At 42.0% G+C, this 72,089-nt stretch overlaps 1 protein-coding gene and 1 long non-coding RNA gene across 3 annotated transcripts; both read left to right on the top strand.

Moving 5' to 3' along the window:
• Positions 1-35,234: 35,234 nt before the first annotated feature.
• On the top strand, positions 35,235-47,675 carry VMA21 (vacuolar ATPase assembly factor VMA21). Of its 2 annotated transcripts, none has more exons than XM_033115396.1 (3): positions 35,235-35,508; positions 43,161-43,270; positions 43,894-47,675. In XM_033115396.1, the coding sequence occupies exons 1-3, from the start codon at positions 35,399-35,401 to the stop codon at positions 44,034-44,036; spliced, it is 363 nt and encodes a 120-aa protein (XP_032971287.1). In that variant the 5' UTR covers positions 35,235-35,398; the 3' UTR covers positions 44,037-47,675. The 2 variants fall into 2 exon arrangements, with proteins under 2 accessions (XP_032971287.1, XP_032971296.1); XM_033115405.1 differs by lacking the exon at positions 35,235-35,508 and adding an exon at positions 35,606-35,804.
• A 10,950-nt stretch (positions 47,676-58,625) lies between these two features.
• Positions 58,626-62,176, top strand: LOC117020730 (uncharacterized). The gene is made up of 3 exons (XR_004422730.1): positions 58,626-58,751; positions 61,306-61,356; positions 62,119-62,176. It is a non-coding gene; the product is annotated as an uncharacterized LOC117020730 (long non-coding RNA).
• The last annotated feature ends 9,913 nt before the right edge of the window (positions 62,177-72,089 follow it).

The following is a 72,089-nucleotide window of genomic DNA, read 5'->3' as shown; positions in this document are numbered from 1 at the left end:
CTTTTTAATTCCTGATATTTGTTACTCGTGCCCCCCCCCCCTCTCTCTCTCTCTCTCTCTCTATCAGTCTTTGTTCATCCTGTCCACTGTATGTTTGTTTTCTGCTTTGTTAATTTCTTCTCAACTTTATTGTTGCTTCCTTCTATTTTCTTTGTATTTGATTTTCTGACTTTCTTTTGTAATATGTGCGTTTAAGCCTATTATTTCCCTCTAAGGATGGCTTTAGCTGCATATCACAAGTTTTAAAATGCCATACTTTAGTAATCACTCATTTAAATATTTTCTAATTTCTCTTGTGATTTCTTCTTTAAATTAGGATTATTTAGAATTGTGTTTCTTAATTTCTAATCATATGGGGACCTCCATTTTTTAAACTGGTATCTGGCTTGATTCCAACATGGTAAGAGACCATACTCAATATTATTTCAAGCTTTTGAAATTTTTTGAGACTTGCTTTACGACTCAACACAGTACATTTTGGCAAATGTCTCATATGCACCTGATAAGAACATGCATTCTGCAGTTACTGTGTGAAATGTCCCACGTATGCCAAGTAAGTCAAGTTTTTAACCATGATGTTTAAATCTGGTATATCTTTACTGATTTTATTTTCTCTTCTTGTTCCATCAGTTGCTGAGAGATGTATTAATTCTCCCACCATGACTGTGGATTTGTCTGTATCTCCTTTCACTTATGCAGTTTTTGCTTTGCATATATTTGAGTCTATATGAACAGGTACATGCAAGTTTAGAATTGTTGTATGTTTCTGTGAAGTTAAACTTTATTATAAAATGTCCTATTTCATTTCTAGAGATTTTTCTTACCTTAAAATCTACCTTAAATGATATTAGCACAGCTACACCAGCTTTGTTTTGGTTATGTTCTGCATAGTTTTTTTTTTTCCCCATCCTTTTATTTTCAATTTTTCTATAGCTTTCATTTTAAAGTGCCTTTTGTGAGCAGGCTTTCCACCCATTCTGACAACTTTCATCTTTTAACTGGGATATCTAGCCCAACTAAATTATATTTAACATAATTGTTGATATTTGGGGGTTTAAATCTTGTATATTACTACCTATTTTTTATTTGTCCGACTTGTTCTGTGTTTTCTTTCCTTTGTTGTCCTTTTGAAAAAAATTTTTTTTTAATTGAAGTGTAGCATACATACAGAAAAGATCACAGCTTATAAGCTCAATGAATTAACCCATATCCTTGTAACTATCATCCGGAACCAAAGAAAATTGCCAGCACACCAGAAGCTGGTCTCATAACCACACTAATCACTACCTTCTCCTTCCTCTCTAAAAGTAACCACGATGCTATCTTCTGAAATAAATCAGTTTTGCTTACATTCAAACCTTACATACATTGACTAATAAGTTATTATTCAGCCTAGCTTCTTTTGCTAAATATTTTGTTTGTGAGGTCAGCCATGTTGTTCTGTGTAGCCATAGTTCATTCATTTTCATTGCTGTATATACCAATACATCTTTTTTGCTCTGTAACAATATCTATTTATTCTTTTTTTATTAGTTTCAGGTTACAAAACAACATAGTGATTAGACATTTACATACATCACAAAGTAATAGCCCCCGTAAGTCTATTACCTATCTGACACTGTACATAGCCATTAGAACATCATTGGGGGGAATGAGGTTATCACTGTGAGAGGAATATAAATGATAAATGTCTATTACATTATTTTTTACACCTGAAACTAATAAAAAAAGAAAAAGAAAAAAATTAAAAAAAGAAAAAGAAAAAGAGAACATGATTGACTGTATTTCCTATGCTGTACTATATGTCCTGTGACTATTTTTAAATTATAGTTGACATTAAATATTATTTTATATTAGTTTCATGGGTACAGCATAGTGGTTAGACATTTATATAATGTATGAAGTGATTCCCCTGATAAGTCAAGTGCCCATCTAACACTATACATTGTTTTTACAATGTTATTGACTATATTCCCCATACTATACTTTACATCCTGGTAGCTCTTTTGTAACTCCAATTTATACTTCTTAATCCCTTCACCTTTCTCACCCAGCCCCCAGAAACAGACCCACAGATACAGAGAACAAACTGATGGCTGCTAGATGGGAGAGACGATGGGGGTTGGGTGAGAAAGGTGAAAGGATTAAGAAGTGCCAATACATTTTTGAAATTTTTCTCTTTTGTGAAATTCTGAAGACTTGGAAACACGGATCGATGAGTGTTCATCCTTAATATACTAAGAAAACTTTGTTTCCCCTTAACTTCTTATTTTGATATTATTTCAAACTTACAGAAAAATTACAAGAATAGTACAAAGAATCCCTGTATACTTTCAGCCAAATTCACCAGTTGTTGATATTTCACCACATTTATCTGATCATTCTTTCTCTCTCCCTTCTCCTCTCTCTCTCTCCCTCCCTCTCTTCCTCTGAGAAAGATAGACTATTTTTATTAGTCATTTGCAAACCCTCTAATAGTTTGTTAGATGTGCATTCACACACTGCTCTTTTTTTATTGTGGTAAAATATACACAACAAAAATTTACCATTTTCAAGTGTACAGTTCAGTGGCATTAAATACATTCACATTGTTGTGCAACCATCACTACTCTTTAGTGGTTATATCCTGGAGTTATATCCTTAAGGCATCAAAGACTAATATTATGTATTACTTTTTCTGCTTTCCAGACAAAATAATGACCTTAGAACACACTAATTTTGTTTACCTTCATCCCATCCTTTGTACTACTGTTGTCATATATTTTAACTATGTATGATGTATTTTAACTGCTGTAGGATTTTACTATTATTGTTTTATAGAGTCCACTTTAACTTTGATTTACCTTTCCCATTGCTCTTCATTTCTTCCTGCATCTCCATGCTTCCATCTGTGATCAGTTTCTTTCTGTCTGAAAAATTCCCTTTAGGTTTTCCTTCAGTGCATTTTTGTTGATGATAAATCTTCTCAGTTTTTACATGTTTAAAAAGGCTCTATTTCATTTTCATTTTGAAGGAAACTTTGTTTGATATCAAATTTGAGGTTGACAGTTTTTTTTTCATTCAGGGATTTGAAGAAGTTGTTTTCTTTTCTTTCTGGCTTTCATTGTTTCTATTGAGAAGTCAGCTATCAGGTTTATAATTGTTTCATTGAGGCAATGTGTCTTTTTGGACAGTTTTTTAATATTTCACTTTGTCTTTGGTTTTCAGCAAAAAAGAAAACTTTGTTTCAAGTTTTATTATGATGTTCCAAGGTATGGTTTTCTTGGTATTTTTCCTGGGATCAATGGTCCTTCTTGAATCTGTAGCTTGATGCCTTTTGTCAATTTTGGAAAATTCTTGGACATCATTTCCTCAAACATTTTTTTATGTTGCATGGTATCTCTCCTCTTCTGGAAAAAAATGCATAAGACCTTTTAACCATGCCTCTTATATCTTTTACACATTTTTCTGCATTTTTCACTGTTTTATTTTTTGTACATGCTTCAGCACAATTTTTTTTATTCTAATTTCTCTTCCAGCTTACTGAACTTCTTTCAGCTATGTTTAATCTGCTGTTAAAACCCATATATCAAACTGTTAGTTTTCTGTCATTGTATTTTTTAGTACTAGAGTTTCCATTTAACTCTTCTATATGATTCTCAGTTCTCTGCAGATAATCTCTATTTAGCCACGTAGTTTCTTGAATTTACTAATCACAGTTATTTGAAAGTCCATGTTTGGTAGCTCTAAAATCTGTATCTTCTGTGAGCATCTACATTTATTTTTTCTCTTGGTTTTTGGTCATGTGATTTTTTAAAAAAATATGACTCTACTTTTTTTTTTCTTTCAATATTTCTTTCTTTGTTTTTTATTGGGGAAGGGGAACAGGACTTTATTGGGGAACAGTGTGTACTTCCAGGACTTTTTTCCAAGTGAAGTTGTTGTCCTTTCAGTCTTAGTTGTGGAGTGTGCAGCTCAGCTCCAGGTCCAGTTGTCGTTGCTAGTTGCAGGGGGCACAGCCCACCATCCCTTGCAGGAGTCGAGGAATCGAACTGGCAACCTTGTGGTTGAGAGCCCGCGCTCCAACCAACTGAGCCATTTGGGAGCTCAGCTCAAGGTGCTGTGTTCAATCTTAGTTGCAGGGGGCACAGCCCACCATCCCTTGCAGGACTCGAGGAATCGAAATGGCAACCTTGTGGTTGAGAGCCCACTGGCCCATGTGGGAATCGAACCGGCAGCCTTCGGAGTTAGGAGCATGGAGCTCCAGCCGCCTGAGCCACCGGGCCAGCCCCGGTCATGTGATTTTTTATCTCCTGGTATGCTTGATTATTTTTTATTGAATGCTAGACATCATATATGACTATATAGAGATAATCTGAGGAGCTGGATGATGTCATCTTCCTGAAGAGAGAATTTACTTTGACTTTTTGCAGGTAGTGGGTAGGAGGAAATCACCTCAATCTGAGGAGGGATTGAGCCAATTCAAAGCTGGGCTTCAATCTCTGTGAGGATTGATAACTTCCTTGTTTACTCCTAATCTTAGTTGTAGCCCTTTGGGGATCCCAACTTAGAGCCTGTTTACCAGACCTCTCATCCTTGGTGGGCCCTGACTGCCAATGATTGTCCCTCCAACCCCAAAGATTATGGGAATCCTGCTCAGCCCCTCAGTCTCTTAGCCATTGCTTGGAATTGACAAATGTCTTGACGGGAGAAGTGGTACCCAATGTCAGGCCCACCACTCTGTGTCTCCCTTTTCTTTGGCATCTTGATTTCTCAAGTCTTCACTGCGTTGGTAGCTCCCCCGTGTCTTCAAATAGATGTTCTCCATATTTTGTTCAACTATTCTAGTTGTTCTTAGCAGAAATGTTGCTCTGCAAGAAGCTATTCTGGCATTATCAGAAGTGAATACCCTCCTATGTCCTTTTGACTTGACTCTTGATAATTTTAGGTATGTCAGGAGGTTTTCAGCTAATCTTGTATATTTTCTGCCAAAAACCTGGAATCAACCATATTTCCAAGGAGTCCTGGCAAGTGGGAAATACTATTTAAAGACCACAATTTGGACATTAAAAATGTTCTTTACTGTTGCGTGGTATTGTCTCTTTACCTTTTCAGAGGATAGAGTTAAGAAATATGCAACTTTTAGAAAGTACTACTGAAGAGTACGTACTGATAATTTCAATTCTTGAGGAAGATTATACTGCATTTTGCTTAACTTCTTTGTTTTTATAGTATCTCTTTTCTCTTATGCTGAAAATTGTTGTTCATAATAATGTTAACATTGTTAGTTATTTGCTTTGTGTGTATATAAATATACACATATACATAATTTGTTTTATTCTAATATGTGTGTATCAAAGTAATAATACCATCATAACAACTAACAAAAGCCTGAATATAATTTAAATCTTCTTTCTGTTTATTTGTCTTCAGTATGTATTCCACCAGGGATATGCAGTCAAAATACTGTGTTTCAAACTCCAAGTTATTCTGTTTTGTATGATTATGCTATCAACTTGATATACAGATAGGTTTATTTATTTGAATTTGTTTTCAATTTTAAGGGATTGATTCTTTCTCTTTGATGTAATTTTGCTTTAAAATTATATGAAATATTAAATAGTTCTAAATCTAAAACTATAAAACATGTTAGATTTAGAGAGATTTACTTTCTATCACCGTCTCCTCTCCCCATTCTCTCTCTTCACCTACAGGCAACTACTTTTTGTTAATTTTTCATTTATTTTTTCATGTATATATTATGGGGACTCGGAGATGATAGATAGATAGATAGATAGATAGACAGATACATAGATGATAGATCTTGGAGATAGATAGAGATAGAGACAGAGACAGAGATATATCTCCAAATTCCCATTTTCTTTACATTCTACTGTACTTTTCTTTACTTAGCTATATATCCTCTATGGATATTTCTATAGAAATATATTAATATAATGCTTTCTCATTTTTTCTTAGTGCAGCTTTATGTAGTAGACTTTATTCAGATGGACATTAGGTTGTTGCCAAACATTTGCTATTACAAATAATGCTGCAATAAAGAGCCTGTGCACATATAATTTCATATTTTTATAAAAGTACCTTTGGGATAGATTCACAGATGTAGGATAGTTGGCTCAAAGGGTAAATACATATGCAATTTTGCTAAATATTGCCAAATTCTTCTCCACAGGTGTTGCGCCATTTTAGTATGAGCCTTTTAGGAACACAAATATGACCATGTCTCTCCCTTGTCTAAAAATCTTCTATGAGCTTTCTGTGGCCCTGAAGATAAAATCCAAACTCCTCACCAAGGGCTACCATTCAAGAATGGGTACAACATGGCCCTGGAAGACTCTCCAGCCTCACACCATTGATCCATTGTTCACCAGGCCCCCTGAACTTACTTTGTGCTCTCTCTCCATTGTACCTTTTCACATGCTGGAATTCCTTTCTTCTTTTTCTTTGCTGGCCTCCCACTGATCCTTCACGACTCAGTTTATCTGTCACCTATTCCAGAAGGCTTTCTTCAACCACTCTGCTGGATGTAGCCCCCTGTCTGCTTCCACCACTCCCTGGGCTTCCCTGGTCACAGAACTCATCATCTGCATGCATGGAAAATGGATGCCTGTCCTCCCCACTAGACTGTGACCTACTGAAAGGCCGAGGCGATGGCAGCTGGCAAAGGTCTTGAGGTACTTGCAGCAAAGTGATGACATGCTTAAATCTCTGTGTTAGATATAGACTTGGGGCCCATGTGTGGAAGAAGGACTAGAGGGTGCCAAGATGAGAAGTGACAGACCAGTTGGCAGGCTGTGGCCACCACACAGGCAAGAGGTGGTGAGGGTTTGTTGGGGGAAATGGTAGTGGGGAGAGAGAGGAGGACAAAAATAATTCCAGGTTCATTTTAGCATCCAGGTGGACAGGACTTGGTGGTGATTGGATGTGGCAGATGATTAAGATGAGGGAATAGAGGCTGACACCACATTTCCAATTTGATCAACTGAAAGAAAGAGGAAGAGAAAGAGTCCACATTTGAGGAGGAAGATATGTTCCATTTGGATGGGTTGAGTTTGAGGTGCTTGTAGAAGATTCCAGTGATGATGGCACCTGATATCTTTAGGCCTATTATGTATGTTCTGTGCCCTTCATAAATAATAATAATAATAATAATAATAATAATAATAATAATAATAATAAAATATTTACTGAGGCTTCTTATGGCTCCAATAGCCATACATACCTGTTACAGCCACCATCTCAGATAATCCTGTTATCTATCTGTGTACTTGGACCTTTGCACTTGGATGTCTACAAGGCACCTCAAATTTAATCTGGCCAAACCCAGGTCTTCATGCCCAACTGCCTTGGTATGGAGAGGCAGTATGGCATGGTAGTTAAGAACACCCACCCTAGAGGAGATTGCTTGGGTTTGTGTACCATCTCTGCTCACTTACCATATAACCTTGGCAAATCATTCTCTGTGCCTTAATTTCTCATCTGTCAAACAGGCATGATAACAATGGTCAGAGCTCATTGGGTTAGGAGGATTCAATCTGTTACTGTACACAAAGCTCTTAAACAAGGCCTGGGACAGAGGAAGTACTATAATTTTTCCAACATCACCCCCAAATCCATTCCTCCCCTGGCCTCTCTTGGCCAAATTCAAGATGAAACCTAGATCCCATCCTTGATTCTTCTCTTTTCCTCACCCTACAAATTCCATCCATCAGTAAGTCCTAGAATTACCCCCAAAGTATTTCTCAGATCCCAGTGGAGTTGCCTTGTCTCCTGCCTGGACGACTGCTACAGCCTCCTAGCAGCTCTCAACTCATCTACTCCTGAGCCTCCCAAAGCAAGCTCTGCAGCAGCCTAGGGAACTTTTGAAAGCACATTTCAAAGCGAGCACTAATCTGCTTTCCCACCTGCTGTGAACCCTTTCACATGCACCACATCAGGCTCCAGCCTTCTCCTCCCCAGACTACCAGCCACACTGTAACCTGTGCCTGAATACACATACGTTCTTTCAACACTCCTGTGAATAGTTGCCCGATCTTTCCATCTAGAAGGCTCTTGCCGGAATCTCAGCTTGATGAAGTCGCAGCACAGTGTTGTTAAATCCTCACATTTGGCACAACTTGATGGTTGTTTATCAGACAGGAATAGAAACTTGCTCAAGTACCCACAAGGGGTTTTTCCACTTGTTCCTTTAACAAACTTTTCTTCAGCTGCATACCAAGCTCTGTCCTTAAATATTTAAAAGGCATTGATGATTTTGCCTGGATCTGCCTTCCCTGGAGACCCTGGCTGGGAAAGACCATGGAAAGTAACTCAAAAGTGGGAAGATCTAGGTGTAGCCATGAGCATCTCCACGAGCATTTGCTGGTGTCCCACCCCTTTCCAGCCTCTGTCTTTCCCCCATCTAGCCTGGTCCTCGAGGTCAGCATGGAGACAAACTGGCCAGGCAACGGTCAGTACTGCTGCCTCTGGGGTAATTTATAGAGCCTCGACTGTTATTTATGCCTTCATAATGGCCTTGCCGCTGAAGCCTCAGCCATGCCTGCGTTTTGAAGAAGCAGCGTGTGGATCTGTACCAAGGATAGCGGCAAAGCGAAGGTGGCGGCCGTGGGGAGCAGTGGCCTCTCCACGTAAACTTTTGCCCAGGCTATTAGAGCCCCAGGGAGCCTAGAGATCCCTGGAGCATCTTCCTCCAGTCTGCGCCCTCCGGACGTCGCAGAACGGCTCTGCAGTGCCACCTAGGGGCCGCCAGCGCCAGCCGGCAGAGAGACTTTTTTTGTTTCTTGAATGTGGTCTTTGGGGGTTTTCTGGGCAATGCCGGGTACTTTGGAGGTTTGAAAGTGTTCTGGGATGAGCTATATTTGGAGAAGGTCATTTCTGAGGGTATGACTGTACATTCAGTCCCCTCGGAGCCTGTCTCCTATAGCTCCTTCCCGGTACACACACTTATAGTGACTGTGACATGGAAAGCTCTGCAGAAACCCCGAGCCACCTCTAAACCTCTACTCTTGACCAAATCATAGAAACAGGAGAGCAATACCCATGTGCAAGAGTTATTCAGAAGATGTGATAAACAGCATTCCCAACGAACCAACGGAGGTGGAGAAACCGCCAGTGTGGGTGTTGGGACAGTTAGCTAGTTATTTCCAAAAAGGGCATTTAAACCTCCATCTCACACCATGTATTAAAATAACATCCAGATGGACTGAAGAGTTTAATGTTACAATAGAAGAAAATATTGATAAATATTTATAGTCTTGGAGTGGGAGGATATTCTAAATATAACACCAAGCACAGACACTATAAAGGAAAAGACTGACACATTTAATTCAAAGTTTTAAAAGTTTTGTGCATTAAAAAATCATAGATATAGTTAAAAACCAAAGTAACATACTTAGGAAAATGACATACACTGGTCTGACAATTAAGTTTGCGAACTTGTTGCAATGATGTTGCTAACCTTTTTTGATATCAGAGGGATTATTCATTATGAATTTATACCAACTGGACAAACAGTTCACCAAGTTCACTGTTTGGAAGTGCTGAAAAGGCTGCGTGAAAAAGTTAGACGACCTGAACTTTTTGCCAACAATTCATGGCCCTTGTATCACGACAATGCACCAGCTCACGTGGCACTGTCTGTGAGGGAGTTTTTAGCCAGTAAACAAATAACTGTATTGGAACACTCTCCCTACTCACCTGATCTGGCCCCAATGACTTCTTTCTTTACCCGAAGATAAAGGAGATATTGAAAGGAAGACATTTTGATGCCACTCAGGACATCAAGGGTAATATGACGACAGCTCTGATGGCCATTCCAGAAAAAGTTCCAAAATTGCTCTGAAGGGTGGACTAGGCACCGGCATCAGTGCATAGCTTCCCAAGGGGAGTACTTCAAGGGTGACCATAGTGATCTTCAGCAATGAGGTATGTAGCACTTTTTCTAGGATGAGTTCATGAACTTAATTGTCAGACCCCCTATGAAAGACAGTGATTAATATTTTTAACACATTAGGAGCTTTTATAAATCAATAGGAAAAAGACAAATACCCCAGTGGGAATATCAGAAAAATACATGAACAAGCAATTCATCAAAAGACAAACAGATGACTGAGAAACACTAAGAAATGCCCAGCCCTAGTAGTAATTAAAGGAAGGATCATTAAAATGACACAGAGATCACATTTTTTTAAACTACCAAATGCACAAAAATTTCAGAGCAGAGTTAACTTGTGGAATGGATGGATGACGAAGAGACCAGGCTGACACACACGGCCGGGGGAGGGAGCGTTGGCAAGGCCTTTCCGGAAGACAATTTGGTGTCATAGATTAAAATCCTACACAAGCATTGCTCATCCTTGTACCCAGCAGTTTCATTTTCAGTAATCTATCCGAAGGACATAATACTGGATATGCACAAAGATTTAACTGCCCAGGGATGTTGACAGTAGCCTTTTTAAAAACTAGGGGCATGAAAAGGAAGTGACCTATATAGGTACATGACCATCGAAAATGATATAAGATATGTATTTTCTTCGACTTGGAAAGATATTCACACTATATCATTAGGTGAGAAAACCTGGTTAAATGGAAATGGTATGCATAATAGAATCCCTTTTATGTAAATAAAAATAATGTATGCATTACATGTTTAGAAAATAGATTGAACTAGGCTATGCAACAAAATATTCACAGTGATTTCCTCAAGGTGGAGAAGCAGGAGTAGAGATTATACATGATGATTTTCTTTTGCCTTATTGATAGTTCCTTTTTATTTCAATATAGAAATATCCATGCTAGCTTTTCTGTGGCATTTATTTATTTTTTTACTTTCTTTGATTTAAAAACAAATTACAAGAGTCATACAGGATTGTAAAAAATTCAAACCAGACAGAAGTATATGGATGCTTTCCCTCTCACCACTCCATTCCCCAGAGAGGACCCCTGTGGACAAACTGGTATATATTTTTCCAGACATTTATATGCACATATAAACATAGGTATGTATATTTTAATACAAATGAGATCACACTATATACACTGCGCTGTAACTTGTGTTTTTCACTAAACAATATGTCATGGACATATTTCTCAGTCAATACATATCAATCTGCCTTATGCTTAAAACAATATGCATGTCTTTCAATGGCTACGTATTATTACCATGTACAGATAAACCCAAATCTTTTCTTTTCTGCTTGCTCTACAATGACTATGTATTTCTTGTGTAATGGAAATGTAATAAAATGTTTTCTTGGAAAAAATAGGGAAAAAAATCAAGAGGAAGAAAGGAAGGGAGGGAGAGAGGGTGGAAGGCAGATACTTTTGTCTGTTCACTTTCCCTTAAATGAGGATTTGGGGCTCTTATACTTGGGAGATATTTTTGATTCTAGCGAGCTCTTGGCCTTGATGAGTTGCAGAAGAGAGTCTCACTCCATGATTCAAGAAAAGAGGTCCAGGGACTTTGGGGTCTCTGATGCACTTGTCCAGTCCAGGGCCCCAGGTTTGGAGAGGAGGCCAGTGTGAGAGCAGAAGTTCTAGTTGCATTGAGTGGAGACAGAGGCCCCTGGGGTAGCTGGTCTTTACTGGGGGAGAGCAAGGGTGGGCGGAGCAAGACCAAGTCAAGAAAATCAAGAACGGACCTTGGGCATTTGGAGAAACCAGGATTGTAAGAGCAGACTCTTATTATGTGCAAGGCCCTGCTCTAAGGCTATTACATGTAGTAAGTCATTTCTCACAGCCACCCTGTAAAGTAAATGCCTTTTTACAGGTGGAGACAGCTAGTGTGAACACCTACAGTCTCTAGAAGCCATGGGCTATGGTTGGTGGAAGGAGTTGGAACACAGAGGGGGAGCAGCATTGTTTGTTGACGCATTCATTCAAGGAGCATTGATGAATGCCTACTATGTATCCGACAATGCCAGTTGCTGGGGGGATGGGATGGGTGGTTTTTCTGGACATAGCGACACAAAAATTCGTGAGATACTGACCCTGTCCTCCAACAGTTTGTAGACTGAGCAGGGACATAAGCAATACACCTGACTCTGAGATAAGGTACAAAGGACATGGAGATGAGTGACCATGGGAATTCAGAGAAAAAAGAGGTCCCATCCTCCTGAGGGAATCAGAGGCCAGTGTGAGGAGCACATGCTTTTAACTCAGGCAAGACCTGGACTTTAATCCAGGCTCAACCCTGACCTGCTGTGTGACCTTGAGCAAGGGACTCAACCTCTTGGAGCTTCAGTTTCCCCAAGTGTGAAGAGCAGACCCGTTTGGCAGGTCTGTAGGGAAGACTAAATGAGTTGGTGGATGCAAAGGGCTCAGCCCAGTGTCTGATGCTCGTTTATGGGTCTTCTTACCATCGTCGTTCTTATTAATGTTGATTAGGAGAACTTATGTCCCGGTTGCTAGGGACAAGTCCATTTATGTTGTTGCTCCAGTGTAATTATTAATAGCTCCCCCTTCCACACTCAAAAGTATACCGGTTTGGATAATAAATGGCATGTTCACTGTAATTACAATAAGCGGGCTAGGTCTTGAACTGTTTCCAGTGTTTCTTGCCCACCATGCTGTCCTCTGTCTTTGCCTAGTCAGAGGGCCGAGGCCATGTGCTCCCACATGAGTTCTGGATTGAACACAAGTAAGGACAGCTCCAGTCTGCCCCTAACTTGCAGCATGTCCATGGGTAGGTCCCTTTCTGTGCCAGGCCTCTGTCTTCCCATCTGTAAATGGCAGAAGTGCATTAAATGACCTCTAAAGGCCCTTCTGGCTCAGACCTTCTATACTTCAACATTCCTCCATGCCTAGGAAAATGGCAGAGGCACTCATGCACACCACAAGCATGTACTGGAGGCCTCCCATAGGTAGGCTCTGTGGGACACAGATGTGTCCATGTTTGTGGGTCTTGCTGGATGTCCAGGTGAGGCTTCCTTGTGGCAGCTCTTGGGGCCTGATCTCCCAGTGCCTCCTGGTACAGCAACCCACCCCTATGACCGTGGCTAAGAGCAAGGAGTCAGATGCTCCACCACTGACAATTTCCCCATGCTGAGCCTCTGGCTTTCTCATCAGGTTGTCGTATATTGTCCAGTCAAGTTTTGCTGGGCTCCCAGTGGGTGGGGCAGGCACTCCCCTTGTGGGGACAGAGTCCCAGAGAGCAGTTTCCAGGCTCTCTGCCTCACGTGGAAAGGTGCTGGCTCGGGTAGTAGATGGCCATCAGCTGTGGCTAGTTGGCCGTCAGCTGTAACCAGTTAGCCAATTAGCCACTGATATAACTGCTGCGGCTGCGTTGGTTGGTCAGTCGGTTGGTTGGCAGGCAGAGAAGCAGACAACAGGTTGCAGGTTGTGTGGATCCAGCCTCCAGTGACACTATAGTGGTTTGACTCCCCTATCTATGGCTCCGTGGATGTTCCTTTTTGGCCTCACCATGTCCTGCGTTCTAGTGCGGGGAGCAGGAGCTGAGACCCTGCATGACACTGGTCCAAAGACAACTGAGTCAAATCAGAGGAAGTGTACAGAGTGCTGTGTTCTGGTTGAGGAGCCATGTTGCCTGCTTTGGCTGGAATTCTGTCCTTGAACTTGCACTCTTGCCTTAGTTTATCCTTCTTGCAGCCTACACAGAGTCCTGTGGAAAGGGCATCAGCTTTACCTGCGCAGCCGCTGGGTAGGGAGTAGTGCCCCCATTGCAGATGTGGATTAGCCCTTCCATCTCTGACTAGTTAGGTTCCTGGTGGAAGAGAAGATAGAGCAGGAAAGGAAGGCCCCTACCCCAGATAATTTCATGGACAGAGAGATTTGGGGTAAAAATAAAAGCTGAATGCAAAAAAGCTCTGCTTCTGAAAAAAAACAAAACACCTTTTTTGCAATTAAAAAAAAGAGAAAACCTGTTGGAAAGCATTGCAAATCCATGTGACTAGGTATTACAGTGCTTCAGAACTAGATAAGCACTCTGGGAGAGATTATACAGAAAAGAACACACTTTGAGTACAAAATTGAGGCAGTTTTTTTATGCGAAAATATTCACTGAGCCTTTCATAGACTAATTACCCCTCCTTTACAAAATTATTTCCCTTCCATTATGTCATTCAATCCTCACAGCAGCCCATGAGGGACAAAGGGCAGGGGTGATTATCCTCATTTGGTTAGATGAACAGATTGCAGCTGTTACGGCCAAAGCAACAGGCAGAGAAGAATGTGGCAGGGCTGGACATGGAACCAGAACCTTGCATCTCCAGACCACAGGGTTTTCTGCCTGACCCAGGAGTCTGCTCTGAGCCACCGCATTCAGATGTGACATGAGAAACCCACATCTGGTTTCTGGTGGGAAACATGGGGAGCAAGGTGCTGGGAACTGGCCATAGGTGGCAGGCAAGAAGAGGGCACTCTGCCCCAGTACAAGCTCCCCTCCCCACACTTCGATTGCTCCTCTACTGCAGAACAGACTCTGTACTAGCACTTTATCAGGATCAGGAATGCATATCACTTTCATATCAACTCCAGGGGTAGGGAAGCTCTATTATTCTGCTCATTTCACAGATGAGAATGCAGAGGCTCAGAGAAGTTCAGTATCTTGCCCAAGGTCACACAGCTAGCAAGTCTGAGGTGATTTGAACCCAGCTAGTCTGATTCCAGAATGTCATTTCCCTACGGGCTGTTGGGAAATAGCTCCTTGAATCAGTCTAACGCACCTGGGCAGCTGCCCCCATCCAGTGGTCTGTCTGTTCTTCCCTAAACCTGTCTCCCCTGGCATTCAGGCCGTGTATTCCGCTTTTGTTCATAGAGACTTGTGGGTGCGATTGTTGCAAGAACGGATTTTAACCACGGTTAAAACGGTTTTTCTTGGCTCACATCACAAAGTGTGCCGAGTTCCTTAATAAATAAGACAGTTGGGTTCTCCTTTAGTTTTTCTTCCTTGTTCTGGCTTAGGAACTACCCGAAGGGGAGAGGGGCGGGGCTGAGCCTCGCAGCCCTGCAGAGTGGCCCCGCCCCTCGCGTCGGGGCTGTACGGGTTCCCACACCCCTGTGGCTGCGGACTCTCCACCTAGTCTTCACTTCCCTGGAGTTGGTAGTCTCATCCAAGGCCTTGACGGCGCTTCTAGAAAAGCACAGCAGTGTTCCTGGTGTGGGAATGTGCAAAGTTGCCCTGTCCTTAGACTGGGTGAGGTTAATGAGGGCTCGAAGCTGGTCTTAGACCAGCCCCTCCGGCTCCCAGACAAGGTCGTCCTCCCAGACAGAGCCCTTGCAGAGCGTCTGCAGGACCAGGGCTGCAGGAAGAGAAAGACTGGCGGGAAGGGAAGAGGCCTCTTAAATTACTTCTTCTGCTCATAAAAATAACGTATACACATTCCAGACAAGTTGTAAAACCACAAGAAAGGATAAAATATGAAATAAAAATCAGCCGTAACTTTCTCATCCAGTGTGAACCATTGTAAACGTTTGTTTGTGTGTGTGTGTGTGTGTGTGTGTGTGTGTGTGTGTAAAATGTACTGGGAGTTTTACAAAATCGGGATTACACCCACTATCCAGTTTGGTTCTTGATTTGTAACTTAATACTTATTGAGAATTTCCCAATACTGTTCAATAGTCTTCGAAAATGTAAATTAAAATAGCTCTATTATACAATGTGCCAAATTAATGTAGCTATTCCCATATTATTGGGCATTTAGGTTGTTTTTGAATTCTCACCATTATAATACCACTATAGTGAATGAATGTCCTTGAACTTACTAATAGATGCTATTTAATGATCATTAAATACTAGGCATTTTGCTAAAAATAACACGGATTCAGGGCACCCTATCCTTGTGCTGAACAAAGGTGCCAGCCAACTGACAAGGTAGCAAGCCCACTCTCCACTCTGAAGGCAAAGCACCCTGGCTCAGGATTGCATCCACCTGGAGGAAGGGATGCCTTTTTCTTTGCACAAAGGCCCTGTCCGTTTGCCAAGCCCTGGACATCTGCCTGGAAAAGCAGTTTATCCGCAGAGCGGAGGCACCTTTTTCAAATTGTCCCCAAGAATCATCCAGGTTAGCAGCTCTAAGGGGATTGCCTCATTAATGCTTATAACAACTCTATGAACACGGCACTATTATCCCCATTTTGCAGATAAGGAAAGTGAGGCATGCTAGTCTGATGGCTTCCTTAGAACAAATGTCTAGAAGAAGCGGTGTTTGATATACATGGCAAAGAGTCCTACAGAGACATCGTTTATACTCCATCTGCAGTAGAAAAGCAGACGTTTCCATCCATTCCTGTTTCACACTTTGAAGAAACACTCTTTGGACTATTTGCCAGACTTATAGGTGAAAAATATCTCATTGTTTTAATCTTTCTTTGCAAGTGAAGTTGGAATTTTTAAATATTTACTATTCATTTACATTACTTCTTGTGTGATTATTCAAGTCTTTTACCCAGTTTCCTCCTGGGAGGTCAGAATTTTTCTTTCTTTTTTTTTAATTGGTCTTATTTGGTTTTATTTATGTATTTATTTTTAATTAAAGTTTATTGGGGTGCCCATGGTTAGTAAAGTTGCATAGGTTTCAGGTGTACAATTCTGTAATACATCATCTATATATCACATTGTATGTTCACCACCCAGAGTCAGTTTTCCTTCCATCACCATATATTGGATCCCTTTTACCCTCATCTACCACCCTCCTCCCCCCAGTATTTTTCTTGTTGACTAGTGATAGCATTTTATGTTAAGAGTAGTGTCCCTTAGTCTGTAATGCTTGCTGCAAATGTTTTCTGCCAACTATACTCTCTCAGGTTAGGTTCATTCCTGGATATTTTATATATTTTATTTTGTGATTGTAAATGGGAGCTTTTTGTTTTTATTACGTGTTCAAATGAATTATTGCCAGATTATGAGCAAGCTTTGGCTTTTTGTGTATGTAGTCTGTGCCAATCACTTTACTGAACTCTTTCATTGGTGCCAATAATTTTCCACTTTTCTGAGCTCTTCAGAATCTCCTAGCATCAAACATTTAAAGTAAATAGGGATAAATTTATCAAGAGATGTGCAAGGGTATTAAAGAAGATCTAAATAAATTAAGAAATATTCTGCATTTGTGGTTTGGAAATCTCAGCAATGTAAAGATGGCCATTCTTTTTAAAAATTAATCTGCAGATTCAATGCATTTCTAATAAAAATCCCAGCACATGTTTTTCATGGTACTCTACAAGCAGATTTAAGACTTTAGAGAGAACAAATGGCCAAGAAAAGTGAAGGCATTTGTGAAGGAGAATGAGGTGAGGGGCTGGATCTTACCAAATATCAGAGCTGTCTTTATAGATCATTGGGAGGGAGCGGGGGAACTATGTGCAAAATGGTAACAAAACAACTGATTAGGTATATTGAAAAACTGAAATTGCATCCCTACCTGTCACCAAACACAAAAATAAATTCCATGTGAATTAAAGACTTAAATATGGGTTTCCAGGCCCAGACAAGGTGGAGTAGATGCATTCCATCCTATTCCTCCCACTAATTACAATGGAAATCCCCAGACAAAATACAGAGTCATCAGAAGACATAGGGAGAAGAGAGGGAGGACTGAGGAGGGACCGCAGGACTCAAGGGGTGACCTAGCAGGTAGTTCTCTGGATGTTTGTTTGTTTTGCCTCATAGTTTAGGTGGTAGGACAGCCCACAGCCCAGAGAAGCAGACAAAAGGAGTCCTTCAGAATACCTATTCCCTCTGGCCAGTCCTCTCTAGGACTGGGAAGAGGGCAGCTCTGCAGGACAGAACCCTTTTGACAAAACCTGCTCTACTCCAGGTGAACACACAAAGGAAGCCATGGCCCCTCCCCACTGGGAGATGCAGACACTAGAAGATGAAGCCCTATTGACCCTCCCACCCTATCAGAATGATGAGGTGCCCTCTCTCTCCCTACCAGGCCCCACTTCATGCAAAAATAAACTCCAAATGAATCATAAGTCTAAATGTAAAACATAAAACTATACAACTTTTAGAAGAAAACAGAAGAAAATCTTTTTGCTTTAGGATTTTTAGACATGACACCAAAAACATAACGATTGAAAAAACTGATAAACTGGACTTTAATATTTAAAATGTTTGCTCTCTTAAAAGACACTGTTAAGAAAATAAAAAGATAAGCCACAGACTAGAAGAAAATATTTGTGAATCACAAATCTGACAAAAGATGTATCCAGAATATATCACAAGCTCTCTAAACTCAGCAGTAAGAAAGTGAACAATTCAATTGGGCAAAGAGATTTAAACTGACACTTCGCCAAAGAGGAAATACAGATGGCAAGTAGGCACATGAAAGATGTTCATTATCATTAGTCATTAGGAAAACACAAATCAAAACCACAATGAGACATCAGTACACACTCACTAGGATGACTAAAAGAAAAATAATAAAAAATATTGTGATAACACTAAATTCCGAAGATATGGAGAAACTGGATCACTCCTACATTGCTGGTGAGAATATAAAATGGTACAGCCACTTTGAAAAACATTTTGGCAGTTTCTTAGATTTGGCAGATTCTTATTAAGTTAAACACGCACATACCATCTGATCCAGCAATCCCACTCGTGAATATTTATCCTAGAGAAATGAAACCTTATGTTCACACATAAACCTGCACATGAAACTTCGCAGCAGTTTTATTTGTAATACGGTTGGAAACAACCGAAATGCTGCTCACACAATGGGATACTACTCAGCAATAAAAAGAAACAAACTATTGATACACGTGCCAACTTGGATGGATCTCAGTCAGGGTCACTAGCTGAGTGAAAAAAACCAGTCTTAAAAGGTTACATACTGTGATTCCATTTATATAACATTCTAGAAATGACAAAACTATAGTGATAGAGACCGCATCAGTGGTTGCCAGGGGTTTGGGGTGAGGGGATGCAATTTCAAGGGAGTACACTGATTGTGATGGTGATTAAACAAACCTATACATGGGGTCAAATTTCAGAGAACTGTAAACCAAAATAAAAAGCCTGCACTTAAAAAATGTTGAAATCCGAGTAAGGTCTATAGTTTAGTTAATAGTACCATACCAATGTCAATTTTCAGTTTTGATCATTGTACCGTGGTTAGGTAACTAATTATAATTTGGGGAAGCTGAGTGAAGAGTACAGGAACTCACTGTATTTTTCCCCCAATTTTTATGAGTCTAAAATTACTTTGAAACAAAAAACAAACAAACAAACAAACAAAAACCCCCACTAAAGTGAAAGGCAGAGTTATAGATTTTTAGAAGGTAGTACAAGATCAGAATTTTATAACCTTGGAGTAAGGAAAGATTTCTTTAAAAAAATATTCAAAAGTACAAACCAAAAGACAGAAAATTTTAAATATGCTATGATAAAGAACTTCTGTTCATCAAAATAACCCCATATGTTATCTCCTGAGACAGCATATGGTATGGTGCTTTTTAATAGTTAATAAAACAAGCAAAAATAAAGAGTATATTATTTAGGCATACATAAATATGTAATAAAAGTTTACAGAGGCAATTAAATAAAAAAAAACACAAAATTTTGAATAGTGATTAACAATGAACAGCATAGCAAAATGGTTAAGGAGCAGACGGCCTGGGTTAAGTTCTGACTTTGTCACCAAATGCTGTGTGACCTTGGCAAGTAACTTAACCTCTCTGTGCTTCAGTGGCCTTCTGTGTAAAATGTAGCTAACCCACAGGGTTATGGTAAGGTTCAAATGAGTTAATGCATATAAAGTATGTAAAATAATACCTAGCATGTATTGAGAGTCATGTAATTGTTAGCTACTAATATTATTTTGAGGAAAGGAATGGCAAAGGGATGGAAGAGGCGATAAGGCCATAGGAGAATTTAAGTTATCACTAACGTAGCTTTTGGATTAGCAGTGGGATTACAAATATTCATTATATTATTAAAATGAAAAAAATACAAGATGTTCTAGCATACATAGACCAGTGAGGATGGTAAAAAAATAAGAGAGTGAAAAGAGAAGCAACATACTGGAGAAGATATTGGTCGTAATACATACATCTCCAAATAATTAAAGTTTGGAATAGATAAAGAAAGGTGGTATACAAACTAACAAGGAAAAGACAAGTAACCCAACAACAACAATAACAAGTAGGCAAATGACATTACCAAGCATTTCATGGAGGGGGGAGCCAAATAGTCCATACACGTCTGAAAAGATGCTCAAGCTCAATAAATGCAAATTACAATCACAGCAAAATACCCACATTTTACTAGTTGCCTAGGGCTGCCTTAACAAAATACCACAGACTGTGTGGCTTCAACAACAGAAATTTGTTGTTTCACAGTCTTGGAGGCCAGAAGTCCAAGATCAAGGTTTGGTTTCTCCCGACGCCTTTCCTCATCTTGCAGATGACCGTCTTCTCATGGTGTCCTTCTATAGTTGCCCCTCAGTCTGGGTGTGCCTGTACTCTAATCTCCTCTTCTTATAAGAGGAGCCTACCCGCATGGCCTCCTTTTACCTTAATTACCTCTTTAAAGACCCTATCTCCAAATATGGCCACACTCTGAGGTCCTGGGGGTGAGGACCTCAACATATGGATTTGGAGGGAACACAATAGAGTCCATGACATACACACATCAGAATGGCAATGTTTATCTCCAAGAGAACCCCGTGCCCAAGTGCACCTGGAGATAGACACATATACAGGAATGTTCGTAACCACATGTTGGTTATAGCAAATGTTCATTACCAGTGGAAGCATTAATAAAGCATAGTAGATGATAACAACGGGATCCTATATAGAAGAGAAAATTAATGAAATACAGTTATATGCAAAAGTATAGAAGAACCTCAGGAAAATCACTTTGGGCAAAAAATGTAAGTCACAATAATACATGCAATACAATACAAAGTTTGAAAGCAAACAAAACTAAGCAATATGTGGTTTAAAAATAAATACAGGTTTTAAATTTAGAGAAAATCCAGGGAATAATAAACAAGCAAAAAATAGAATAGTGGTTAGTCCTGAGAAGAAAAGGAAAGGGATATACGTTTTAAAAATAAACTAGCAGTTAGTGGGTGTTCGTTGAATTACTATTCTTTTTATCTACACATACTATATGAATAGTTGCTATTTGCTCATTATTTTATTTTTAAAATATCCTTTAAAACTAGGCATTTGAAGAACAGAGAAAAAAGAGCTGCAATTGAAGCCACAATCACAGTTCTTTAGAAATACTGTAAAGATTCTACATACCTTCTCAACCAACATTCTTTGCTATGCAGCCTCTCAAATGGCCCCAAACACCCTTACTTCCTTGTATTTGTGTCCTTGAGTCCCCTGTCCTGGTGACTCATTTCCAATAAATAGAATATGACAAAAGTGATGGGATGCCGCTTCCAAGATTAGGTACAAAAACCCTCTGGCCTCTGTCTTGCTGGCCTTCTCCTGGTTTCTCTCTTGCTTCTCAGATGGAAGTCACCTGCCATGTTGTGAGCTTCCCTGTGGGGAGGTTTATGTGGCAGGAAACTGAGGGCGACCTCCAGTCAGCAGCGAGCCAGTGAGGAGCTGAGGCCCTCAGTCCAAAGGCCTGAAAGGAACAAAATCCTGCCTACAATCATGAAACTGATCTGGGAAGCAGATCTTCCCCCAGACAAGCCTTGAGATGGTGGTGGCTCCAGCTAACACTTGATTGCAGCCTTGTGAGAGGCCCTGAGCTAGAGGAGCCAGTCAAGCCAGCCCAGATTCCAGACCTACATAAATGTGTGCTGTCTTAAACCACTGAGTTTGGGAGTAATTTTTATGGAGCAATAGACACAAATATAAAGTCAGCTTTTAGGATTTGTCTAAAGAAATCACACATCTCTACAAAGATGTATATACATATATGTTGCTCATATTTATCATGGTGAAAAAGCAAAAGTAACCTAACCTAAAAGTTCAACAATAGCAGAATGGTTAAATAAATTATGATACTTTATATAATGTACTATCAGGCAACATTAAAAGTGACAATATACTACAGACATTAACAGGCTAATAGGGGACTACCAACAACACACTATACCCATGAATTTCACAACTTACGTGAAATAGTCATATTCCTTGAAAGACACAAACTATCAACATTCACTCAAAAAGAAATAGAGAACTGGAAGTCTTATATCTATTAAATGAATTTAATAGAATTCTGAGTTTAAAATCTTCCCACAAATTAAAGCCACATGAAATCATTTTCAATTTCTATCAAACATTTAACATATGAAAAGATGCTCTACAAAACTCTTCCAGAAAATTCTACAAAAACTCCTCCAGAAAATAGAAGATGAGGGGATACTTCTTAAATGACTGTATGATGCTGACATTACCCTGACACCAAATGCAGACAAAATGGTATAAGAAAAAAACAAACTAAGCTAAAAACCAATATCCCTCATGAATATAGTATGAAAATCTTTAACAAAATATTAGCAAATTGATCAAATAACAGATAAAAATCCCAGTGCTGTTTATTCTGGCAATGCAAAATTGGTTCAGCATTAAAAAATTAATCAAGGTAATCCGTGGTATTAGCAGTCTAAAGAAGCAAAACCACGTGATCACACATTCATGTGTAATAAAACTCTGAGCAAACTAGGAATGAAAGAGAACTTTCTCTTCTTGAAAAAGGACATTTACAAAACAACAACAACAAAACATTCCTAACATCAAATAAATGGTGAAAAACTGAATGCTTCTCCCTAAGATTGGGAGCGTAATAAGGATGTCCGCTCTCATCACTCCTATTAGGTATCATACCCGAGGTCTTAGTCAATGCAATAATGCAAGAAAAAGATACGGAAGCCTTCCAGTTGGAATGGAAAAAAACAAAGCTGCCCATGTTCACAAGCAACATGGATGCCTATATAGAAAAATCCCAAGGAGTCTACAGAAAAGCTACTAGAAGAGGATACAAGGCCATTATACAAAAAGTCAATTGTATTTCTATATAATAGCAGAAAAATAGCAAAACGTGATAGCACAAGTGCCAATTTTTAAAAATAAGAACAAAGTTGGAGTATTCACACTATTAAATTTAAAGATTTACCATAAAGCTATGGTAATTAAGACAACGTAGTACTGGTGAAAAGACTGACACATAAATCAACTGAATGTAACAGATTTCAGAAATAAACAGCCAACTGGTTTTTGACAAGGTGCAAAGGCAACACAGTGGAGAAAGTATAGTCTTTTGACAAAATGGTGCTGGAACAATTGGCCATCCACATGCAAAGTAATTAACTTGGACCCATATCTTGTACAACTTACAAAAATTAACTCAAAATTGTTCAGAGGCTTAAATGTAAAACCTAAAACTGTAAAATTTCTGGAAGTAAACATAGGAGAAAATATTTGTGACCTTGGCTTATGCAAAGATGGTTTAGATAAAACAGTACAAACAGTAATAGAATTGACAAAATTTATAAATTTGTCTTCATCAAAATAAAAAAAAAATTAAAATTGTGCTCTTCCAGACATACTGTTAAGAAAATAAAGAGACAAGTCACAGACAGGGAAGAAATATTTGCAAAGCACGTATCTGATAAAGGACAGCAAATCAAAATCTATGAAGAACGTGTGGTAGGTTGAATAATGCCCCCCAAAGTAATCCAGATCCTCGCCCCTGAAACTTATGAATGTTGCCTTATATGACAAAAAGGGATTTTACAGATGTGGTTAAATTAAGGATCTTGAGATGGAGAGATTATCCTGGGTTATCTGGATGGGCCCTAAATGTAATCACAAGTGTCCTAACAAGAGAGAGGCCGAGGGAGATTTGACCATAGAAAAGGAGAAGGCATTGTGACCCTTGAGGCAAAGATTGGAATGACTAGGCCACGAGCCATGGGATCCCAGAAGCTGGAAGAGGCAAGGCATGGATTCTACCCTAAAGTCTCCGGAAGGAACCACTTTGATTGACACCTTGACTGACACCCTGTAGGACTCTTTTTGAACTCTGGCTTCCAGAACTGTAAGAGAGTTTATTTCTGTTGCTTTGAGTCATTACGTGTGGCAATTTGTTACAGCAGTCCTATGAAATTCATGTAACTCAGCAGTAAGCAAACAGTCTAATTAGAAAATGGGCAAAAGACTCAAACTGACACTTCGCCAAAGAGAAAATAAGAACGGCAAATAAGCACATGAAAAGGTGCTCACCACCATGAGTCATTAGAGAAAAGGCAAATTAAAATAACAAGGAAATACCACTGAGCTCTTATTTGAATGGTTAAAATTTTAGAAAGAAATGACAGTGTGGAGTGACTAAACTTGTCATACTTTGGTGGTGGGAATGCAAAATGGTACAGACACTTCGGACCACAGTTTGACAATTTCTTCTAAAGTTGAACACATCTTTACCATACAGCCTAACAGTCCCGCTCCTAAACATTTACCCAACAGAAATAAAGAAAAACAAATCTGTATGTGAATGTTTATAATAGCTTTATTTGTGATCACTAAAAGTTGAAAGCAACCTAAGTATCTCTCAACTAGTGAATGGATAAACAAATCATGGAGTACTATTCAGCAATAAAAATAATAAATTACTGGTATATAACAATGTAGATGAATCTCAAAAAGCATTCTTCTAAGTGAACTAGCTAGTCTACATAGTATATGATGCCATTTATATGACATTCTGGAAAAATTAATTAAAACTATTGGGACAGAAATCACATCATTGGTGGCTGTGGATCTATCTGATCTGGAGGTGGGGGAAGGCAATTTGACTACAAGGAGGATGAGAGAACTACTTGGGATAATGGAAAAATTCACTCTCTTATTATGGTCATAATTATAAAACTGTGTAAGGTTGTAAAAATTCATAGAACTGTACACCTAAAATGGATCCATTTTACTGTAAGCAAATTATACCTTGATGAACAAAAAGACGTTTCAAATTCATACAAACACTAGGTTAAAAAAAATGACAATGTGGATCAATGTTTAGGGACATTGGGAATTATCCTTGTATATGGTTAGTAAAAAAAAAAAGTCAGCAGGAAAAGAAAAAACGTGTGTGTTTATACACATACACACACACACATATATACACACATGCATATATGTTTATATAGCTGGAAGGAAATATATAAAAATATTAATAGTGGTCATCCATGAATGTCAGGATCCCTAAGTCATTCACTCCTTCCTGGATGTATAGTCTTGGAAAGGACACTTTCTCTCTCTTGACTTTAATTTCTGCATTAGTGAAGTGACAGAACTGCAGTAGCATATTTCTGTCTCAGGGCCTATGTACTTGCTGTTCCCTCACTGTTCCCTTAGCCTGGGACATGGCTTGCCCCTTGGCATCATTCAGATTTGGCTCAAATGTCACCACCTGAGAAGCCTTCTCTATCACAACTGAAAACGTCCCCATCACTCTCAGTCCCCTTCCTCTGCATTATTTCTTCTTCACGGCAGTTATCACTGCCTAACATTGTCTTACATATGTATTGTTTATTATCTGTTTTCCCACTAGAATATAAGCCCTATAAGGAAAGAACTTTGGTCTGTTTTGTTCACTGCTATTTCCCAAGCACTGAGAACAATGCATGACACTTACTAGGTGCTCAGTAAATATTTATTGAATACATGGTTGAATACATCTTTAGTGTGATGCCTCTAGAATTTGTCACCTCCCCCAAAATGTTCATGATTTTGAAGGACTTACAATCCAATTATAAGGACAGAATCCCAAAGTGGAGCAGCTACCACCAGGGTCACCACAAGCAGTACTGGAACAGAAGGAGGGGGAGGTGTCAAGCCGGGAAGCAAAGAGGGGACTTGGGATTGGCAAAGTGACTTGTAAGGAGAGACTTTGAGTGACTGGGGTTGCAGGGGTGCCGATTGGGAGGATTCTCATAAGAAACCCTGCCCTCAGAATACACCATGATCTTATAGGTCTTTCTGCAGTCATTCCCCTGAGAAACCCAGCAAAGAATCTCTGAACTGTCCCCTTGCCCCCCAGCAAACCCTTCTGTACTTCATGCATCATTAAAAATTCAGGGCACTCCCAGTCTATTCCACCAACCTTCTCGGGTAAGAGGAAGGCCACCTGAGGAAAATATTGATGCGGGTCCCATGGGGTGGCAAGACTGAGCCAAGCTTCCCTCATCAGCTAAGATCTCTGAAGGGCTTTGGCTCCCACAGCCACTTCTGTGCCAGCTGCAAGTGTCACATTTGCTCCGCAGAGGTGTAGCAGCTGCCAGACGTGGCCACAAGGGTTTACACTGATGTGCTGGCCCCGCTTCAGTGCCTTCTCCAACTCAACAGCAAGGCGGCACCGCTTCTCACCCTCAAGGCGGCACCTGGTCTCTGAGAGTTTTCTCTCGAAGGAGCTCCTGTCCCCGAAAGACGCTCCTGAGCACATGCAACCTTGGGTGCCTTAGCAAGTGTTGGAAAGACTGTGAATGGCTAGCCCGAAGCTGCAGGTTCAAGCTTATGCAGTCAACATACAGGTCTCTCAGTGAGGCCCACAGTGACCATCACATGTAAAATCACAGCCCCCAGCCACCTACTCCCAACTTCCCTTCCCTGCTCTCTCCCCCATCAGTTATCACGTCCTAGCATGCTTTCCTCGGCTGTGGCTGTTGATCGTCCACTTCCCTCCACTAGGATTTAAGCTCAGTAAGAGCAGAGTTTTGTCAGTGTTGTTCACTGGTGTGTATATCCACAGTGCCGGAAATCATCACCAATGCCTATGTAGAGCTCGTTAGGTGTCGAGCTCTGTTTGAAGCACTTGGTATCGATTAATTCAAGGGCCTATAAGGAAAATACTATGATGATCCCCATTTTACAGATAAAGAAACTGAGGCACAGAAAAGTTAAGTAACTAGTCCAAGATCACATAGCTGGTACGTGACAGAATTGGGATTTGAACCCTGGCTTACCCTTAACCACTAGGGTATACCACCAAAAGCAAAACTGTCTTGCACACAGTAGGCATTCCATAAGTGCATAAATGAGTGAATCAATGGGTGGAACTGGGAAGCGTCCCCCCTCATGTGTGAAATCTGGTCTGCTATTCTACCACCACCACGACCAGCAGCATCCCCACTGTATCTCTGCCCAGGAGGCCCACAGGACAATAAAACCTTCCCTCCTCTCTCCCTTCTTCCCTCCCTGCCTCCTACCTTTTCTCTTGCCTCATTTCTTCTCCCTCCCTCTCTCCCCCCTCCCTTTTTCCTCACCTTCATTCCTTTCCCCTTCCTCCACTCTTTCTTCCTCTCCTCTTTTCCTCTGGGCGATGTTGGAGAGGGAGTGTTGCTTTCTGTAGGGGTGCAGCTAGGCAGCAAGCCCCCTCCTCAGTCATTCTTTCCTCTGGGCATTCGACTGGGCCATAAATGCTCTCTGAGTACCTGTAATGCCAGAGTCTAGAGGAGCCCCAAATATGTGTGCACTCCATCAATGGAAGACTGGAGGGAAGGTCTGGGTGACGGAGAGAGACACGATGCACCACCACTGATATTAAACAGTCCAAGATGAGCACTAAAGAAAAGGAAAACTGGGGTTGTGGGGACGAAGATGTAGGGTTTGGACATTTACATTGCTTCATGGAAGGGGTGGCACTTTGGCTGAACTATTAAGTAGGGTGGGATTCCAAAAGATACCAGTGAGAAGTGTTTTCCAAGGGAAGGGAAAATTGGGGAGCCGAGAAGGCCATTGGAATTGTAAATTTGGGACAAGATGTCCCCAGAAGGGTTGCTCCCCAGGGTAGAGACCAGGCTCTGTGGGCCCTGCTTGTCAGCCAGGGAAGGGGTGCCCAGGGTCTGCCCCAAGTGGCAGACCTGCAGAACTGGTTCAGTGTTCATTAGCACTCTCTTCTACAGGGACAATGTCTTTCCTTGAGCTTCCATGTCACACCTGAGGGAGGTAAGGGTGGGTGTTCTTAGTCATGTCATATCACAGGGACCCACAGGGTGATCTTGCCCAACTGGACATCCCTCCTTTTTTCTTTTATTCCCGCTTTCCTGCTCTCTCCCTTTCTGACCCCACAGTCTCATTTCCAGCTCCTAACTGTACAGCTTTCTTACCTCCAGCCACCCCTTCATCTAACTTGGGCCCTGCTGTCTCGCTTAGGTGGTGGCGAAGGCTGATCTCTCACCCCGCTCTGCCATTGCCTCGTTTGGCCCACTGTCAAGCAGGCAGGGAGCAAGGCCCTGCCGTGTTCCTACCATGTGCCAGGCCTTGGGCCAGGGAAGGCACTCCTCTCATCCCCTCGGCTGGTGCCTCAGCTTCGCCATCTGGGACATGAAAGGGTTGGATTCTGTGATCTTGAAAGTTCCTTCCAGATGTAACAGGCTAGGAGAGCATTTGAATGCCCTCCTTTTGAAGCTCCAATTTTTGTAGAAAAATGATTACCATAAAAACGTTTCCAGGTTGGTGCGCTGGCTTCTGTCAGGGCCTCACTGTTTGACAACTGCTGTGCAGACTTAAGTGATATTTACACACAAAAATGTTTGACGGTGGGACACCATCATTACCCTAGTGTCAGGGGCCAAAGATAACACCCCATTACAGGCCTTCCCTGTTAGATGAAGAAAAAAAGATTCATTCACTCGTTCAGCTAAGCCCAACTGTGTACACAAATCTGTACTAGGTGCTATAAAAAATATGCCTGATCTCACCATGGCTTGTAGAAGACAAAAATCATCCAATTTGGGGAGGAAGGGACTAGTCGTTGAAGAGCCACCCCTTCTGCACTTCCACCCCCACCCCAGGGGGCCCACCAAGGGGGCAGACGCCTTTCTCCAGCAGCAATGACAGTCTAACAGGAAGAAAGCCATCCTTTAGAATGAGAGGAAGCAAACTCTCCATGGCTTCTGTCCTTGGATCCTAGTTTTCCAGCTCCCTTTGCTTTGTACTCACTACTCATTTCATCTCCCTTTCTGGTGAAAGCCCTTCAAACATCTGAAGACAGAGCTTTTCCCGGTCTTCTCTTCCTCAGGCTATGTAGCCTGTTTCTGCAGTCACTCCTCAGGTGACACTGTTTGTGGGGCTTGCTGTCCACCATACTCTCTCTGCTCCCATTTCTTCTAAACAGCTTTCTGTATTTCTTCCTGGAAATCTTTCTCTTGCAGCAGATCACAAAGTTGCCAGTGGAACAGAGACAACCCCAGGGGTTGCATTGGGTTTGTAAAGTGGGAAGGGATGCCTTGGCTCTTAGAGAAGAATGCATGCTCTCAAAAACAGATAATTCCACTACTGCCACCTTTCTTCACTTATCCCAGAACAGCCATTAGAGATTCCTCCAGTCCCACCCACGTCGTCTAGTTCTGACAGGGAAAGATGGAGAAGTGACAAGGTTTGCTCAAGAGCACACAGGAGTCCCAGACAGAGTCACCCCTGGTCCCCAGATATTTTTATCCCCAGTCCAGTTCTCTTTCCCCCGTGCCACATTATGAGTTTGCAGTTCATCAAGTGACTACTACACCCACTTGGTCATCAGATCCTCATAACAAGCCATTTCCAGATGAGTTAAACAAAGGCCCACAAAGGGACACTGACCTATCTGTGGTCCTACAGTTAGGAAGTGGTGGAGGAACCCAGATTCAAGGCCAGGCCTTCAGCTCCAAGTCTTGCTCTTTCCACCATAACCCAGCTGTTTCCCCACTAGGTCTTATGTGTCTGCCCCATGGACACATAGGTGAGATGCCACAGTGATCAATACGGGGACATACATTTAGCTTTAAAACTTCACTGGGGATTGGACAGAGAAGACTTGGCAGTGCCTCCATAGAGAAGATTTTGGGGCGTGGGGGTTCTTGAGAGATGAGCCGTTACAGCCATGAGACGAGGTCATCAACAAGTATTGGCAAGGTTAATAGAGGCCCGAATCCAGAATAGGGGAGGGGATAGTTAGGCTGATCTCTGCCACCAACAGGCTATTTATGGAGGCAAGGAAAACAAGTTGGCTGTCTTGGAGGCACTGAGTTCCTTGTTTCTGGAAGGGGAATAGAGGCTGAATGAGCACTTGGCAGTTTGCAATTCTAGGAAGGATTTTTTGCGTGATGGTGTGAGCCTCCACTGCCCCACTCATTCCTAGGGCAACACTTGCTCTAACTCATCTGGTGGGGCTCAGGACCTTTTTGAGAGGAGAGATAGGGAACGGTGGCTGTCTTGGCCGGGCCCTGAGACATGTGAAATACCAGATGCCAGTGCTGTGTGTCCAAGGGAAGCATAAGGCACCAAAGTGAAGGTGATACTGCCAAGGTAAAGTGGGTGGTGCATGGCTGCCAGGCTGCCTTCTTGACACAGAACTTTCCAGCAGAAAACTTTTAACTACTGTTCTCCTACAGTCACATCTCAGCCTGACCTGGAATCAGAGGACAGAGCACACGATTTTGCCAAATCACGATTTCCAAAAGAGCAGCTTTTTATGGCACAAACTTTGGCCTTCTTGGTTGACAAAGGACCAGGACGGCCTGTCTGGAAGGGCCCCTCCAGGAAGCTGTCTCCTCTCTCATGCCCTCTCGCCTTCCTCAGGCCTGAATCATGGAAAAAGAAGTAAAAATGGAGAACAGGAAAAAACGAAAACCAATCCAAGACAAAACTTAATACTCTTTCGCACTGCAATGCTGCTAGAACTTTGGGTTTTCCCCTGGATTTCTCTTGCTCACGTACTCATTCGTCAACTGTGTATTAATTTTATTCAAGGAATATTGGTAGTGCAGCTCCGGCTGGGCATGCCAGCCTGTAAAGAATGCGGGCACTTGTGGACCCAGATTTCACCTAGAGCTCCTGCTGGGAGGTGGGGCACACAGACCGCGTGGGTCCACGCTGCGATCCCAGCAGGAGGGAAAGAAGGTCTGCTTCCGCTTGGTGCAGGACAAGCCTTCGGACTAATCAGAACCGCTGGAGCTGGAGGCGGGCCACGCTCAACCCACGTACACCCCACCCACTTGGCTCGAGTGGAAGACCGCGTGGACGCCGGACCCCAAGGTCTTGGGTGCTGGCAGGTAAGCGCCGCTGTGGGCCGTGTTTCCGAACCTCAGGGTCTGGGCTAGACTGGATCTCACTTTCCGGGCGCTCGTATTGCTTCTTCGATCAACTGGTCACAAGCGCCTCCTCTGCGCCTGGTCCTGAGCACAAGTTATGTATATTTTGCGGTGTGACCCAATCAAATCAATTCTCAAGGTTTCCTTAGCCAGTGAGTGACCTCCTTCCCGTAGCATAGTTTGCTGTGGCAAGCCCATCTGGAAAGCACTTGGGCGAGGATCCTTCACCCTGATGTTGCCAACTGGGCCCCTGCCACCCCTCCTGGGCCAGAGTTTCTCTCACAGTAACAAACCCTGTACTGTGCAGGGGATGCGAGACCCTAGGCTGACCCTGCACCACACCGGGCAGGTGGTGGGGCCTATTTCACTGCTCCCCAGCACCTAGTTTTGCTTTGCCAGAAGGTCCACGAGTTCTACTTAGTGCACTGCAGGTCTCAACTCCTATGCTTCAGATCTTGTGGGGCCAGGTGGGTGAGAATAATCCTCAGCCCTGGACCCCAAGCATTCCTGACTCCATTAGCAAGTCCTTTCAGTAGCTCTAGGACCCCAGCTTAGCTCTCCTGCAGATAGAGCTGGGAAAGGTAGCCTGACGTAAATTTTAGGGAAATGGTTGGGAGTCAGGAGATAAGGGGCACTGTGAGGACTTCACCCAACTTTAAAATTATCTTTAGTCTCAGTTTCTCCACCTATGAAGTGGTGATGGTATATAAATTGTAGAGATGGTGAATAGGCCCTGTAAATGAAGGACCGGACACGTGTTGGGCAATGGTGTCGGTCAGAGGCCAGTGGAGATGAAATAATGAAAGGAGGCAGACGGGATTCAAGGAAAAATTCTCATCCTTGAGTAAAGCTTGCATTTCATTGCCCAGGGAGTCATGTCAGAGGAGGTTTTTTTTACAAAAATAACTCCCAGCCAAAACTCATTTTTTTTTCCTAGAAGTGGAACTAAGTTTTTTTCACCAGGGGGCATATTTTACCAATTTGTATTTTTTAGGGAAAAAAGACATCATGTCCCACATTATAAAGAAGCCAGAGTTTCTGCTTTCTCTCTCTCTCTCTCTCTCTCCTCTCTCTCTCTCTCTCTCCTCTCTCCTCTCTCTCTCTCCTCTCTCTCTCTCTCCTCTTCTCTCTCTCTCTCTCCTTCTCCCGCATGAGTTTTGTGATTGTATGGTGGAGCTTATTTCTATTTCCTCATGGCTTACTTTTTATACACCAGGCTGTGCAAGCATCAGCTTCAGAAAGTACCATTTGGTGTTTCAAGCATGACCGTTCCCATCCAATTCCATGGCTGGCCACCCAGAGGGAGACGGGGGGTGGGGGGCGATTTATGGTTCTGTGAGTCAGTAAAGCAAATTGGGGGTGTTGCCAAACTCGACTTTGGGTGTACACTTTCCATGTCATTGGGTTTATAGTACTGAGTTTTAAAGCAATACAGTGAAGAAAACACTAGACTGAGTTAGGAACTCTAAATTCTTGAATCCTGTTATTGATCCAGTGAATTTGGGGCAAGTCGCTTCCCATCCTTAACTTTCAGTTTTCTCAACTAAAGTGAAAGGGCCAGACTGGGGCTCTTTCCATCTGAGAATCATTTTCTGATTCTCAAAGAAGGAAGGGAGGCACCACTTAAGGTTGCCTGACATGCCATTTCATTCCCATGGCAACTGCTCTGTTTGGGTTTCACTGGCCTCTAGTTCTTTAGCAGCTGCTGCAGGTAGGAGGTTTCAGGACTTTGTTCAGGGGTTAGAGTGCTGGCTAATTTCTTTCTCTTAACAGCTTCTGAACTTACTCTAAAAGTTCTTTCTCCACCTCTGAGCTCACAGGAAATGTGGGTAGTGTAGAAGTCAGCAAGAAAAAGAGATATGAGAGCTTTAGTTTATACAAAAAAACACACTAATATATAAATGAGATTAGCCAGGCATTTTGACCCATGTCAGATCTCATTTATGAATGGTTCTTGTCTAAATTATCACGAAACTTGCCACACAGGCTGCTAATGTGAGAGTATCAAACTGTTAGCCTGGGGATGAGGTAGGCCCCACTAGGTAAGTGTGTGACTTCTGGCAAGTCCCTTCCTTTTCCAGGACACGGTTTCCTCATCTGTACAAGGAGGAGTTTAGACTACCGTTATGGACTGAATTGTGTCCTACGTTGAACTCCTAATCCCCAGTACCTCAGAATGTGACCTTATTTAGAAATAGGGTCATTATAGATGTAATTAGTTAAGATGAGGGCATGCTGGAATAGGGTAGGCCCCTAATCCAATGATTGGCATCTTATTAAAAAGGAGAAATCTGGATACAGATACAGACACAGGGAGTGCACAATGGTGAGAGAAATCCAGAGAATGGGGATGCTTCTATAAATCAAGGTTCACCCAAGATTGGCAGCCAATCACTTGAAGCTAGGTGAGAGGCACAGAATAGATTCTCCCTCAGCATCCTCAGAAGGAACCAATTCTGCCAACATCTGGATCTCAGACTTCTAGCCTCCAGAACTGTGTGATAATACATTTGTGTTGTTTAAGCCATTCAGTTTATGGTAGTTTGTTAAGGTAGCCCTAGCAAGCTAATACAACTGCATCAGTGGTTCACAATATTTTCTCTACCAAGAACCCTTTTGCTTTTTGTCCACAATTGATTTCTTTAACAAATATTTACTGAGCACCTACTATATATTAGGCCCTTATTCTAGGCATTGGAGATACACAAAGTCGCAAAGCATAGGTCCCTCCTCTTGTGTTCATTCTATGTTTTAAAAGATTTAGCCAGCCAACTATACGATGGTTTATTTTGGTTTAGTAATATGTGTATTTTCTCATGTGATAACCTGGATTACCTCATTAATGTAATATAATTAGTGCCAAAAATCAAAGAAAGGTGATGTTTTAAGTAGCTGTTGATCCTTTATAGCAAGTAAATACATCCAATTCATTTTTTAAAAATATATTGAAACTTGTTCTCAGAACCCCCATTACTACATCTATGGATCCCTGGGGGTTCAGGGACATTATTACGGGGTGATTAGCTAGAACAGCGGTCAGCAAACATTTCCTGCCAAGGGCCAGATAGTGAACATTCTAGGCTTTGTGGACCGTAGAGTCTTTGTCACAACTACTCGACACTGTCGCTGTTGTAGTGTGAAAGCAGCTGTAAACGACACAAACAAGCATGGATGAGTTCCCATAAAATTTTATTTATGGACACTGAAATCTGAATTTCACATAGTTTTCATGTGTGGCAATGTCCTGTTCTTTTATTTAAAAAAAAAATTAAAAATGGAGAAACCATTCTTAACTCATGGGCTATGGAAAAACGGGTGGCTAGGTAGGCTGGCTGTATGTATTTGGCCGACTGGCCACAGTCTGCCAACCCCAGAGCTAGAGTTTCTCGAATTGTGCCCTAGTTCTGGCATTACTGTGTTTCCCCGAAAATAAGACCTAGCCGGATCATCAGCTAGAATGCGTCTTTTGGAGCAAAAATTAATATAAGACTGGGTCTTATTTTACTATAATATAAAAATACTTATATAAGACCGGGTCTTATATTAATTTTTGCTCCAAAAGACACATTAGAGTTGATGGTCTGGCTAGGTCTTATTTTTGGGGAAACTCAGTAGGTGGTTCTTATCCCTCTAAGGGTCTAGATGAGGCCCAGAAAGGGATTATTAAGTTTGAATTCAAATCCAGGCTTCCTGCTGCCCAGTGTAGAGCCCTTAACACCACTCTAAGCTGCTGGTTTAGTCATGATTTCAGATGTGGTCTTTGTGTCCATGTGGTGCAGAAAATAGATATGTGGTCAGTGGCCCTTTCCAGGAGTTGACCATGTAAGGGCTGTCCTATTATATCAGCCAGTGACAACCTAATTTTGACAAGCCTGACCCTAGGCTTACACACCCTTTTTGTTTATACCTCTTGGGTTGTGCAGGCCCAGGAGGCCCATCTGTCCCTTACTATTTGAGTCCCTGTTGTCTCATTGGTGGCTTTCTGAGCAGCTGCAAAATATGTTTTTAACTTTAAGTGGAAGTTGGGGTCGCCGGCATCGAGCCGGGAAGTCATTCTCAGCAAGGGCTCTTTCAGCCCTGACATTCTCTAGCTTTACGGGGCTCCGGTGAGTATTAAACTAACTCCTCCCTGCTTCCCAAGGCTGGACATTCACTGCGGACATAATTAATGACGCATTTGCTCAAGGGCTGGGTAATAATATGCACTGCTTTTTCTGTTGTTGTTGTCGTAGGAAACCGCTTGGTTGCCTAGCACCACATTCGTCTGCCTGGTCGTCCTTCCTCTAGGCTCAACTGCTCCGGTCGCCTCGCAACCACAGCTCGACGACAGGTGCTGGGACAGGGACAGAAGGTATTCGCCTGCACTCGGGGGACGGCAGCAGCACCACCAACCGCTCTGAAAAACAATGCTGCGAGGCAAGTCCCGGCTCAACGTGGAATGGCTAGGCAACTCGCCTGGGCTACTCCTAGAGCGCAGGAGGCCCCTGCCAGAACGCATGCCGCGCTGTCCGGGCCGGTAAGTCACATGAACGCCCGCGCCCGCCACAGTTACGTCACCACGGCGCGCCGCGCCTGCGCCTGCCGCAGCTAGCGTCACTGTGGCGCGCCGCGCCTGCGCGCTGCGTTCTGTCGCCCGGCGTTCGCCGGCGTTCGCCGGCACTTCCGGCGTTACCTACCCCGACCAGTCGCCCGTCGAGCCAACTGAGCGTGGTCGCCGAACCTAGTCCGCCTCCGAGGACCTGCTGCGGGCGGCGACGCCATGGAGCGCATTGATAAAGCGGCGCTGAACGCGCTGCAGCCGCCCGACGTCAGGTAGTCCCGACAAGGGCCTGGGCCGGGCAGGGGCCGGGACCGCGAGACGGGGCGGCCCGGGTCTGGAGCGGTGCGTGAGGGAAGGTCTGCGATGGGCGTGAGGTCTCGACCTGTGGGGTGGGCGAGCGGGGAAGCAAAATGGGACCTACGGTGTCTGCACACCAGGTCCCTGGCCCTTTGCTCGGGATCAAGGGACCTGGGGGTCACGGTAAATAGCTTTGCGGGCTTACAGCTCATTCTTCTGTCCTAGCTCTTCCTCTCGCTGTCTATATTAGGATTTGCTGTCTGCAGTCTTCACTGCGGGGTGAGCTCCCTGAGGACGGGAACCCGGCCGTCTCCACCTCCGTGTCCCCTACAGGGCCTTCATCGTCGGGGTTTAATAAGTGTTTGCTGTATGAATGAACACATGGAAGGGAGTAGGGTCTGTCTCCCTGGTATGAGATTGCTTGCCTTGGGGAGTCAGTAGGTCGGGGCCTGGTGGCTGAGCATAAGGAATCAGGAGAGAGCAGCTTCTGGCCAGCTAGCCTAGTCAAGGATACCTTGGTAGGCAAGAGGTTGGGAAGGGATTTAGCTACCATTCGGTGATGACCCACTGTGAGCCAGTCTCAATTTAGGCACTTTATTGCAGACGTTATCAGAATTAAGAAAAGTGCTTAGTTTCCTGATTTCAAGAAAGATGAAGTTGACTCAGGATAAGTGACTTGCCTAATATCACAGGCCACACAGTAAGTGCTGAAGCTGGCATTTGACCAAGTCCACTGACTCCCAATCCCGTGATCTTTGGAGCTTGTGCTCTTTTTCTCTCTCTCACAATGTCAGCATAGGTTTTTTGTTTTGTTTTGTTTTAATTACTGTTTACTACTGAGGACTCCAACAGGTGTTTTCACTAAGTACACTTAGAATACAGTCTAGCCCTCCTAGACTGATTTTCGGGTTTCCTGGTGGAATTTGCAGTGAAATCTATGTGGAGTGGAAGTCGTCTTTACCACAAAAGGGAACGTGGTAAGCAGATATGCTTAGTGTTTGCTGCAGAAGTTTATATGAAGTGGGTAAACTCTAGGTGGTTTTAAGAGTGGGGCAAAGTATGGTTGATCCTGAATTATTTCTTTTGTGTGAGGCCAGCTTTAATTCTGGACTTCCCCGTTCTTCATTTCTAACAAGTCTGAGTAACACACAATCATAGACACATACTAGAAATCAATTGAATGCCATCAGTTGCTTTGTTTTAGAATGAATCACTGGTTGTACCCAAGCTGGCTTGTGCGAGCAGAACTGCCAGCTGTAGTGGGCTGTGGCTGGAGGCCAAGGAGAAAATGTCCTATAAACACTAGAGGAAGTTGGCTAGTTTTCAAAAGTAGGTATGCTTAACTTTATACTTATAGTCCCATATTTGTGAGGTCACAACCCAGAATAAAAGTCAAATTTTCAGAGCTTAAGGTAAAGAGAAATGAGAAGAAGTTGAACATAAGATACAAATTGTTAAGATATTCCCTATGTAGAGTGTGTGGGGTTAGAAATTAACATGCAGAAAAGATTACGTTTGGGTGGTGGGATCAGAAATGGTTTGTTTGCTTTAAAATATTTTTATGGTATTATACTTTCTTTAATAATAAACTTTTGTCAAAGCCAGGCCAGAGAATAGATATTCAAGAGAGGGACCCTAAAGAACAAGAGAACCAGTTAACCCACCCTTTCTCTAGGTTCTCAAGCTTTATTTCTTTATCAACTTAAATAATCTGAACTTTACGTCCCTAAAACACATTCTTTACCCATAGAAACACCCTGAAAGTCAAGTTTTTTGTGGGGGTCCACAGAAGAAGTGGCCAAATACGGACTTTTTATAGAACTACGCAGACACTCATATTCTTCATGAAGATTACATACATAAATTCCTCTAAAAATTTACTACAAGAAAACAGTTTAAGGGGGCTCATGTATATTAGATGAGAACTGTATAGATCAGTGATCACCAAAGTTTAAATGCTAAAATGTTACATGTTAAAAGGTGATCCATTGAAATATGGAGAGAAAATATTAGAACTTATACATAAATTTATTTTTAACCTTATTCTTTTAAGTATTTTTGCATATGTTTTATAGTTTAAAGAATGTATTAGTAATATGTGTATAGGTAATTTATTTAAAATCATCAAAATGCCTATATGGGGGTTATGTGCTCAAAACTTATTTAAAGATGTATTGCACAGTCAAAAACTGCAGATAATTGGTATAAACTTGAGATGTGCCCTTCCTTTTTGGGCTGCCAGAAACCCCCCAGCGAATTGTGTTCACAGTTATAAGAACTCCTTTCTTGGTTTTCTAGGGATACAGAGATGTGCAGGACTATCTAAGAAGGAAGCTGTCACATGAAGTGCTGTAATAACGTGTATGAACGAAGTGTGATTGGATCCCAGAGCAATGACTTTCCAGGGTGTAATCAGGAAAGGTGCCTGGAGGAGAGGCTATTTTGGGAGGACCTTGAAAGCTGGGCTGTCTCCTTCCTAAAGATATAGATAAAAACTGGAGCCTCTAGCTGAGGATTATGGGAAAGAGTTAAGTTCAAGTGTTGACTATGAGAATAAAGTTAGAAGTGTGTTAAGGTAGTCTGAGGATGGTTAGATTTAAGGGGAAAAAAGAACCTTAAACTAAAGATGAAAGCTGTAGGGTTCGGCTTTTAAAATGTATCAGGTGTGTGTATGAGGTATGTATATGTTCAGGCTTGCTGGAAGCTTACTGCAGTTTCACTTTCAGTAGTGTTGCTCATTTGTAACAATGCATAGGACAAATGCTAATATTTTGAAAATGGAAAAACAATTTTATGCACACAAGTGGAATAGTTTATTTACATCAGGGCTTAGCAGAGTTTTTCTGGAAAGGGTCAAATAGTAAATATTTTCAGTTTTGCAGGCCATATGGCCTACTACTCAGCTCTGCCTTTGTAGCTCCAAAGCAGTCTTAGATGATACATAAACAAATGGGTGTGGCTGTCTTACAATTATACTTTATTTACAGAAATAGGCTCTGTGCCCTGAGGCCTTATTTTGCAGCCCCCTGACATAATACACTGTAATTTGACTTGTTCATTTGTCACATGAATATTTTTCTGAACAGTCGTCAAAATTCTTTTTAAGGTCTCCATAAATTGATGTACATGATTTGTGAAATCATTTTTCTATTGGACATTTTTATGTTACCCAGTTTGTGCTATTATATTAATCTTTCTGTGTGTGTGGCAAGACATTTATATAACTTATGAAATGATCCCCCTGACGAGTACCCACCTGGCATTATACATAGTTATTACCACATTGATTATATTCCCTATCTTTACATACCCATGACTATTTTATAACTACCAATTTGTATTTCTTAATCCCTTCACCTTTTTCACCCTGCCCCCAACACCCTTCCCATCTGTCACCCTGATAAATCTAGTACCCATCTGACACCATGCATAGTTATTACAATATTATGGACTATATCCCTTATATACACCCATTCCCAACCCCTCTCCCATCTGGCAACCATCAAATTGTTCTCTGAATCTATGAGTTTGTTTCTGGTGTTTTGTTTTGTTTTGTTTTGTTTTTTTAAGGAGGGCGCAGCTCACAGTGGCCCATGCGGGGACCCAACCGGCAACCTTGGTGTTATTAGCACTATGCTCTAACCAACTGAGCCAACTGCCACCCCAAGTTTGTTTCTGTTTTGTTTGTTTATTTTGTTCTGTAGATTCCACTTATAAGTGAAATCATATGACATTTGTCTTTTGCTGTCTGACTTACTGCACTCAACATAATACCCTCTAGGTCCATCCATGTTGTCATAGATGGCAAGATTTCATTCTTTTTTTATGGCTGAGTAATATACCATTATATATAAGTACCACCTCTTTTTTATCCATTCAGGGACACCCATGTTGCCTTCATATCTTGGCTATTGTAAATAATGCTTCAGTGAACATGTGGATGAGCACGTACTCACGAAGTAGCATTTTAGGTTTCTTCCGGTAAATACCTAGAAGTGGGATTACTAGGTCCTTCTTTGTCTCATGTTATAGTCTTTGTTTTAAAGTTTATTTTGTCTGGTATAAGTATTGCTACCCCAGCTGTTTATTTTTTTATTTTTTCATTTTCATGAAATGTCTTTCCATCCCTTTACTTTCAGTCTATATCTGTCTTTTGATCTGAAGTTGAGTCTCTTGTAAGCAGCATATGTAAAGGCCTTGTTTTCTTATCCATTCAGTTCTCCTGTCTTTTGATTGGAGCACTTAATCCATTTCCATTGAAATTAGTTGTTGATAGGTCTGTACTTATTGCCGTTTTATTATTCATATTTTTTAGTGTGTTTGTGTGTGTGTGTGTGTTAAAGAAGTCCCTCTAAGAGTCCTTGTAATACTGGTTTGATGGTGATGAACTCCTTCAGCTTTTTCTTGTCTGGGAAGCTCCTATCTGTCCTTTCATTCTAAATGACAGACTTGCTGCGTAGAGTAATCTTGGTTGTACATCTTTGCTTTTCATCACTTTAAATATTTTGTGCCAATCCGTTCTGGCCTGCAAAGTTTCTGTTGGAAAATCAGCTGACATTCTTATGGGGGCTCCCTTGTGGGTAACTAACTGCTTTTCTCTTGCTGCTTTTAGGATTCTCTCTTTGTCTTTAACCTTTGGCATTTTAATTATGTTGTCTTGGTGTTGGCCTCTTTGACTTCATCTTGTTTGGGACTCTCTGCGCTTTCTGGGCTTCTATATCTATTTCCTTTGCCAGATTAGGGAAGTTTTCCATCATTTTTTCTTCAAATAGGTTTTCAGTTCCTTGCTGTCTTTTCCTTTTGGTACGCCTATAATGCGAATGTTGATATGCGTGATGTTGTTGCAGAGGTCCCTTAAACTCTCCTCATTTTTTTTTTTTAGATTCTTTGTTCTTTTTGCTGTTCTGATTGGGTGTTTTCTGCTGATTTCTGCTGCTATCTAATCTGTTGATTCCCTGTAATGTAATCTTCATTTCAGTTATTGTATTCTTTATTTCTGACTGGTTCTTTTTTATGTTTCCTGTCTCTTTGTTGAAGTTCCCCCTGAGAGCATTGAGCATCCTTATAACCAGTGTTTGGAACTCTGTGTCTGGTAGATAGCTTGTCTCCATTTTAATTCTTTTTCTAGAGCTTTGTTCTGTCCTTTTATTTGGAACATGTTTGTCTCCCCATTTTGGCTGCCTACCTGTGTTTGTTTCTATGTATTAGGTAGGGGCTGCTGTGTCTTCCGGTCTTAGTAGAGTGGCCTCATGTAGTAGGTGTCCTGTGGGGTTCAGTGGTGCAGTCTTTCTGGTCACCTGAGCTGCGCACTCCGGGTATGTCCCTTTTGTGGGTTGTGTGTACCCTCCTCTTGTAGTTGAGCCTTGGTTGCTGTTTGCATGTCAGTGGGAAGTATTGACCCTTGGGTTCAATGATTGTGAGGACCAGCTGTGACTACAGTGGAGGAGCTGTAGTGCAGGGACTGACACTATAGAACAGGCTCTGCCTCAGCAGGACTCTGCGGCCTGCCTAATCTGTCCCTTAGGTCTGTCGTCCCTGGTGGTGGCTGGCTAATGCTCCAGCTCATTTCAGTGCTGGCCACTGGGATCTCCAGCCCCAGGACCACCTGGGAGGGGACCTGCTACAGGTCAAGTTCAGCCACAGCCTCTGCTCTACTCAGGGCCACCTGGCAGGAGCCATAAAGAAATCTACAGATGGTCGCCGCCTGTGCTGTGCTTGGAAGTGCTTCGAGAGGCCAAGCTGTGAACCATGGCCGGCTGCTACTAGTGCCGGGCTTAGGGTTGCTCAGCCAAAGGTATAGGACATGCTCAAGCCAGATGCTGCTTGTCTGGGTTTTGCCAACCTTTGAGAGACCTTAGGAAAGTCAGCATGAGTCAAGGCATGCGATTTGTACGGAAAAAGCCACTGGCGGCTTCGTTGTGCCCGAAAGTTGGGGCTCAAAATCACCAGGGCGTGGCTAACCAGTGGTGTCACCCAGCTTGATGGAGACTCAGATATGGTGGCTACTTGCGTCTGCAGGTGGGGAGAGGGGAGGGCTCAACAAAGAAACAGTGGATTCTACCAGCTCTTCTGTCTGGGAGACCGTGGCTCCTCCAGCCCTCACCTTGAAGCCAGACAACTCAGTTTTTTTACCCACTATGTCCCTGTCGCCTCTCCAACTGGAGCTCAGAGCAGTGATTCCATCAGTGAGTAAGTCCATGCGTGGTCCCTTTAAGAGGATCACCTGGGACTCCAGCCGCCTTCCGTCTCACTGAGCCACAATCTCCGCTGGTTTTCACAGCCAGAAATTATGGGGATTTTTCTCCCCACCACTGGAACCCTGGGCTGGGGATCCTGGTGTGGTGCTGGGACTCCTCGCTCCTCAGGGGGACTTCCACAGCCGATATACCCTTCCTGATATTTAATGGTCACGCGTGGGTGTGGGACCAGCCTGTTCCACGTCGCTGCCCCTCCTACAAGTCTTCGGGTGGCTTCTTCTGTATGTCCTTAGTTGTAGGGCTTTGGTTCAGCCAGATTTCAGGTCTCTCTCACTGATGGTTGTTGTATAGTTTAGTGGTAATTTTGCTGTGATCTTGAGGGAAGGTAAGCACAGTGTTTACCTACTCCACTGTCTTGACTGGAAGTCATATTAATCTTTATATTAATATTTTAAGTAGCAGTTTATTGGACTTAACTTTTTTAAGTGTATAATTATAAAAGCTTGGTTACATTCTTCAGAGTAGTTTTATTGTATTCTGCAACATGACATTTTGCATTGTAATATTTCCTTGATTTTAAAATAGTCTGTGAACAAATAGAATTCACGGAAGAGAAAGTGTTTTGGCATCAAACTTTTAATGTATTCATGTAACGTGAAGACCATCTAAGTTATATTATAGCTATTTAATTAAAGGAAATGAGAGTAAATTTCCTTCAGCTGCACCCAGATTGTTCTAGGCTGCTTTTTCTTTGGAGATTCTCCTAACTTGTTTGTACTGTGTTCGGCTGGCCACTAGTTGTTTTCTGTGTATCTTCTCCCTTGTTACCTCCATTGTAAATTCTGTAATTACAGTATACATTCACATGGCACTTTGGAGATTACAAACCACTTTCACACTTCCTCTCACACTGGATCTGAATGAAAGTCTCCTGGAGATGGGCCTGCAGCTGGGTCTCTAAGATATTTCGGTTTTGAGTCCCCGACTTTGCTCTTCTTCCTCTGGCCACTGCTTCCAAGGCAGCGGCAGGGTTTCCAAAGTTTTCTCTGTGGGTATTCATAGCGTTTGTGGACGTAAGAACGGTTGGAAGTGGTTGTTCAGCTGCTGATTTTCTCTCTGTTTACTTTATTCCAGAAATGAAAGTTCATTAGCATCTACCCTGAAGACGCTCCTGTTCTTCACAGCTTTAATGATCACTGTACCTATTGGGTTATATTTTACCACGAAGTCTTATGTTTTTGAAGGTAATCCTAGACCATATTTACTATTTTTATAGACATTTTACTATATTTAAGGTTTTGTGCTTTTATGATCTCTTTATATGTGTAAACTGGGTATTCTTGACTTTGCTTCTTCCACCTTGACTTTGCTTCTTTCCACCAAAAAAGCATATTTGTTTTGCTTTTCGAATATCACGTTGCTCATGATGAATCTTACTTCATGAAATGAAGTTTTTCATCATTCAACTCATAGTTGTTTCAGCTTGACATACACGTTTATGATTTTCTGTGAAATAACTTCCAGACCCTTTGTTTTAATATCCTTTGAGAGCAAGAGTTGACTGACATGGAAGGAGGAATTTGGGGGAGTGTACCTTTGGTGGCAGACGTTGGAAGGAAGAGAAAATAAAGTCCCCTTTTTTATGTCAATCTTTAGATGAAGTGGTAATTATGATTCTCATTCAAAATAATGGTTGTCGTCTATAGAAGGTATTCAGATCTTTAAATGAGTACTTGTTTTATCACCACCCGAACTATTACTTAATTGACTAAGTAAATAAATATATAGCTAATAAAAGTTAGTATGCTTTTGTTTCTTACACTTTAACAAATTGTGGAATAAAATGGAAACTTTTTTCTCTTGATAGGCGCCTTTGGGATGTCCGCTAGGGACAGCTATTTTTATGCTGCTATTGTTGCCGTGGTCGCTGTCCACGTGGTGCTGGCCCTCTTTGTCTATGTGGCCTGGAATGAAGGCTCTCGACAGTGGCGTGAAGGCAAACAGGATTAAAGTGAACGTCACCTTTTGATAGCATTACATTGAGTTCATTGAGTTGTTTAAATGGTAATGCATCAGGGATACTGATGGTTCCAATAAAGTTGAAAGAAGGTGTTAAAATCGATCTTAAGGAGTCATGTTTGACTAGTGTAAATTTTGATCCTTCTAACACAGTGGTTTGCATCATCAATTTTAACTGTATGAGCCTCTCATGTGCAACTGAGAATTTGGAAAAGTTAAATTGGTTACAAATAAGTATGTTAATTATACATCATTCTGGGAAGAATTTGATTATTTTACAAAAAATGTTTTATAGCACTTTGTCTTTTGGTGGGTTTTGAGTTTTACTTTTCTGGGTATATTAAGATGTACACAGCAAAGCAAGTCTGAACTTTATTTTTCATTGGAATGCTTTCCCTAACTGTCATGAACATACATACCAGGTCATTGGGTTTTGGATTGTAAATTCCTATGGAAACTTGCTTAAATTGTGGATGCTGGGAATAATCTGAATGTCTCTGAGAAATTTCAAGTAAAGTGTAATCCCTAGTCAATAGGAATCTTTCATTACATTATTTCATGGGGAAACTAGGCTGAGTTCCACCAATTTTACACAAACTGGTTACTGAAGGATCTCAATAGCAAAGCAGAGCTAATTGCCTGGACTCTGGTCAGCACCCTAAAGGCTCCTTGCAGGCCAGTCTGTGCTTTCAGATCAACTCTTTAATAATCTGCTTTGCTCTGTTGATCAACAGTGAAGCTTTAGTTACCAGGTTTGTGTAAATTCCCTGTAAATTTGTTTTTCCTACTGTTTTATATAATGTATATGATGGCAATTTACATTTAAGTGTTCATTTTTGCATACTTAGGGAGTGTAAACAATCCTGAAAATAGATAGTTTTTATCACCCAGGAAGTATTCTTGGGATTTCTAGTCTAGTCTTTTCAATCAGAGCCTTTAATATCCCAGATACATATAGTTAGATAATCCTTCAGGTCCTTTCTGATAGAAAAAAACCCTGTGGTTTTACTTGACTATCGTTAGTCTGTGTTCTTTCTAGCCACTTGGTACTACTTGTATGCAATCTAAAAGCCCACCCAGAAAAATGCATATTACAACAGGAAGAACATTTAAATTCCCTGTAATTTTGCCACCTGGAGATAAGCACTGTTTTGGTTTATATCCTGTGTACATTTCTTTAATGCTAGTTCCATACACACTAAAAGTTTGGATTAAGTTTGAATTCTGCCAACTTTACCTGACAGCTAGTTCCATTTTTTTTCACGAGTGATTGATTAGTGGCCATTTTCTAAAAAAAACACATTCTACCTTTACTCTTTTTAAGTCGGTATCTCATTGTTCAAATTACCCGTTATTGCTAATTCCTAATACAGTAGCCCTTTCTGTGTTTGTCATTAATTTGTTCACCCCTATTTTTAATGTTGTGGAACTGGATTCTTGCTTATAGTTAATGCTGTCTATAGTTTAAATGTCTTTAAGCAGTTAATCTAAATGTTAAGTGTTTTCTTTAAAAAAAGAAAAAACACTGCAGGTTTAGTATAAAATTGTAGAGTACCCCAATTTGAGTCTGGGGTGCTGTGGTGAATTTCTAGATGGTCCCCTCTTTAGATGTCTTGTTGTACTTGGAATTGTTGTCCATGTAGTTTCCTTTTCTATAATGCCAAGGTTTTTCTTATACTTTCTGGATCTTAATGCAGTTTGTAAAATATTAATGTCCAATGTTGGATTATTTTGTTTGATTTCAGACATTTGCTGGGTAAATAATATGGGTATTTTTCTGCACCTACTTAAACCAGGGATTCACGCAAAAGCAGTTGTAATTTCCTCTTGGAAAAAGTACCAAGTGTTTGAAATTTAGAATCGGATGCTAGTGTTGATATTTAGGATTATTACAGTATAGGTCTCTTTTGAAACTAGTTAATTTTTTCCCGGGTTTTAACTGTTAACTCGTTAGTTTGCTGCTGTTGAAATAACATGATATTTGACATAGATTTATTTTTTAAGATGTCTCACTGGTTTCCTGTTGCACAGTGTACATACTTTAGGATGTATAGAAAGGAAAGCTACAATTGAGCCCTCACAAATGTTTTAAGGTAGGAATATGTTCACTGTTGTTCGAAAACTGGTTGTAAGAATAACCTCAGTTATGAAGTGTAACTTGAAATGTCAGTATAGGCTCCTGATTTAACCCCACTTACTGTAACACATTACCTTCCTCACCTCACCTCCCATTTTGCCCCCCAGAATATAATCTTTTTCCCCTATTGTGCTGGAAACTGAAAAGTCTGCTGCAGAATGCATCTGATGTCATTAGCTCTTCAAATGGTTACCATTTTACATGTAGCAGCAATGCTCACTTTTGAGTTGTCACTGAGGAAATTTAAACCTTCCATTAAAGAATCCCATGTTTCATGGGAATCTAACTGAAATACATTGTAATAATTAGACTGTTTTCATCATAAAAATCTCATTAGCTTTGCCAGAAGAGGATCCTGATTAACTTACTTGGTATTTATTTTCCATTTTCACATAAATTTTATATATACATCTAGAATACCCATGGAGACGAGTGAAAACAAATAAGGTGTGCCCAAGGAAAGGTGAAAGCTGAAGGTGCGTGAAACAAAGGATTGAAATCCTGTTTTAACTGTATTAGTGTGTATTTCTTGTCTCCGGACAAGTTATGTGTATGTATGTATGCTCAAATGAAGTTGTAGACTCTTGTTGTGTGGCCCCTTTTATAAATGATTCGACTATGGCACCAACTTTGTCACTTGTCTTAGGTCAGCAGCAGATTTCTCTGTTGACAAGCACTCTGCACCCTGCACCAGAAAAGTACAACTTAATTAATTCAGACTCAACTCTTACACATTTAAGATAAATTTTGCAAGAGCTGGGCAGAAGCAGCACATGAATAACTTGACAGGATTTTTTTTTCCTCTTTGCAGGGGGAAAGAGTCACCCGAGAAAATAATTTTCAGGGACTTTGGGCACCTAGTAATAAATACTACATGGAATAGAAATAGCTTAATCTCGTATATATTTATTAAAATAGTTTGGAATTCCTCATCTTACCATCACTCCTGTCCACGCTTTCCTTGCCTGTTTTGTCGCTACATGTACTTGAAAGTTATATCTGCATTCCTTTTAAGATGTTCTACAAGTCATATTTGTCAGTTACACAGACTAATCTTCCTTTTTCTCAAGTTCAGTGAAATGTCACTGAAGAGTAATAATAGCAATAGCTAACAACATCTGCACAGCACCTTACAGTTGCAAAGAACGTTCACATATTCTCGTTTGAATTTTGCATAGTGAACCTGTTATGAGATGTCTCTTGACATCAATGCTTAAAAGTGTTAGAATGTTTAAGTCACTAGAGTCATTGAATGTGCTATAGTCTTGAATAGAGCCCTGACTTGGGGCAGGCTTTAGATGCGCTATGTTGAAAGCTGTGTGTAATTATCAAAATGGGGGGCTTGGGTTCTTTAGCCACTTGATTCAGGTTTACTTTTGTTAAGTGATGCTTTTTTTAAACCGTTATCTGGATGGATTTTGTAGTCATTGTATTCTAGCCGGTAATTTGTATAAATTTACCATCTGTTGTCATTAAAAAAATGTTCATAATGCCACTTTGATGTGTCCTGATTCAATTAATAGTACCTTTATTAAACTGGTTTTTTACATTTGTTGGCCCCTATGTTTATACCATGTAAAATATGTACAGACCTGGCAAGGGTAAGCTTCTGTGCAGTAAATGTAGACCACAGATGCTCAAACTGGTGGGGGGTTATGTGGGGTGCTCAGACAGGAAGGGCCCGTTAAACTCCATCCACGATGGGCCCATCAGAATTTGTGTGGTAGTGGGGGAAAGAAAGCTCCTTGCCCTGAGGCTTTAAAATTCATTTGGGGTTGACGGGGTTTCAAATACTGCTGAAAGAGAGATTGAGAAGTACTCGTGGCTAATTAACTATGGGGGTAGTCACTTTGTGGTCATGTCCAGCATGCCACCCCCATGCCAGTGCTCTTTGTGCTCTGTCTTCTGGCCACCTGATGATTTTACTCCAGCTTCTTGCTGCACTTCTCAGGGCTCCAGCTAGTTCTTTTAAAATCCTATCCACTACCAAAACGATTTGAGATATCTTCGTTTCAAAATATACAGATTATATACAGTCACATTCATATACAAAAGTACAGATTATAAAATAACCAGGGAACTCGCGACACAGGTAATGCCATTGCAAAAACCACTGGAATCGCCTTGTAGGATTTACTGCCAAGACTTAATCCAGATCTACTGAGTCAGAACCGTTGGGGGTGGGTCCCAGGGATACGTATTTGTAACAGGCCGTGATCTGACACAGCTGGTTTGAGACCTGCTGCTAGAGATTGAGAATTGTGTGTGTATGTTTTTAATGCTGGATTTCAAGATGTTTATAAAGCGAACCTGAAGTAGCAGGTACTTTATTAGACAAAGGTAGAATCCTGTATAATACTGCATTGAAGGTTCAGTTTAAAATCTGGAGACTTTTACTGGGTCCCTGACCTTCCATATTGACTTGACTTCTCTGTTCATGAATTATGTTAAAACTGTAGTACATGGGACAGCTCACTTAGAAACAGGCATGCTGAGAAATGGCCAGGCTGCCCCTCTGATGCCTTCCCCTTATTTGGAATCCTCCCTGCTGTGGTCTTTGGAGAGATTGAAAACCTAACACCAGAGCTTAAGCGAATCTGGTTTCCAAAGTAAAGGAAGTTGTGTAACAAACCAGAAATGGTTTCCTCACATATCTGGTCTTTGAATAGTATGACTCCCCTGACCCCCACTGTTTTTCCCCTCACTGCTTACATCTTTTCACTCTGCATACACCCTGCTGTTATTTAGGTTAACCCTTTTAGAAAATCCAGGAATCCAGGGGAGAGCAATTGCTCCTCCAAAGGGCCGCCCAGAGGGAATGGATACTACAAATTACACTCCCTGCATCTGTCCACTTCTCGCCATCTTCATGGCTACCACCTGGGTCTAGACCGGCTTCACTCCTCGCCTGGCGCCTCCTACTGCTCTCTTCTTCTCTTCTTGTTCCTGTAGTCATTTTGCCACAAATCAGCTAGAAGATTCCTTTTAAAATATTAGATCAGGCGTAGCATACCTCTGCTCAAAATCCTGCAATCCTGCCAGTTTCACTCAGAGTAAGATCCCGACTCCATACGCAGCCTCCAAGTGAGGCCACTTACTTCATTTCATTCACTCCTCCTTGCTCAACATTCGCCAGCCTGGGGGCCTTTTTCTTGTTCCCCAAAGCTCCATGCTCACTTCCATCCCCCCAGCTATGCATTGGCTGTTCCCTCTGCCTGGTACCCTCTCCCCCAGCTCTTCCCAGGGTTGGCTCTTTCTCACCCATCAGGTGTCAACTCTCGTGCCACCTCCCCAGAGAGGCCTCCCCTGACCACCTAATCGAAAGTCGCAGGTCCCCCATTTCTCTCGTAACACGTAACATTCGATGACATTATCTTGGGTATTTGTGTATTATCCATTTCCCTCCACTGAAACGTGAACTCAGGAAGAGGGTAGGCACTGTCGTTTTCACCATTGAATCCCCAGGGCCTGGCACTTGTTTTAGCCAAATGCAAGTAGCAGAAGATGTAGTTCAAACTGGCTTCGACAACGGATAAGTCCAGAGATGGGGTTGATCCACTGGCACACTTTAATTAGGGTTCCCGCTCCATTTCTCTGCGACCTTTTCTGCACGTTCTTCTCAGTGTGTTGGCAGCGTCCTCAGGCTTCCCTCCCTCATGATGACAAAATGGCTGCAGCCATTCCGGGGCTTTATCAGTATACCACAGACAGTTAACCAACCACTGAGTAAACCCCCTGGCTTCACTCTGGATTAATTCAGGTTATGGGCCCACCTATGAAACTCCCTTTGGCCAGGCCATGCCAAGCATTGGTGGGTTTATGTGTGGACAAGTGCTCATTCTTAAACCACTCACTTGGGGATTATACTGGTTAACGTAGGCCACTCAGTGGCCACCCTGAGGGAGTGGTTTGGTGCTAGTGAGGCTCCCAGCAATGTTCTCAGCAGGGCACAACAGCTTTGTTAAATGAATAAAGCAATGTACAGTATAGACAAATATCGTGTAGGAGGTCTGACAATTAAGTTCATAAACTCATCCTAGAAAAAGTTCTCCATACCTCATTGCTGAATATCACTACGGTCTCCTTCGAAGTACTCCCCTTGGGAAGCTATGCACTGTTGTCAGCGCCTAGTCCACCCTTCAAAGCAATTTTGGAACTCTTTTTCTGGAATGGCCATCAGAGCTGTCGTCTTATTACCTTTGATGTCCTGAATATCATAAAAATCTCCCCCTTTCAATATCTCCTTTATCTTCAGGTAAAGAAAGAAGTCACTGGAGGCCAGATCAGGTGAGTAGAGAGGGTGTTCCAATACAGTTATTTGTTTCCTGGCTAAAAACTCCCTCACAGGCAGTGCCGTGTGAGCTGGTGCATTGTCGTGATGCAAGGGCCATGAATTGTTGGTGAAGAGTTCAGGTCGTCTAACTTTTTCACACAGCCTTTTCAGCACTTCCAAATAGTAAACTTGGTTAACTGTGTGTCCAGTTGGTACAAATTCATAATGAATAATCCCTCTGATACCAAAAAAGGTTAGCAACATTGTCGCAAGAAGTTCATAAACTTAATTGTCAGACCTTGTATGGAGACTTGGATATGGCTGTAGATAGATATGTAGGATATAGGTAGATAGATGTGAACATACACATAGATATGGACGGAGGGGTGGGAGGTGTGCATGTTGGAGCATGGAACAAATGTCAGTGTCAGGACAGGGCAGGGCCTGGGGCAGGGCCATCCTCCAGAAGACCTTACAGCTGCATGAGGGCTAGCCGCTAGTAAGTGGCAACATACCAAAACCAACACAGCCCCTCTGAACCAGATTATGTCACCTCTGCCTCAGGAGGAAGACTGAAACAGTTGGAGTGTCATCGAATTCTTTCTCCCATCCATATCTGTGGCTCTCGGTTTCCAGGAGTCTGCACTCTACTCTGAAGCCCAAAACACCATCTTTCTCAATCATTGCCCCACCCTCAACCGTCACCACTGCATCTGAGGTTCTTTGTAAACACTGGGACACGTGCAGCTGGATGTGCTCTTTGTGGGCATGGTGCCCAGCGTTTTCCCTTCTAACGATGTCTCATAGAATGTAGTAGCAGCTACAGTCCTTTAGCTGTTATCCGCCTAAGACATTTCCTGAAGATGACGTGGTAGTGAGAGGCAGCCTGCGTCCGGGTCTGGGAACACTCGCCAGTCCTCTGCTGTGTGATTCTGCAACGATCAGCAACATCGTCAAGTTCAGGTCTGACCTGTTAACACGTACAAAACCATGAAAAATTAGAGTAGAAACAGAATCTGATTCTTTTCAGCTATGTGTAAACTATAGAAATATGTACTGTATTTTAAAGAAAAATGTATGTTGCATAGCCAGGTTTTGTTGCTTTAAAAGTACTCACAATAGAAAATGAAAATGTTTGGGAGCTGTGAAAAATGAAGTTTGTTCACATTTCTGTGCTCTGTTTCCTTCCTAAAAACTGTACGTAGGACAGACTGAAGCACCATGCTTTTTTCCCCTAGTATTTCTGCTGCTTCTAGCAAAAGACACAATTCCCTTCTTCCACTCTTGGCTCACTCCTCCCTCCTAACCCATCTTGAACCAACTAGAATTAAGATTAAAAGTTGAGTAGGAAAAGAAGAGAAAAATCAGTAAAATGGAACAAGCAAGAGAAATTAAACCACCCTTCCAACTGATTTCGCAAAAGAGTCTGGTGGGGCTTGCCAGCTGTGGAAGGCAGAATCTGAAGATAACCCAAGAGTCCTGCTGCCTGGTATACAAGCCTTGTGTATTCCCCTCCTCTTAAGTATGGATGGAACCTGTAAATATGACGGGAGAACAGCTTCCTTGACTTGTTTACTGTGTTAGTGTGCTTGGGCTGCCATAACAAAGTATCACAGACTGGGTTGGGGAAGCAACAGGAAATTTATTTTTCACAGTTCTGGCAGCTGGAAGTCTGAGCTCCAGTTGTTGGCAGGGCTGGTTTCTTCTGAGGCCTCTCTCCTTGGCTTGTAGATGCCTATCTTTTCACTGTGTCCTCACATGCTCGTCCTTCTGTGTGTGTCTGTGTCCTGATCGCTTCTTATAAGGACACCCGTCAGATTGAATTAAAACGCACCCAAATGAACTCAACTTTAACTCGATCACTTCTATATAGACCCTGCTCCAAATAGTAACATTCTGAGGTACCGGGAGTTAGGACTTTAACATATGAATTTGAGGGAGGAATACATTTCAGCCCATGACAGTTATGCTATATAGTGTGGTAGGCAGAATAATGACTCCCCAAAGATGTTCGTGCCGGACTCCCTGGAACCTGTGAATATGAGGTCTGACAATTAAGTTCACAAACTCATCCTAGAAAAAGTGCTACATCCCTCATTGCTGAATATCACTATGGTCACCTTCGAAGTGCTCCCCTTGGGAAGCTATGCACTGACGCCAGCGCCTAGTCCACCCTTCAAAGCAATTTTGGAACTTTCTGGAATGGCCTTCAGAGGTGTTGTCGTATTACCTTGATGTCCTGAGTGTCATCAAAATATCTTCCTTTCAATAGTCCCTTTGGGGGCCAGATCAGGGGAGTAGGGAGGGTGTTCCAATACAGTTATTTGTTCACTGGCTACAAACTCCTTCACAGACAGTGCCGTGTGAGCTGGGGCATTGTCGTGATGCAAGAGACATGAATTGTTGGCGAAAAGTTCAGGTCGTCTCACTTTTTCACGCAGCCTTTTCAGCACTTCCAAATAGTAAACTTGGTGAACTGTTTGTCCAGTTTGTACAAATTTATAATGAATAATCCCTCTGATATGGAAAAAGGTTAGCAACATCATTGCAACATGTTCGCAAACTTAATTGTCAGACCTCGTATGGTACCTGACCTGGCAAAGGGGAATTAAAGGTGCAGATGGAATGAAGGTTGCTATTTAGCTGCCTTTAAGAGAAAAAGAGTATCCTGGATCATCTGGGTGGGCCCAATGTTGTCACAAGGGTCTTGCAGTAAGCTCAACAATGACACCCCAAAGGTATATTCACTTACTAATTCCTAGAACCTGACTATTACCCTATGTGGCAAAACAGTGGATATTACCTTCTATGGGAAAAGATGTGATTAATTCAAGGATTTGAGAGGAGGAGTTTATCTGGATTATCCCGGTGAGATAATCTTTGATAATCCCTGATAACCTAAATGCAGTCACATGTGTCCTGATGAGAGGGAGGCAAAAGGAGTTTGGAACAGACCTACACATAGGAGAAGGCAATGTGAAGAAAGAGATAGAGACTGGAGTGATGGGGCCATGAGCCAAAGAAGCCTGGGGCCAGCAGAGTCTGGAAGAGGCAGGGGACAATCCTCCCCTAGAGCCTCTGGAGGGAGTGCCGCCCTGCTAGTGCTTCCATTTCAGACTTCTGACTTCCACAACTGTGAGAATAAATTTCCATTGTTTTAAACTACCAAGTTTGTAGTAATCCATTATGGCTGCCACACGAAACTCATACAGGTCCTTCCAAGTGGAAGAGGGAAGTGCAAGAGGAAGTCACAGTGATACGGTGTGAGAAGGACTCTGGCTTTCAAGATGGAAGAAGAGAGCCAGGAGCCAGGGAATTTGGGCAGACTCTAGAAGCTGGAACCCCATGACTGCAGTTCTCTGGATAGGTCACCGCCTCCTCAAAACACTAACTGCCCACAGGTGTGTTTAAGAGAATTCCTAGGGAGCTTCATGATTTGGTTTTCAATAGGCCTGACCCCCACCCCCGATCTCTGCCTGGCGAGCTGTAGTGGCTCATGCATTTCCATGCAGGTAGACATCATGTCAAGCAATTTTGCTCAGACTCATATGTCCAGTACCCTGCCCCTGTGCGAGGCACAGAATAGGTGTACAGTGTGTGTGTTTAGTGAATGAATGTCATTCCATATTATGTCCCCTTTTAGAGTTCTTACCATTGAGCGTGACTTTAGTATATGCTTCCTGTTTCCTTGAGCCCCTGAGGCAGCTGGGCCAGCCATGGAGGGGGAGTCTTGGGGCACAGATGCAGCCCTGCCAAGGGCTCACTCCACACGAGTGGCATGGTGACCTCCAGAATTAGGCCCCATATCTGCCTCAACACAATGTTTTCTACAGAGTGCACATTGTTTATATTTTATCTCATTCGAACACATGGTTCTTCATTTATCAGAAATACAGAGGGTGCCAAAAAAATGTATACACATTTTAAGAAAGGAAAAAACTGTATTAAAATTGTAATACTCAATATATACCGGTAACAAAAGATGAATACAAGTCATGTTTGACTTCTGCAATTACAAGAGGTGCTCAAAGTGGTTACCATCAGCATCCAGACACTTCTGATTATCTGATTACGGCGAACTACTGCTTGAGCAACATTGACCAAATATGCACCTCCTATAGATGCAGTTTTCATTCTAGAAGGTGCATGTTATGTTCTTTCTGTTAATGCAGTGAATTTTAAAAGTTTAATTTTTAACAATTTCATAATAAGTGATAATGTTTATGTTGTTATCTGTTTCATTTAGCTTTGATTTTACTAATAATAATCAGTCTCCTCCTTATAATAACCTCCAGATAACTTTATGTATCTCCAATCCCGTAGACCATTGGGGTAGCTGTTTCAGGAGGATCCCTCTAACCAGAAACAGCAGATGTTTTCATTGTCATATTGAACTCAAGCTTCCTGAACTCTGATTACATGTTAAAATGCATGTAATTATTTTAACAAAATAAGCATTGGTGTGTTGAATATTTAGTTATTTTCATTATGAATATGTAATGTGGTTTTTGGTGCTTAAGACATCGCTCTGTACTAAATATTAACCTCTTTGGGGTGATGTCATTATCTTTCATGTTCTAAAGAATGTTTAGTGGCTTCTCTCAGAACCTATCAGACTGTCCCTTGTAAACTGGCCCAGTGAGTGGGCTCTGTTGAACTTCCTATTCCAAAATCCGTGAGTTGTACAAGGTCCTAAATGAAAACCACAGCACATTTAAAAATCTTGAATTGACTTTATTTTTGAGAGAAATGTTAAGTCCACAGCAAAATTGAGTGTAAAGTATAGAGAGTTTGCATTTAGCCCCTTAAGCCCTCTCCAGCCTCCCCTACCATCAACACCCACCCCCACCCCCAGAGTGGTACATTTGGAATAAGTGATGACCCTACATTGATACATCAGCATCATCCAAAGTCCATAGTTTAGCTGAGGGTTCACTCTTGGTGTTGCACGTTCTATGGGTTTGAACACATGTATAATGACATGGATCCACTGTAGTAGTTTCATGCAGAATAGTGTCACTGTCCTAAAGCTCCTCTGGACTCCACTTATTCATCCCTCTCTCCCAGCAACCTCTGACAATGACTGATCTTTTTACTGTCCCATAGTTTTGCCTTTTCCAGAATGCCTTATTGTTGGAATCATAAGTATGTAGCCTTTTCAGATTGGCTTCTTTCACTGAGTAATATGCATTTAGGGTTATTCCATATCTTTTCATGGCTTCATAGCTCATTTCTTTTTAGCACTCAGTAAGATTCCATTCTGTGGATGTGCCACAATGTATTTACCAATTCGCCTACTAACGGACATCTTGGTTGCTTCCAGGTTTTGGAAATTATGAATAAAGCTGCTATAAACATCTATGCGTAAGTTTTTGTGTGGATATAAGTTTGCAGCTCTTTTGGGTAAATACCAAGGAGCATGATTGCGCGATCATATGGTCAGAGTATGTTTAGTTTTGTAAGAAACTGCCAAACTGTCTTCCAAAGCGGCTACACCATTTTGTATTCCCACCAGCAATGGATGAGTGTTCCTGTTGCTCCGCATCCTGGCCAGCATTTGGTGTTATCGGTGTCAGTGTTCTGGGTTTGGACCAGTGTGATGGGTGTGCAGTGGTATCTCGTTTTCATTGGCAAGTCCCTAATGGCATGTGAGTGTGAGCTTTTCATGTGTTTATTTTCCATCTTCTTTGGTGAGGTGTTAAAGCACATCTTTACAATAAATATTTTACTAAAAACAAAAACAAACCTGAGAAACTTTTCAGATCTTTTTTTTAAGTCATCCTGTTAACTTGGGTGCTGCTTCCCATTACCAGTAATAAGAAACGTTTTGTAAAATCTAAAGTCTACAAACTAAATATGTAAGTCAAGAATGCCCAATTTGGGGGAAGGATGTTGGTCCAGGAGACAGAAGATATGGGTTCTGGTCCCTTCTTGCCACCAAACGTGTCATCTTAGGCAAGTTCCTTCACTTGCTGAATCTGTGTCTTCTTGTAAAGTAAGGGGAATGGCTAAAATGATTTCTAAAGTTCTTGTAACTCTGACTTTCTTTAACTTTTGTATTTTATGTCATTCACTGGAGTTGCTCCTGTCAATATGTAGACATTGAAGCACTTTGACTGCCTCGTGGTAAGTTTGATATTGTCATCTTGAAAATTTTCCACATTTCTTTTCTATGCTGAAATGAAGAGGTTTGAGTGAGGCTGAAACCTAGCAACCAGCAATCCTGAAATACCTCATTGAATGTGTTATTCGTAGAGTGTATCAGGGGAGAGTAAATACAGCAAAAAATGGTAACCACGCTTCAGCATTAATTTCACTTGGTGACTCACCCACTCCGTCATCCAAAGATGACATTAATCTAAATTGTGACCTTTTCTTCCATCGCATGTCATTGAAATTACGCCAGTAAAAGGGCAGTGACTCACCACTGGAACAGATTCTTCTTGAGAAAATTAGTAGAGCTTTGTCATGGAAGTCTTGGTCAAAGGGTCTTTATTAACTTCACCTGGTGAGCAATTCTTTCCTTTGCTCAGCTAGTTAAGGGCCTCTTCTATAATGTGTCCTGTGGATTCAATCTAGCCCGACCATATTATTTGGTTGATTCTCTCCCCTTCTGGCGGGACTTCAGGCTTTGAATGCACAAAGGAATTTTCCACCGAATCAGTTGTTAACCCTCATTGCCTTGGTAATTGGAAGGGGCTTTTAGGGGGTTCGCTTTGCATTCTGGAATAATTTTCATACATAGTTTATGGACACAAATCCCTCTGTGGATATATATTAATTTTGTGTTTGCACTTGTAACAGTGGATACTCAGAGTGACAGGAGTATTGAAATTATTGTTTTATAGTTAGCAAATGAGCACATCAGGGGGAAGAAAAATCTAGGAGCTTGGGTATTAAAAATAAGACCCAGTATTATGTGTTCACCACCTAGAGTCAGTTCTCCTTCTACACGTAATATAATATGTAGATGATGTATTATAGAATTGGACACTTGAAACCTCTGTAGTTTTGTTGACCATTGTAACCTCAATAAATTTTAATAAAAACTAAAAATTAAAAAAAATAAGATCAGTAATTAGACCTAGTTTGCTTGTTATTTCAACATACCCTGATCCGATTAAAAAATATGTCATGACAACATTTAATAGGAATAATAGCTTTCATTTGTGTTTAATCCACACTTCCCTAGCCTGTCAGATTCTAGAAGGCACTGGATGTGACTGCTTATGTTCCGTTTACAAAATACTAACATAAAATTACATATACTTGAAAACTTGATAAATACCTCACACTACTGGACAGCGGACATCTCACGATCATCATAGTACATTTGCAGCCCAGAAAGGGAAAGTAGCTTGTTGAAGGTCACACAGCAAGTCATGGAAAAGCAGGGTGGCACCTCCATCTCCACCTCACAGACTTGGCTCCCTGAGTATCAGAGTTCCTGGGGATAATGTCGAGTGTTCAGGTGAGTGTTAACTGATATTCTGTGCCATCTGCTTAAAAAGTATATAGTGTAATTAGAAACATTGCTTTCCCATATGGTCCCATGTATTAAGCTCTGGGATTTCAAGGAAGTAAATTAAGATGTTTTAAACATCTCTTCTGTGGCCTCTCCTGATTTCCAGTAAGCAAGGTGCATTTAGATTCAAGTTGTGTTTGTAAGACTGATTTCCATAAAAGACACGAGACTGATTTCCATAAACGACATGAGAAATTCAGTGTCATAACTTCATGGAACACCACGTTTGGACTTCTGCTTTGGCATAAAATGCTAAGAAAATCTTTTCCTCAAAGTAAGGGAAATAAAATCATTAATGTGTAATCATTGGAACCAATCCTTCTGGTGAATAAGGGACCAATTATCACCTTTTCAAGGTAATATTAACCCTTTTTTTCCTGGGTTAGGTTACTAGTCAGTGTGTGATTATTCTTTTTATAAATTCATTTCCTAGTAGGTATGGATTTTTTTCTCTCTAAAAGTTTACATACTTTCACAAGAAGCTTGCCTGAACTTGAGTCAATTCATGTTTCAGAATAGTTTTAAATGAATTTGAAGAAAACTTAGGGCAATTCAATAATTGGTTGAATCATCAAACTAAAGTGAAGCTTCTGAGACTATAAATAACAGTGTTTACCGGTTTCAAATTTCCACAGGGAAGAGTCTGTTAGATTCGATTCCGTCAGTCACATCCCAGTCTGCGTAATTCTCGAGTTCATTTTTCTGGGACTTAATGCAGTAGAGATCAGACTTTTTCTTCGTTCATCCAGATAAGACTTCATCAAACATTTAGTGAGTACCTCCATGTGCCAAATGTGGGGGGACAGAGAAGTGTAAAGGACATGGTGCCTGAAGGCGAGCAGCTCCCAGATGGGAGAGGGGGAAAAGGCAAGTAAGTAGGGACACTCTGTTTTGACAGGACATCTGCGAGCGCAGTGCTGCACAAACACAGGAGTCAGGGAAGTTCTCCAGAGGCTTCTTGGGTGATGTGATGCCTCGTTGTATGAGGAAAGCAAAGGAGTTGGCAGTGGGCAGTGGAGGTGGGGCTGCAGCTGGGAGGAGGGCACCTCAGGCACAGGGCAGGGTGGGGAAGGGTAGGAGGGCCTGGGTTGGGGAGGTGGCAGGCTCAAAACATGGGGCTTTGTGAGCCCTTTGCTTGACCAAAGTAAAAGCATGTGCCAAGGCCCAGAAGTGCAACTGGGTTCAGTATGGCTGGAGCAGAGCTTCAGGGGCAGAAGCACAAGACTAAGGGTCCACAGATTGGGCAACAGGGAGCCAAGCAAACGGTTTGGGGCAGGAGAGGGACGTGATGAAAGCTCCCTTGCCAACAGTGGGGAGAAGTGTCGGGATACTTCGCTAGTGTCTACAGTTTTGCCAGGCAAACTGTGCTGCATTGAACACCCTCATGCCAGTCTCCCTGGACACGCCAGACACCACAGAAAGACAACCAACTTGCCCCCTAGTTGGGGAACAGCTGGGTGAACTGTGACTTCCTCACACAATGGCAAAAGTGAATGAACCAACTTCGCATGTATCAATATGGATCACGTTGAAGGAGGAGAAGAAGTGGGAAGAAAATAGGCTGTCTGCAGTGCAATGCCATTTATGTAAAGTTTTAAAACTCACAAAACAATAGGGCGTAATGTTTATGGATGCAGGAGTACATGGAAGTACCAGGGTGCATAGGACACATATCTGCTGCAGGGTATCTGGTACCTCTGTAGGGGGAGCTATTTGGTAAGGCTTATTTAAAAATTATCTGAAGCAAGTATGGTAAAATGTTAACATCAGTTAAACGTAGGTAAGTGAGGATATAAATAATAGGTGCCTGTTAAATTTTCTGTATTTTTTAGTGTGTTTGAAATATTTCAAAATAAAAAATTGAAGTGCAAAAAAGAGGCCATTGTATTAATTAGCATACTCTTGGCTGCAAGTAAGAAAATAAGAAAGAGGCCTAAGGATAGGTTTTTTATTTGTGTTTTTTTGTTTGTTTTGCTTTTATCTCATCAAGGGTTGACATGCCTACAGCTTGTTGTGGGCCAGATCTGGCCTATTTTTATCTGGCCCATGAGCTGAGAATGTTTTTTACATTTTTATTTTTTTTATTAAATGTATTGGGGTGACATTGGTTAATAAAAGTCTATAGGTTTCAAGTGTACAATTCTATTCGAAAAAAAATCAGAAGAAGAATACTCTGGGGTATTGGAAAGTTACATGAAATTCCAACTTCAGTGTCCATAAATAAAGGTTTATTGTCACACAGCTGTGGCCATTCATTTAAGTGTTGGCTATGGCTGCTCTTGTGCTGCAAAGGCAGAGCTGAGTTATGACAGAGATGGACCGCAAAGCCTAAGCTATCTACTGTCTGGCCCATTAAGAAAGAATTTGCTGACCCCTGCCACTTAAGTAAAGCACCCAAAGGTAGGTGGTTCCAAGATGGGTTAATTCAGTAGTGTGGCGGTGTTGGGGCTTCAGGTGGCTCTCCAGCTATACACATGGCTGCCATATCTGTGCCACATCTATGGCTGCCATAGCTCCAAGTACATGACAATGTCTAAATGTTGCGGTAGGATGGGGTAGGGGGACTTGCCTCATGTGTCTCTCCCTTTTTGACAGGGATGGTATTCTTTTCCAGAAACTTTCTAGTGGATTCCACCTTAAATCCCACTGGTCAGAAGTGGGTCACATGGCCAGATTTCCTGAGCCTGAGGGAGGGCTTCAGTTAGGAGGAAAGAAGGGATAGAGCAGCAGGTGGAGAGGCAACAGTACCTGCCCCAAGTATAAACTCGAAAATGAAAAATTGGATGGGAAGGGGCAAGAGTGGAGGTGGGGACACCACTTAGGAGGCTAGTGGCCAGTGCCATTATCCAGGGAAGAAATGATGAAATCATGGAGGCTTGGACTGGGGCTGTTTCATGGAGTGGAGATGCTTGGATTCTGGATAGATTTTGAAGGGTGAGCCAGTGGACTAGATGTTGGAGGGAAGAGTTGCATCAAGCAGGACTCCAAGGTTTCTGGCTTGGACAACTAGGTGTCATCCCAGGAGATGGACAGGCACAGTGTTGGTGGAGAGGGGAGGAGCAAGTCTCAAGGCCCTCACTGTTTCGCCATGTTTCCAGGTAATAGAGAGGCGCGAAAATAAAGTAGAGGCAGTGTTCTTGCCTAAAAGAGTTATAACTCTGACTGTTACTTTTCTACTCTGAAGAAACAGAATCATTCATGAGTAAGTGGAACAATGTCATGTTTGGGTCCAGCATTTTGCAGTTTGCAAAGTGCTTTCATATCCACTTTCTCAATTGCCCCCAACTCCGGAAATTGGTGTGACACGATTCATTCCCATTTGCAGATGAGAAAACAGGGATGCATGGAGTGGGAAGTCCACAGGCTGGAATGGAAGGTATGTCTTCTCCTAAGTCAGAGGGGGGCTGTTCAAACTAAGCCTTGTCTTTCCTGGGCACCATGTTTGCTTCCGTTTACTTGGGGCATATACCCAGCTAAGACTCCACTTTGTTTCCACCCCCCTCTTTAATAGTACACTAAACTGTACATTGTTTCATATTTTAAAATATCTAACTATTAATATTTCCATACCACAAAACCAGACAGTAATTTGTGTTGTTTGCTTATTTTTAGACAATTGCACATAAGTGTTTTGAATCATCTCTAAAGCCTTATTTCCACAGCGCATAACAAAATTAATTAAATTGCTTTTTTGAAGCAAGGCTGCTTTGTTTCCCACTGAAATGATGACTCATGAGGTCCCACTGAGTCTCATTTGTATTCCTCCCCCAGTAAGTAATTTAAATGTGAGTTATAAAGAAAGGAAAAGAAAAAGAGAACCAGGAAAACAAACACACCAAGAAAAACTATTCTATGGATGTGGAGTTACACGGCAGAATGCTGCCAAGTTTCGTTCGGTACCAAATGTTCTAATGAACAGCAGCGCCCTGTCCTGGGTTGTGTGAGTGGTGCAGGGAAGGTAGATTTGGGCCCGATAAAAGGAAACATTTTCGGATCCGCCGAGATGCCCCGCTTTGGTACCGTCTGGCGTGGGGGTCAGTGGGCTTCTCAATGCATGGATGTGATCGTCTAACAGAAAAGGCTGCTTGGTGGTGGTGTATGTAGCAGGTGCAGGGCTAAAGGACTTTTTATTTCACAGTGCATGGTCCTGGCATAGTGAAGGAATAGGAAGGAACCCTGCCAATCGGAGCCGTAGGAGACCACGGTAAGGTAAGATTGGGCAGTAACGTGTGGCAGGAGGATGGAGCTTCCTGAATAGAAACAATGTCCTGAAGTAAGAGCTTGCTTTGCCCATCACTTTTCATTTTATAATGAGAAACTTTGCAGCAGTTGGAAGCATAGCACCTAGCACACAACAGGCACGTGATGAATGTGCGCTGAATGCCCGCCTGCAGGGAATAGGGAGTGGAGGAATGAGTGAATGAATGGGCTCGTGCAAGACAGAGTGTGGTGGGAGGAAGAGTAATGGGATCCCATTGCGAGATGCCTTTACATGGCCTTTGGAAGACAGGCTTTGAACGAAGGCGAACTTGGAGCCTGCATTCCATTGTGGCTTAGCTACAAATCTGTGTCTGAGTTATGAGCCAAGCGAACATTTCTGCTGGTGCTGCTTCTGGTGGCAGTGTGGGGTTAGGAGACTGTCCAAGCAGCCTTTTGGGTTTTTGGTTTGTTTATCCAGAAAGCTAGCAAAGCAGGTCTACTGAAATACAGTGCCAATCCCCTCCTACTTGTCCTACTCTCCTTCCCCCCCACCCCCGCAACACACCCATTGGGATTAATGCCAACAGCTGGCATGCCGTCCGTTCATTTTCTTTTTGTGGAGACATACTTTGCTCCTTGCTCCAATGATTGTGCTAGCAATTTCACTGATAGAAGGAAAGAGAAGAAGGACCCACAGAGAGGGTGGGCAAGTGACTTAGAGGGGTGGGCACTGGTAGCTCAGTTTGTTTCAGAAAACAATAGGCATCAACAAACTCCTACTTAGAGATGTGTCTCCTCTCCTGGGTTGTCAGAAATACATACAAGGTGGGGCACTAGATGGGGCAATTTGGGTACGTTTCTATTTTTTCCATTTTCAGGAGGCATGTCTCATGGAAAAGCAGTAACATTAGGGAAAGTATATCTGAAGTTTTGAGAGACACTGGCTAATTCCCATAATCATTCTGTGCCTGAATGTCCCCATCAGTGAGTGGAGCCAGCACCCACCTGTTGCACACAGGTTTTTTACGAAGGCCAGGCAGATGACACTTGTAAGTCGTTTTGCATACTGCAGGGGTGAATTCAAGGTGCCCTCATTTAGATTATCACTCCTATTTGCTAAGTAATGGTGCTTCTTTTAAAATTGATTCTGGGGGTGGCCGGTTAGCTTAGTTGGTCAAGTGTGGTGCTGATGGCACCAAGGTTGCCGGTTCAAACCCCACATGGGCCACTGTGAGCTGCACCCTCCTTAAAAAAAAATTGATTCTGGAAAACATACCCAAACAAAATGAAAATCTACTCCCATTGCTAGTATGGTCAACTGTGAAATCACAGATTTCACTCAAAGGCTGCATTTTACAGAAAGTAGCTACAAATTAAAAACACAGGCCTCCAGTAGAACCACCTTGGAGCCTGCGCCCACTTCATTCCCCTTCCAGCCACAGCGCAATTACCTCCAGAGCTGTTTGCTAATGTTTATTAACTGCAGGCCTTGGAACAGACAGACACATCCAAGTCAGAATGTTCTTTACCAGGCCAAACACTCAGATGGTGAGTCGAAACCTTTCTCTTAATGATTTCCACTTGTTACTGCTCAAGCAAATTCTAAAAAAAAAAAACCAAACAAAACAAAAAAACCAACATTTTCTGTTTCCACAAAAAATATTTCTTCCTAAGAGAGTCTTCTGAGCTTTCTTCCCATCTGTGTCCTATAGTTAACAGCAGCCCCTCTCTTCCTCGCCTGTATTTTCTTCTATACAGCTACTCAGTCCCAGGGGGTCTGACATTGCTTTTCACCTAGTGAACTTGAGAAGTGAACCTCCCTGCTACCCCAGGCCAAGTTGGGATACCTAATTGCCACCAAATATTAGGGATGAGCTACAAAAGTGCCAGGAAGACTTCATTTCTCAAAGTCCAACATTCTTTCATACCAAATACCTACAAACAGTAAATAAAAGAATGATTCATAATATAATAACTACCCCCCTCATTATTCCTTAATCTTTTATTAATCTCCTGATTATGAATTAGGGGAATATGCTAAAAAAGAAAATGTTATTGCTCTTTCTGCCTCCATAATAAACAACAGTAATTATCTGGTGGAATGCATCCCCCTTCTCTACAGGGAATGACTGCTTCAGGACTGAACAAAATGAGAAATTATGACATCACTGAATCTAGTTTTAAAATTAATATGAAGTGCTTGTCACAAAAGTATGGATCTTCCCAATGGGAGAAAATGTGACTAACATCAAGTGAATCAGAAATATGAAAAGTGTCAGGCTGTCATTTACCTGAGCAATTTGTTTGGGTTCTGTACAAGGAAGTCTCGGAGACAAGTGGCAGTTTTGAAAAGGAACACAGAAACAAACAAAGAAGACCGAAAATCAAAAGGAAAAAAAAGAAACAGTTGCCACCCAAATTCTTATTAGCTGACCATATTTTCACTGACTTTTTATTGGAGTATGGAACCAAAAAAGCTGTAGAAGAGATCATATAATCTTAGAGCTCGATGAGTCCAGATGTTTCTTCACTTTCTTTTAATTTTGAACAGAACATCTTTTCCTACCAAAATTTATTGTGGAGGATAAAGATTCTCTCACACATTATGAGAAAATTGTGTGAGCACAGCTGCCCTGGCTGTAGTGTGTGCACGTGCGTGTGCACACGCGCGCACTCATGTATGGGGGTGCTGAGGGATGTTCTCTCACACCCACCTGCAGCCCCTTTCCAGGAAGCTCATCACCTTGAGGAGTTTGGAAAAGAGACTGATTCATTCCAAACTCCTCTGGTGATGGAGGGCCCAGAGTCTCAGAGCTGGCCCGGGACTGGCCTGTGTTCACCTAGGCAAACCAGAGCAACAACAGAGCTGAGCCCACCAAGCCAGGCCCACGCACCCCAGGCAGGACTCCTGAGCTGCTCTGTGGGCATCTCCTCACCTTTTTTCCTGGCCCCTTTGCCTGAGGAAAATTTTCCTGGCCATTAAAGGGTGTTGCTATCATTAGCCAGCCCCACATTTCAGACGTTAAGAAATTTCCTTGCTCTGATGTTAATGTGGATGCAGTCAGAATTAAGTCTTAGGCATGAATAAGCTGTGGTCCTTTTGTCCTTGATTAATTTCGTGACATTTATTCTAGAAAGGAAACTTAGAAGCTTGAAACATCCTTCCTCATTAATAAGAAATTTTTCCTTTTGGTAATATAAACATAATTCAAGACCCAATTAAAATGTCCCAAATTTTTGCAGTAAGGAAAGAACATTTATAACTCAACTTTGCCATATGTTCTTGTCCCAAATGGTTGTCATATTGATTAAACTGTTCATAACTGTTTGGAATGTAAAAGCTTTGCCAGAGTTGGGCAGTAATATTTCAGAGCTGTATATACAGCATTATCTGATCTGTTTGTGCGGGTGGTGGTAAAGGAGCCAACTTAGATGCTTGATCATGGCTATTTTTAGTACATTTTTGAGATATTACTAATTGAATTCGGTCAATCTCCGTTTCAACTCAAGTGCTTGGCCCGCCATTGTTTAATTGATGAAACTTGGGACAGAACTAAAGGTTATCAAAATAAAGCTCAGGTAAAATTTGTAGGTCTTGACACCAAACAGCAGGATTAATAACATCCCACCAATTCATTTCTCTTGCTAAGAGAACCACCAACTAGGTACCATGCAATGCCCTCTTCTTGATTCTGGAGCTCCAAAGGAAGATGCCAGGGTGGGCCAGAAGCACAGCAGACTCATCCCACACCATCTTGCTCACCCCAATGCCCTTGCTCCTCCCAGGATAGTCTTGGGTCATAATGGACCCCAACCCATATACCAGCTGGCTTGGCTGTAGGTGAGCAGTGCCACTCACTTCCGTTCAACAAACCACACCGAGTGCCTGTGGTTTACCATGCCTTGTACATGGTAACAGGGATATGCAGTGGATACAACGTGGCACCATCTGAGTCGAGTGAGGGGGAAAGGACAAGCAAGCCAATACTACTTGGAAAGTGTACCATGAGAGGTATGGACAGGGTGCTTTGGGTGCATGAGAAGGAATCAGCTAATTCAGGCTGGAGGGTGAGAGCAGCAAAATCAGGGATTGGGGAAGCTTCTGGGAGGCGGTAATGCCTGGACTGAATCTTTTGTAAACTAAAATATATCAATTTTTTTTATTATCAGAGGATTACTACTTCCAAAAAGAAAAAAAAATCATTGTAATACCACCACCTGAGATAATACTGCTTACATTTGAAGTATATCGTTTGTCTATCATTTATCCATGTATATACACAAATGCTTTAAAAATGTTCTCAATAGTGCTTCCTTGAAACAAAAAATCTAACCAGATGCAATGAATATTTTTTCATGTCATTAAATATTCTTTTACATAATATTCTGTTGTACAGGTACCCTAATGTACTTAACCGATTTTCTATTATGGTAATTTTAGTTGTTGCAAAATTTTCATGATTATTAACTATGATTAACATCCTTACTCTTAGTTTTTTTTGTACATCTGTAATTATTTCTTTAGTACAGATTCCTAGAATGAAAATTGTTGGGTCAGAGGTTATGCACATTTTAAGGCTAAATACAAACCAGCAGTGTGCGAGAGCTTCCATTTTTCTCCCACTCTTGCCAATACTAAGTCATTTCAAAGTATTGACCATGTAAAACTATAACTAAGCTGCGACGATCCTCACTGTCTAATATTTTCCCACCTTCGTGTGGTCCCCTCTCATAATAAATAGGGCTGTCCTGTAAGACTGCTGGGATATTGCAGAAGTGATAGGTACAGACTTTTTTTTAATTATTTTTTTTTGATATTTTCTTTTTTCTAACTGTACTGAGGTATAATTAACAAATGAAAATTGCACATATTTAAGGTGTACAATTGGTTGTTTTGGTATAGGTATACATTGTGTATATCACGGTATGATCACCACAAGCAAGCTAATTAACACCTCCATTACCTCACGTAGTTACCTTTGTGTGTGTGTGTGTGTGTGTGTGTGTGTGTGTGTGTGTGTGTGTTGTGTGTGGTGAGATCAGTTAAGCTCTTAGCAAATTTCAAACATACAATATAGTATTGTTAACTTTAGTCACATTATTGTATATTAGATCGCCAGAACTTATTCATCTTACATAACTGAAACTGTACTCTTTGACCCAACATCTCACCATTTCCCCTACCTCCCAGCCCCTGGCAAAACTATTCTAGCATCTGCTTCTATAAGTTCAACTGTTTTAGATTCTACGTATAAGTGAGATCATGTAGTATTTGTCTTTCTGTGTTTGGCTTAATTCATTTAGCATAATGTCCTTCAGGTTCATCCATGTTGTTGCAAATGACAGGATTTCTTTCTTTTTCAAGGCTGCATAATATTCCAGTGTGTGTGTGTGTGTGTGTGTGTGTGTGTGTGTGTGTGTGTGGTATGCCCTTCTGAAACTAGGTGTAAACAGCACTGCCACTTCTTCCTGGCTCTCTTCAGTTACTTGTTCTGTTGGAAACTAACACCATGTCACGGGGACACTCAAGCAACCATGTGAGGGTTTATGTGATATGAAACTGAGGTCTCCTGCCAACCACCAGCACCACCTTGCCAGCCATGTGAGTGAATCACCTTGAAAGCAGGTCCTCCAGTTTCATTTAAGCCTTAAGATGACTAGAGTCCCAGCAAATATCTCAACAGAGAGACCCTGTAGCCAGAACCACCCAGGTGAGCCACTCCCAAATTCCTGATGCACAGAAACTATTAGATAATCAGTATTTGTGTCTGTAAGCCACTCAGTTTTGGGAATAGTTTGTTATGCAGCAATAGATAACTAATGCAATATATCACTTTTGCTGTAATTTTTATTTCTTTGATTTTTAGTGAGGTTTACATTGTTTTCAAATGTTTATTGACCATTTTCTTTTCCTTCTCTAGTTTATGCTCTTTTAATATCTTTAGTGTTTGATCTTTTTTCTATTGATCTGATGATTTTTATATATTAAGAATATTAACTTTCACCCGTCATAAACCTAATATTTCCCCTCAGTGTTTATTTTCCTGCGATGACACGTAAAAGCACATGGCAAGATTGGATGGTGGGGAGAGGCCATGAAATTGCAGGCAGAGGAGCATCATGGGATGCGTGGGGAAGTCACAGGGTAGATGAGAATAAGGGAAGTGGGAGTGCCAGGAAACTACACCAGTGCTTCTCAAGCTGAGTGTTCATAAGAATCGCATGGAAATCTGCTTAAAATGGCAATTTAGGTATATCTGGGGTCAGGCCTGAAGTGCCCAGGTCGTGCTGATGATGCTGGCCTGGTGAGCACATTTCGAACAGAAAAGATTTAAAGAGATAGTTTGGAGATAGTTTGTGGAGGAAGTCTTGGAACATAGAAATAAGCCAAAAAGAAAAAAAGTTAAAATCACCTTTAGTCCCCTGATCCAAAGACAACAACTCTCTGTTGTACCAAGGAGCTGGACCTCTGTCCTGATGGGGGCAGAAAGGCATGGACATCTTGATGTATATTTTTTGAAGGTGGTGCTAACAAGGTTTGTGGCTGACTGCACTTTGAGAGTGAGAGAAAGGAGGGATGTAGGGTTTCTGGCTTGGGCAACTGAGATTGTGGTGACTAGGGGAGAAGTAGGTGTTTTGGGGGGTGGGGGGAGAATTCATTCTGCTTTAGACCTTCGTAACACCTGAGGTACTTGCCAGGGTATTGAGGGCGTAGGAAGATGCCTGATAGGGAGTTGGTGGGTCTGGAGCTCAGGAGACAGGGCAAGCCTAGAAGTACAGATTTTGGCATCAAGAGCATCTGCCATGTTGGAGAGGTAAAGCTTGGGCATTCGCGAGCTCCCCAGGGTGACTGTATAGATGGTGAGAGAAGAGGATGCAGGACCAAGCGTCAGGTCAGGGAAGAGGAATCCAGGAAGAAGACCAGAAAGGATGAGAACCAGAGCGTGTGGCTTTAAATAAGTGTCAGATGATGTTTCAAGAGCCATGAGGAGCAGGGCTGGAAAGGGGTCATTCCTATGCATTCAGCTGGGATTAGGGTTAGTGGGCCGACTGGGAGAGAGACCAACGGGGACCAAGTGCCCCTGAGTTGTGGAGGTGGGGGAGGGGTGAGTGAGAAGCAGCAGCTGAGCAATGGAAGTGGGCGATTCCATGTATCTTAGAATTCGAGGAGGTGGCTTAGATTCATTTTTCTCTGAGCTTCCATACTGTAGAGGCAGCACGACTGATTTCTCAGAGAGTAAACTAAATTTTATTATTTCTTGCGAGAGAGTAGCTAATAAGATTAGACACTCTGCACTTTTTCTCTGTGCCAAGTGATAGGTGCATAGATACTCATTTTGACTCTCCCAATACACTGGGAGGGATAGCCTATTTTAAAAATGAGAAAATTAAGGGTCGGAGAAGAAGTGAAGAAGCTTGTCCAAGGTCACTGCCAGTATGTGGCAGAGCTGAGGTTTGGGCCAAAGTATGGCTGACGGAAAATCCTTGCCCAACTTTTCAGCTGTAGTGCTTCCGGGAGCGTTCGGCGGTGCGAAAGAGCCAGCGGTGGCAACAGCACTGAACTGCACACTTAAAAATGGTTAAAATGGGACATTTCACATTATGTGTATTTTACCACAATTAGGAAAAAAAAGGGGACAAGGGGGTAACGGACTGATCTGCAGACTTCAGAGAGAGAAAACTGCATGAAGATTGCACAATCAATTTGATCCTTCATTTTATTATTGAAGGAGAAAGTTCAGCATATGTCCAAATTACTCTAATTTTCAATCACAGTTTGTAATGGCTGAGTCACCTCTCTTTACTTCTTCCTCTGTCTTCTCTCTTTTAGTTTTGAAATGGATTTAAAGTGCACTTGGATAGGTGGAAGAACCTGTCTTAGTTGAACTCACTGTCAGGTCTCATGGACACCAGGAATGGGTGAGGGCAGGGAAGAGGACATGGGGGAGGGCGGACAGCCATTGACAAATGTGGCCAGGAGGGCCACTCACTCACCCTCAGAGCAAGCCCTTGGGGAGGCTCCAGCCCTTGGGGAGGCTCCTGCCCTGTGGCTTAGTCCTTGGAAAAGGATATCCTTTCCCCCATTCCCTTCCCCATGGCCTCTGCCTGAAGCTTCTGGCACTTCCTAAGAACAAAGCCGTGGTCTCCACCCAACCACTGACTCGTAAATATAGACCAGTTCCTTGTGGGACTGTTTGGTTTCTAGGGGACCCTGTAGCTCCGTCAGTCCGTAGATCGAAGCCTCAGAGTCACTTACCAGCCAGACGTCCTGCAATGTGGGGATGGTGCTTTCCCCAGGGGACCAGATTACATGCTTGACAGGTGTTATGGATTGAATTGTGACCCCTCCTCCCCCCAAAAAAAGATATGTTGAAATCCAAACTCCCAGGACCTCGGAATGTTACTGTATTTGGAGACAGTGTTTTTATAGAGATAATCAAGTTAAAATGAAAGTCATTAGTGTGGGTCCTAATCCAATAAAAGGGGGAAATTGGACACAGACGTGCACACAAGGACGCCATGTGAGGGCACAGGTAGAAGACAGCCATCTACAAGCCAAGGAGAGAGGCCTGGGACAGATCCTTCCCTCAGCCCTCAGAAGGAAGGACCCTTCTAACCTCCAGAACTGAGACAAAAGATTTCTGTTGTTTAAACCATCCAGTTTGTGGTACTTTTTAATTTACAACAGCCCAGAAAACTAATACAGCAGGTAAAACAGATTTCCTTCACTGGGAGCTGACAGTGTGACATATGGCTGCTCTTAGTTACTGAGGTTCCCCCCACCCCCAAGAAGTCCTTTCACCTTCACCTGAGTCCCCCACCAAGCAGGTATTCGAGGCTCCAGGGAGGGTGAGTCATTCTACAGAAGAGGCCTCCATCTCCGTGGCCATGCCTGTCTCTTCTAATAAAAGATGCTAGAAGTGGAGGAGAAAGAGAAGACTGGTGATAAAGGGTTACTTTATCAAAGGGCTTTAAGCACCTTTCTTTGGAACAGGGACTGCATCAAATGTCCTCACCTCAGTGATTCGCCACCAGAGTCTACTTGGGAGAGGGCAACTTTTCTGATTTCCACAATTCCCTCTTAATGCATTCTTGTCACTTATGAAGGCACATAAAATTCAGTGCTGACATGGAGGGGCTATTCTAAGGAGCTTCGAATGCTAAAGACTTAGTCATATGGACTGTCAGTGCTCCTTAATCAGTATTACTTAGCTATTGCTAAGGTTTTAGTAAGTCCATCAACAGCCTCTCACCTCCTCTCAGATCATTATTTCTTGCAGTTAGAGTGCCTATTATGGAAAATGTGTGCTGTCATCAGCTGCTTAAACATAAAATTATGCTCTGTATATAGTTGATGAAAGCACCTCCACTCAGCTCATCAGTTTTCAACCAGGACCAAAGAAATTGCTGTCTGATTATTCTGTTCAGCCCCATCAGTGAAGGAGCCCTTTCCAATCCAGTGTGTAAAGACTTGACCGAAATAGGTTTTTGTCTACAAAGGTTGATCCTGACACATGAGATGAAGAGCTGTTCGAAGTGGTTTAGGGAACAAACTTCATTTTACCAAAGTACAGCGTCTTCCTCACAAATCATTTTTGCTTTAATTTCTCTCCAGTAAGTTCCACTGCCTGAATCTGTGCAAAAATTGCAGCACTTGCAGCCAACATGTTGTACTGGAAATGAAATCAAACGTGTTGATTTTCTACTGGGATCCTGGAATTTTTTTCACAAAGGTTTTTTTCTTTTTTTTTTTTCTTTTTTCCTTTTTCCCTCAAAGAACCGTTACAGGGAAGCTGCCAGGTGAGCATCCTGGTTCCTAAGTTGCTCTGTCCTCACGGGCTCAGTCCTTTTCGCTCTGTACACTCTGTCCTAGGCCATCTCGTCCACACCACAGTTACCATCTTTATG

The sequence above is a fragment of the Rhinolophus ferrumequinum genome, chromosome X (genome assembly GCF_004115265.2).
Source record: "Rhinolophus ferrumequinum isolate MPI-CBG mRhiFer1 chromosome X, mRhiFer1_v1.p, whole genome shotgun sequence".
In the NCBI taxonomy this organism is placed as follows: domain Eukaryota; kingdom Metazoa; phylum Chordata; class Mammalia; order Chiroptera; family Rhinolophidae; genus Rhinolophus; species Rhinolophus ferrumequinum.
The sequence above is the reverse complement of the archived record's forward strand: the minus strand, read 5'-3'. Positions and strand labels throughout refer to the sequence as shown.

Bases quoted from the DNA above. Each gene is read 5' to 3' on its own strand.
- VMA21 (XM_033115396.1), top strand. From the start codon at position 35,399: ATGCTGCGAGGCAAGTCCCGGCTCAACGTGGAATGGCTAGGCAACTCG. The intron at 35,509-43,160 runs GTAAGTCACATG...ACTTTATTCCAG, and splicing joins ATGCCGCGCTGTCCGGGCCG to AAATGAAAGTTCATTAGCAT. The intron at 43,271-43,893 runs GTAATCCTAGAC...TTCTCTTGATAG, and splicing joins GAAGTCTTATGTTTTTGAAG to GCGCCTTTGGGATGTCCGCT.